Below are 72,089 nucleotides of genomic sequence, written 5' to 3'. Positions count from 1 at the left end.
ATTAGAAGCATTTTATACGTTTTTAAAGGCTTTTATTGACAAATACATCAAGCTTATAATCAAATAATCAATATTTGCAGTGTTTTCCCTTTTTTTTGAGACCTGCAGTTTGCCCTGGCATGCTGTCAATCAACTTCTGGGCCAAATCTTGACTGATGGCGACCCATTCCTTCATAATCAGTGCTTTGTCAGAATTTGTGGGGTTTTGTTTGTCCACCAGCCTCTTGAGGTTGACCACAAGTTCTCAATTGGCCATGGACCCAAAATGTCAATGTTTTGTACTCAGAGTTTTCACTTTGGCCTTATAGCACGATGCTCCATCATGCTGGAAAAGGCATTATTCTTCACAAACTGTTCTTGGGAGAAGTTGCTGTTACAGGATGTTTTGGTACCATTCTTTATTCATGGTTGCGTTCTTAGGCAACATTGTAAGTGAGCCCACTCCCTCGGATGAGAAGCAGCTCCACACTTGAATGGTCTCAGGATGCTTTACTGTTGGCACTGTCATGAACCGCAGTTCGGACCGGAGTTTCATGTTCATCCTGTGCAATGTTCCCTGATGGTGTTCACCAGTTATATATAATTGTATAAAGCTATCCTGTTTGGGTCATTGTCTGGTGATGTTCCCTTGTCATGTAAGTTATGTATTAAACCCCCGTTTCGTGACATCGTTCTTATGCGTCCTTCTTCCTCGCCATGTCCAGCCATCATGACAGGCACAGGAAGGGGCTTCATCCCAGTTCGCAGCAGTTCACAGCAATCCCTGTACTTTTTGCAGAATATCGGTCTGTTCTTGATGTTTTCTTGGTGAGAAGTGGCTTCTTTGCTCTTGAAACCAGTTCATCCTCCAAAGTCTTCGCCTCACTGTGTGTGCAGATGAACTCACACCTGCCTGCTGCCATTTCTGAGCAAGCTCTGCACTGGTGGCACCCCGATCCCACAGATGATTCATCTTTAGGAGTCCTGGAGTCCTGCCGCTTTCTGGATTTTCTTGGGCACTCTGAAGCCTTCTTCACAACACTTGAACCTCTCTTCTTGAGGGTTTTTGATAATCTAACAAATGGTTGATTTAGGTACAATCAGTAATATCCTTGCCTGTGAAGCTCTTTTTATGCCACACAATGATGACTGCACATGTTTTCTTGCATGTAACCATGGCTAATAGAGAAAGAACAATTATTTCAAATATCACCCTTCTTTTAAAGCATCCAGTCTGCAGTTCTAACTCAATTCAACACTCTCACTTGTGTTAACGAGAGGATCACTGAATCGATCCTTTTGTGGCAGGGCTGAAATGCAGTGGAAAATGTTTTTTTTGGGGGGGGGGGTTAAGTTCAATTTCATGGCAAAGAGGGACTTCACAATTCATCTGATCACTCTTTATAACATTCTGGAGTATAGGCAAATTACACATATTCCAAATTGCAGGAAACTGATGTAAGATGGGACGTCGCGGAGCCATGACATTTCTGTGCTTTTGTTGTGCCTGGAGATTCAACACCTCCGTTTTGCATGTCTTTGTCGAACGGCCTCCCCCGAGCCAAAGGTGTGAGGCGCCGGCCGTCGGGACCGCCTGCTCTCTTTGTCTTCTCCAGACGGGAGGCACCGGGGGCGGGATGTCAAAAACAACAGGTTCTGATTGATCTGTGACAGCTTCCTGTAGGCCAGGTGTATAAAGGATTGTTCACTTTCTTTCTCAGCTGCTTTTCCATCGAAACCGGACTTTCCGGTTTTCGAGTCTTTTCTCTTCTCCCATTTTTCTCCTGGATCAGGTGATGTCTCTGAAGCTTGGTTCCGGCTGTGATGTCTATGTCTATTTCAATTTTTTCCTCCTGTTTCTCATTTTGGTTTTCTCTGTAACATTGGTACCTTTTTACATACAATATTCACATGTAACTTCAATAATAATTTAATGGTGTTAATAAATTAGAAACTGCTCATCCTTTTAACCTCTATTGTGCCATGCCTCTTTCTGCCAGGTAACATCAAGTTGGAGTGGTTTGAATACAGTGCTTTTGTGTGTAATGAGAGTTTTTTTTTACTCCATTCTCCCCAGTTTTACACTGAAAACCAATATTTTTTTTACAGTCATGGTGTATATTTATGGATGCCTATGATGGCTGATTTTTTTTCTTCTTTTTTTTGTTTATATTTTGAGCACATTAGCACACTGTAAATAACCCTGCACCTTTATTCAAAAGACAACCAGTTTTATTTGTTTGGCTTACTTTGGTGGGGGCGCAAGTGAAGACTGGACGGCTACATCCTTGCTTCACAGTTCGCTTTTGAACTCGCGTCACAGGACGATCATGTAAATTTGGTCTGATTAATCATACACTCACCAAAGGTTAACTCTAATTACATTATTCATCTCAAATACCTTTGATGTTAAAAAAGAATCTCAGTGACACTTTAAAATGTCACCTACCATGCTCTTTGGTAGTCATTAGAGAAAAGTAAGGAAAATTTCAATTAATCACATGTAACATTAATGAATGCCACAAATAATGTCAACAAAATAAGCATATTAATTTCATATTGTCACAAGCACTTAGCTACTTTTACATCAGAACACTGGTGCAAATTGCCCTTTTTACAGGAAACTGTGGTCAATAATAAGCTTCTGCGTGCATCTGCTTAAGCATTTCTCCAGGGTCCACTCATCAGACAGATTTCCCATGACCCTGAACGCATTCATAGCACTTGAGATGACCTGGATTGCCGGAAGATCAAAGAGTATCTCACCATGCTAAAAGGGATTAACTAAAGGTGACAAAAAAACACAAATTTTTAAAGGTTGCCGGTTTGCAATTAGCTGACCAAGACAAGACATGAGAAACAAGAGCATCCAATTTAGGCATATCTTGAAGAGTCCTTGTCTCAAGCAAACATCTCATTATTAAGAGACAGAGGCCTGCTTTTGTTCCACAACATCAAAGGAATTGTAAATTGAGTGGAAACCACTGAGACCACTAATTCCTCAAAAAAATCTGAACAGTTTGGTCAAAGGCTGCAACGCTACTCTGAATTTTAATCTTTCATTGGTCTAAACATCTAAAATTCATGTTTGAATGAATTGCTTGTCATTTTAACATTTATTGCATTTTACATTACAAAATTATATATATAGAGAGATTCTTAACATTCTTTTTCTTTTGTCCATCTGAATTTCCCTTACAATCAATAAAGCTTATAGTATAACTACCAGCCTATCTATCTATTGATCCATCTGCTACAATGCTTTTTGGTATCTTTGCTAACCACAGGTTATCTTTGGAGACCATCTTCGGAGACCAGAGTGAGAGCGAGAGAAAATTAGTGTGAGACACAGGAATAGTGACGCAGGAGCGAAGGGAAAAAAAATCTTCTACTCTAGCAGCTCAGTAGATATTACATCTTTCCTACAGCAGGATGAGGCAGATCAATTATGGCTCCTCTGTCTTCACATCCTTCCCAGACTCCAAGTGCAGAGGAAATAAATGCTGGTGGAGGAAGGCTGTATTGACACAGACACATAAAATACACAGTTTTCCCGTGTTTCTGGAGACATTTAGTAATTACTGGCCGAGAAAGCAAGTAATAAGCATCATATTATAAATGCACAACTGAAATATTATGTTTTCATTGTTGAAAAAGTCAATGTGACAATGGCAAGAAAACACCTGGACAATTATAGAAAGAAATCCTCAGAAATCCTCTGGTCAGCCATGGAAGATGTTGAATTCATCTTATCTCAAGACACAAAGTTTTTTTTTTGTTTGACGCACAACAGCTTGCCTCCAGATACAAAATCAATTTTAACCCATAGTGAAATCAGTCCCAAAACTTTGCAACACTACGTAACAGAAGGTGGCAAAGTAGAAGAATTTCTCTGACATGGAAATCAACACCATTACAGTCGAGGTAGAGAAGGTAGAGATATGGCTCATGCGGTGCATCACAGGGTGCAACTTCTGGTGATGTTGTATCTTCTCTCCCATCTGATAACAGCACCGGAGCTGCCATGGCTGAATATGGTTATTGTGATTGCTCTTATTTAAGTCGGTCTTGTTCACTGTTTAATACACAATGTTACATCAATTAAACAATGAGTTCATTTATCCTGGATGTGTACATTTTCTTTGACTGCTGTGCACAATTACACAGAAGGTGATTGTAAGTGAAACATAAAATATGTAAATAACAATGTTAGCTATAGGCATGTCTGTAATAATGCAACTAACTATGCAACCTATAATCTCACAATTAGAGAAGATGATAAAGAAAGTTCATGCACCATATATAACCAATAACAAACATCACCTAAAATCACAAAATAGGTGTAGAAATTATTGTACACCTGTTTTTCTGCAATACACATGTTTGTTAAATGAGACATATTACATTTACGGCATTTGTCAGACAACCAGAGGGTCTTACAGCCAATAGTCACAGGAACAGTCCCCCTGTCACGACTGCGAGCTGACGGGGAGAGAAGCGCAGAGGCGGGACATTCGTGAAAGGGATTTTATTATAAATACAATAAATAAATACAAATAAACGCCGCGATGGCCGAAAAAGGGAAATAAAGGGGGACATCGTAAACCCGACGGCACGTAGCGATTGGCAGAACTCAAAATACATACACATACATCGTTGCTAGATCAAGTTCACGAAAGAGTCCAATAAAATGTCGCCGCTGCAGAAGGGGCGGAGTTACAGTCTTTTATAGGTGATCAGAATTGGCTTCAGCTGTCGCGATCAGCCGGAGCCAATCCTGACAACCCCACTATGCTTCTATGTAATTATGTCATATTATATATACATTTTATCAGTGTTGTGAAGTTGAAATGTATTTTGCTACAATTAGAAATTACCCTATTTCAATTACTACATAAAAAACAACTAATTACAATTGCTTAAGTTTGATGACTTTAGTAATTTATGAATTCATTTTATTAACTGTTAACCATTTTTAATTGTTATCTGGCATTATTTATCTTATATAGCAATCCTTAAAACTGACTCCTTTAAATGAACATCATTATAATAGATCAATTTAATAAAGATAAAATAATAATATCCACCTCAAGCTCAGACTTCAGGCTTCATTTTACTGTAGAATCACAGTTATTAATCATTTATGGTTGGGAGGGGGTCCTCTGTCTATCTCAACTCCGTCCGAAAAACCAGCACCCATTCAGCGTCAAAACACACCTGGCAGCCCTGCAGAATCAAACATTTTTCTCCTGCAGACCGCCATCCATGTCATGTTGCAATAAGATCAATTTATAATCGCTGTGACAATGCATCACAACATGCAAAGGTCAAAGTTCATATGCTGAATTTAAATCAGGGGTACCAAACCATTTTTTTTTCTCAAGATATACTCTTCAAGTAGGCTGTATGCCAAGATCTACAAGTTCAAATAAGGAGCCATGGCTATTACTTTATTATAAAATCTAGATATAATAAATTCTAGATATTGCTTTTCTACATATAGTTACCACGCACACAGCTAGTAGTGGTAGGGCTGGCAAAGGGAACATGCAGCTAGTTACTTATACTCAGGACTCTAAGAGATTATTGCAAGTCTTTGACAGGACAGGAGAGGACAATCTGTTATTGTGGATCTATGCTTTGGTTTGGTCATTGTCATATAGGAGAATGCAGACACACACAAGTGCAGTCAAGTTCAAAGTCTTTGAAATTGGGATACTTTTGCTGCAGCAGTAGGTCCCAGAACTGTCCATTTATTCCAATGTAGAACTAAAATCTTAGTCTGGTAACTGGCATCTACTGTGTTACCGTTTTAGTGCAGGGTCCTTTCGCAAAAATCAAGTGTCACCATTATATGTATCTTTTTCCTGCAGATGAAAGATGTAAATTTACTTTTTGAGGTTTTGGTTGTGATCCTGCAATTGACTGACAGTCCCTCACTCCCTATCCCTGTGGCTGTGAATGAGCATGGCTCGCTGATAATGAAAACCTTTCTGGAAGCTCTTCAGCACATAAGATCCAACATGTCAGCTTTCAGCTGATAATAGGCAGGTTCCTATTCCTGGAGACTGGAAGAGAGTAATAAATAAATCCTGTTAGATGTGCAGGGGGTGGGTGCAGTCACCTTCTCAGAACTTGTCACTCAGTTAAAAGCAGGTGTCCTCCAGACATAGGTGTGCAAGGTGTGCAAGGATAGAGTCGTCTTTGCACACAAACCCACATAATTAATGCACTGAGCAACAGTTGTCATGGCTGCTGCGATTCAGCATGGCATTTTGAAATGAGAGGAGGTGTAGCACCAAGGTCGTACTCTTGCTCCACTGACATTTTGGCAGTCATTCCTGATCAGGTAGAGAACAGACAATTCAGCGTGGGCTGCGGCAGGTTGGACAATGGGGAAAAAAAATTGCCAGACTTAAAATGAATTGAACCCTCTTAAGAAATGAATGATTTGAATGCCATACATGAATACCAAGAGCTCTTAATGACATCCAGCCAGTGAACGCAAACTGAAGCCTCTTCTGCATGACCTTTCATAGACTGTAAACTGTTAAAACTGGTTTAATGGATACATTCTTCTATACACAGTCCTCTGATGTCAGGTCTGATGATCAGATTTGTGTTCTCATATCGATAACAGTTTTAACAGATCAGGCACAAACACATTTGTTATCACATGCTTAGTATAAGTGAACACCCATATTTGTGTGTCAGTACCCAATCAGAATTAATAGTCCAATCGGTCCTACAATATCTGAAATTGTACTTAAATTAACTTTAAACTAGTTGTTTCAGTGTCAAAAAGTCAAATGGACCTGTGTTGCAGTATAGACATGACTGCAGCAATTTTTATTTTAGTTCTTATTCTGTAGCTGTTTCATAAATGCCCCCTCTACTTTTTGTGGTCTACAGAAAACATTCATAAAATTCACCCACAGTAGAGCTATTAGAAACCATTCTTTTGTAAGAGTGTGGGATGGAAAAATTACTTAAAAATCCATTTTGTAAGGCCTATTATTTCACCTTCTGAGGACATTTGTCATGCCCATTGAGACAAGAATAAGGAGGCTTCAGTGTGGGTTAATGGGCCATGTCCACAGGGTGTTTTGGTGTGTTTTCATTCGATATGTAATGTGGGTGTTGGTGCAATTATGGTGATTGTTTCAAATGTAGAGTCTTTTTCTTTGTGGAATTACTAACTGTTACAGGACTGTCATTATTGGGCAGCTACTGGACAAATAAAGAGATTAATCAGGATCTAATCAAAAGGGGCTACTCTGGATCTGAATCGATGATTGTCATTGTGAAACACTGCAGCACAGCACATGTTGACACAATAAAATGTGTCCTCTGTATTTAACCACCACCCTTAGTGAGCAGTGTGCAGGCATGAAAGGTGAGCAGTGTGTGGGGACAGTCCTTTGCTCAGTGGCACGTCAATGGCACCTTCTGATCGTGTCGTGTGCCGGTTCGTGTGCTCCATGTAATAAATGGCCTGTCTCATGGTGTTGTGCGTATGCGTCATCCTTCCTCGACATGTCCAGCCAAAATAAAGATCAGGATTGGGTTTGATTTTTGATACTCTACTCTGGCATGAACAGGAACAAGCCAGTGCCCTCTCAGTTTTCTTAGTGAGCTGAATGGGACGCCTTAGAAAGAACAATTATGCACTTACACTGTAACCTTTTATCTGCTGTATACGGTGCTATAAATTGTAGCAAGAGCACAAATGTCATTGGATTTTGTGTGTTTTCTTGCACTATTGAATAAGGGACTGTCTAAAAACTATTGCACGCTGTTAAAAATGGTGACAGACAAGGAAACTCATGCAATTATTTCAAGGTAGTTAATTGTATTAACTAACACAATCACAAAAAAATATAATGATACACTGAAATATTGATATTGTTTCTGCCAAAATGAAAATATCTGTTAATGTCTTCAATGATTACAAATTTTTGCACATGCACATTTTTGCTGCCCAAGATGTCATTTGATCACCAGATCTCATCTCATGTAAACTGTATACAAATTAATAGCCATACTATTGCAAGTTCTGTTTTCTTTATTAGACCATAGCAGAACATAGCACACTAACATGCTACAGTTCCTCTAAACACTCATCATCCCTATCATTAAGGTAATCTGATTGTAGCAAATGCAATAAATGCATATCACATTATCAGCAAATCAATGTAACGGAGGAGAAAATTGAAAAGCCAACCTCCATGATGAGCCGCTAGTTAGAACTGCATGTTTGGCATCATTAAGTCTAATGATTTAGTCTTGTTGCTGGTGTGCAACTCCAGGGCATTTCCACCATCTGAGATTTAACACATTTATAATTGCCCTTGCCAGACAAGAGTGTTAATGCACCATTGGTTATAAATATATTCCTTTGCCTGATAAGATATATTTTACTACATATTGCTATTGCTGTAGTAGTACTCATCACACGCCCACACCAGGGACTATATTATAGTGACAGTGGGATGATGGTGACACTAACATGATAATAGGCATGCAGTGAACGCTGAAAGCAGCGACACAGACGGTGTTCTTTACACCCCCTCACACACCTCAAAACCAAAACAAACACGCAGTGTTGATTAAAGCTGCATGTTCTCTAAGTGCTCTCATTGGGAGGCGTGGCTTATCGCTGCTGTGTGTTTGTCCTGCAAGGCTGTAGGTAGGCGGGGAAGACAGTTTTGCTCATTAGCAACCATACATTATGCATGAACCTTCTACATCCCCACATTATATTCTGACTTTGACCTCTGGGAAAATGGACACTGACAGGGTGAGAATGTGAAAAACAGAAAACAGACCAGAAATTGCATTCACTCTAATAACCTCTTAAACCAACATGAAATGTGTTCATTGAGCTATTACTTAAGATGTAGTGTATGGAGAGGGTTCGCAAATGTGACCTCCAATTTCTAGAAATATAAACAAAAATTGTACTTTATGCCCCAAAGATGAACTTTATGATTTTTTCATAAACAAAGATGGAGAAGGGAAGAGTCCATAGGCATAGGTCACAGCTCTCACACACTCTGCTTCCTCTTTATGAATGATTTAAACCTCCTGTCACTATGTCATGTGCAAGCATAATGCATTGTCCATCTTCTTTTGTCCTCTGTTTCTTTCCATTTTCTCTATTTGTAAGACCCCCTGAGACATCTGCAGACATCAAAAACTGATCTCAGCTATGAAGCATACTGATACCTCCACTGCTATCGAGCCAAACATGCAGGTTATTAGCTCTGATTGGCAAACTTGCTCCATATGCTAAAATACAGCCCTCAGACAAAACAAGAGGGTGACAAGGTCCCCCAAAAGGTACAAGTTATAAGAAAGATGAAAATCCAGGCACTGTCTTTCAGGTCATCTGGTCCCCTTTTTTTCGCCTTATTTCTGTTCATCCCCTTGGCCTTTGAAAGTCAAAGGCTTTCTTCCTTCCAAATGAGAGGGCAATTCATGCTTTTATTACCTCCCGACTCTGCTCTAGCCAGATCATCTAGGTCCTCTAACCAGATTCTGCTGGAAGTCCGGAAGACTGTTGTCTTTTCTCATATCGTTTTTATTTTGTATTGATGTAGAGGTGTTCAGCACGTCTACAGAAGTGCTTTATAAATCATTTTTAAGTGGACTTTTTTTAGTCTATTGCCATGGTTTTTGTTTTCTCTTTTCACTCTGTGCTACATCAGACCTCTCTCTCAAGCTTAATGAGAGGAGAGAAGTGCAGCTTCTGGTGACAGATGAAATCCTCCAATGGTATCTTGCTTTCATGAAAGAAGGTTACTTTTGTCATTTCCTCTTTGAATTTGTCACTTTTTTTTCAGCAGGCCTTTCAATCATATTTGGTGTTATTACTGAGATTTGGGGCAGTGGTGGCCTAGAGGTTAAGGAAGCAGCCTTGTAATCAGAAGGTTGCCGTTTCGAATCCGCTAAGGTGCCACTGAGGTGCCACTGAGAAAAGCACCGTATCCCACACACTGCTCGCTGGGCACCTCTCATGGCTGCCCACTGCTCACCAAGGGTGATGGTTAAAAGCAGAGGACACATTTTGTTGTGTCACCGCGTGTTATGTTGCAGTGTATCACAATGACAATCACTTCACTTTCACTTCACTGAGTATTAGCGAACATGTCATGCAAAAAGCCTCTTTTAAAGACTATTTATTAATAATTTATTGAGCTATTCATTAATTATTGATAGAAGAGAAAAAAAAAGACTAAATTAAGGTTTTACACTGATGTGGTAAGAACATATTGAGGCTGGGCTGTACTTAGCACACTGCCAGCAGTCATCAGCCTGACAATGGAGGCCAATCACAGCTAAGTGACACAGCGGTAATCATTCTCACGCGGTTCTCTGTGGCAGTGAATTAATTAAGTTTGACACTGTCTTGGATTAGCTGGTTTAATAAGTGCTTCTGTTTGTGTTGTTGTGATTAGGTGAGCTGAGTTAACGTATTAGTTTTCATGTGGGTGGTGGTGAAAACTAATACGTTACTACCTTTGTGTCCCTGAGCAAGACACTTAACCCTAAATTGCTCCGGGGGGGACTGTCCCTGTAACTACTGATTGGAAGTCGCTCTGGATAAGGGCGTCTGATAAATGCAGTAAATGTAAATGCTATCGTTATTATTGTTAATTGGCGTAAGTTTCATTTCAGACTATGCCCCCTGGCACACACCACACCCACCTCACACAACACAATTTCGCCACAATCTCCACACCCTGTCCCCTACTCGACTGTCTTTTGTTATTTCCTCTGAGCTTTCACCCCTAGACATCCTCTATATTCAGGACCCTAACTGTGCCACAGACATCCTCTGCTCCACAAAAACCTCTTGCCTTGAGAGACTCTGCCCTCTCACCTCAAAACCGACACGTGCAACTCCACCCTCGCCATGGATCTCTGATGAGGTTCGCTGCCACAGGACCTATTTTAGAGCAGCTGAAAGGCAGTGGAAGAAATCTAAGTCCCCAGTTCAACTTATTTAGTATCAATCTCTCCTGAAATCCTTCTCTGCTGCTGTCACTACAGCAAAAACTAGATACTTCCAGGACAAAGTAAGCAACTGCAAAGACTCTCACAAACTATTCTCTGCTCTTAACCACCTCCTGAATCCTTCACCACCTCCCCCTCTACTTCTCTCTCATCTGAAGACTTTGCTACCTTCTTCACAGGGAAGGTGGCTGCCATAAGCCAACAATTCTCACCACCTAACCCCAGACCTCATCCCGCCGTTACCTCTGAAACCAGAACACTTTCTTCTTTCACTCCGCTCTCTGAATTGGACGTGTCTAAACTTCTCCAGTCTAGGCACCCCACCACCTGCTCCCTGGATCCCACCCCCTCACACCCCCTCCTTCAGTCCATATAACCCACCATAACATCTGCTCTGACACACGTCTTAAATTCTTCACTCACAACAGGAACATTTCCCACTGCTTTCAAACAGGCTGTCATTGCTCCCCTTTTCAAAAAACCCACACTAAACCCATCCAAAACTGAGATTCTGATCTTTCTGGACAACAACTCCCCTCTCAATTCAAGTTGGCTCTCTACTGTTAACACCTACGGCGTCTGCAAAAAGTCTTGGAGTTTGGATTGACTACAAACTGAGTCTGAACCATCATGTTGCTGCAATCTCCAGATCCTGCAGGTTCACTCTCTACAACATTCGCAAGATTAGACCTTTTCTTTCACAACAGGCTACGCAGCTCCTCGTCCAGGCGATGGTCATCTCGAAGCTCGACTATTGTAACTCTCTCCTGGCTGGAGCCTCTGCAGTCACCATAAAACCACTTCAGATGATCCAAAATATGGCAGCCCGTCTCATCTTCAATCAGCCGAAACACACCCATGTCACGCCTCTTCTCACCTCTCTCCACTGGCTCCCGGTAGCCGCTCGCATTACGTTCAATTCCTTGATGCTGCCTACAGGGCTGTAAATGGAAGTGCACCCTCCTACATCAATACACTACTACCCAGCTACACTCCTGCACGCTCTCTGAGATCTGCAAATGAAATGAGACTAAAAAGTCCCTCTTCACGGGGTCTCCGATCCCAATAGACTCTATTTCTCCTTTGGTGTCCCTGGCTGATGGAACAACTTGCCACGGCACAAGATATGTCTTCCACACCTCGCATGCGCTGAATGGTCAGGTGCAATGCGCCAGCCTTCAGTACTCCCTGGTTTACAAAAGCAACGATGGAGAGAGAGCGGCTGACCATGACAAGGAAAATGACTGTGCAGGGGTAAGCTGGTGGAAGAGGGAAATGTACAGGACGGCAACGTAACAACAGCGCCCTCGGTAGCTGCAGAGAGCATCCATGCTTCCATACAGCAACTTGTACCAGCTCCCCACACACGCCCAACACCACATCCATGTGTGCCATAGGAGCATCAGTGATCACCACCTACCTCCTACACATGCACACCACCACCTGCAGCGATGAACCCTCTCCACAGCAGGACCTGGCGAATGTGCTTAATCACCAGTAGCCACTGATTCCAGCTGCCCGCAAACGTCTCACTACTCCACTACTCCACTACTCACCACTACAGGCATTCCAGTGGAGCTGACCATGGTTGCCACCATCATCCATGCTCCACACAGCATCTGCAATGATGAGCCTGAGCTCCAGAAGGCACTGATGAGCATGCCTGACAGAAGCAGAGTCAGATGACCTTCTCTTCTGTTTGTCTTTGTGTGTGTGTGTGTGTATATGTGTCTATATTTAGTCAGTGCGTTGCCCCAACTTCCCCTCTTCTCTAAAACCAGGGGTGGTGGTGCCACAGATGAACAGAACCATTCACCATTCCAGGGTGATGTAGACTGGCCATGGGAAGCCCCTTTGTCCAACCGGGGGGAGGTCCAGGTGGTGAGCACTGAAGTGCTCCAGGTTGGGAGCAGCCAGTGTGGAGGGCAGGCCATGTAAGGGTCTGACCCACCTCCAGGAGTCCTGAAGGCCAGAGAGCCCCCAGAGGGGCAGGTGAGGCCAGCTGGGACATGCAAGGAGAGAGCTTGCTTATTCTAATGGACGCACATGCCCAGAAGGTACCGCCCTATGGGTTGGTATTCGGTTGCTGGGGGTTTTGGACTGGTTCCCCAGGGAGGAAGGCTGGAGGCACGAGGCAGTGGTGGCCTAGCGGTTAAGGAAGCGGCCCCGTAATCAGAAGGTTGCCGATTCGAATCCCGATCAGTCAAGGTGCCACTGAGGTGCCACTGAGTAAAGCACTGTACCCACACACTGCTCCCCGGGCGCCTGTCATGGCTGCCCACTGCTCACTCAGGGTGATGGGTTAAATGCAGAGGACAAATTTCACTCTCTGCATCGTGTGCTGTGTATCACATGTGACAATCACTTCACTTTACTTTACTTTAGCAGGAGGCATGCCCAAACGGCACCACCCTGAGTTCTGCAGGTTGCCTCAGGGGCTGAAGACGTCGCCATGCCAGAGGGAGGCAGGGATGTGGGATGCCCCTGCCTGCCCCACTGCCACCGCAGGTGTTTCTGCCTGGGCTCAGCAGACTCAGCCCTTGGAGGGGGGCTCTGTTCAGGCTGGGCGCTGCTTAGCACGCTTCCAGCAGTCATCAGCCACCAAGTATCCATATTAATGTTGTGACAGAACACTCAGTTCTTTCAGCTTCTACCTTGTGCCTGGACACGTTCGTGCAGTATTTGTTGCAATAAACAGCATTACCAGAAAAAAAACTATGGTTTGCAGCCATCTGGATCCATGGAAGAACTTAACCAGATAAGGACCACATGACAGGCTAATGTTAGCAATCACATTTTCACACCAGGACAAATATTTTTTTCCAGACAATATTTTGATACATGAATCATTAAAGTGATTTTTCTGGCTTGACCAAAACAGAGTGTGGCAATATTTTTTTTTAACTTTTACTAACCACTGTTTCTAGCTTTTGCAGTTCCCTTCCCTGCAGCAGTGCCACTGTGTGTTTACACACCGGCAACACCTGTGGCTCTGAACGTTGACTGCAGCCAAAGAAAATCTCAGAATCTCTCTTGCTCGTGAGCTCTATGACAAATGGTCCTTCAGACACAAGGATCTCTTTGGACACAGTCCCTGGAGGTCCTTTATTGATCAATGGCCAGTATGGGGTCAGTTTCATTGTGTGTGTGTGTGTGTGTGTGTATTCCTAAGTGAACAGATTTCCTATAACTTATACTCATTCAGTCAAATAGGTGTTTTAATTGTGGGCTGAATAGATGTGAAGAGTATTGACAGGTCTGCATTTCCCCAGGAGCTTTAAATCGCTTAAAAAGTCTTTGACAGTAATGTCTTCTTCCCTCCATCATGTGACAGTCTCACCTCACCAGTCATCAGTCTTTCGGCCACTCAGTAGTCAGGGTAACTCATTTAAAACACAAATTCAAATTTCTCACTTTTGCTTTTCCACAAGGCTGCCCAGCATCTCATTTCAGAACAAACATAAAATGTGTTATTTACACATTACACTTCATTACATTACACCATTTAATTATCAACATAGTGTTTACGTCATATGTAATATTCTAGCTACAATGAGAAAAAAAGTGGAGCACAATAATGATACAGCTATTATGATATGGCTGATGGATAATCCCTCTTTAAATGTTCCTACAAAACACTTTCAACACAAATGAATAAAGAAATTCAATCTTTAGCATCTTTAGAGAACAGAGAAGAAACAGTAAAAGGCTGACAACAGCAGGAAACACGTTCAAATGGGAGGACATGTAAAGAAAATTGACTGGTTATAAGGAAGAAAGGATGAACGCTTTGATTTTCTTTGCTCTGCTTGGGTAGAGTTGGAGCTGTAAGCCATGTGAAGAAAACCCCAGATGCCCAGTAACCTTGACAACTCAGACAACAGCACCACAAAACCCTGTTGCCTCGGAAACATTTTTTTATTTATTCTTGCTTTGAATGGTCAGTCAACTTAGACCATTAAAAAAATTAACCTCTGAGGAGGTTCAGCAATGCCTCTTTGTCTGCACAGAGCAAAGAAATATATATTTAATAATGTTAAATATATCATGAGAGATGATGCAGGGTACCATGCATAATTTACTTCACTATTGTAAGCAACCTTGACAGACAGATGCTGAAGTGAGTTCAAGAACAGTCATTATAAGGCGTGTAAAAACAAAACTTGAGAACATTTGGAGATAATTACACAGTCATGCCATGAAGACCAGGAAGTGTGTGTGTGTATGTTTTAAAGAGTACTGTCATGGTTCTATTTAAAAAGAAATTCTCCACATTCTTTTATAAGCTCTCTTGTCTGTATTGTACCTGAGCACTTCTCAAGCCTAAAGCAACCAAAGGCACCTCACAGTGGCATGACTGACTTTCTGATTCTGCTGCTGCTTATATTGTATAGTCAAATGTTCTGCATTTGCATACACTTTTGATCTCACGTTATTACAATTAAAAAACACTAAAATATTTGTGACCTAAACTATTAATATTGTTGTTGATGATGTTTCACGTTTTGAAAACATGTACAACCTTGGATCACCTTCTTAAATTTACATTTACATTTACAGCATTTATCAGATGCCTTTATCCAGAGCGACTTACAATCAGTAGTTGCAGGGACAGTCCCCCTGGTTAAGTGTCTTGCTCAGGGACACAATGGTAGTAAGCGTGGTTTGAACCTGGGTATTCTGGTTCATAGGCGAGTGTGTTACCCACTAGGCTACCACCACCCCTTCTATTCAGGACTCTTGCTTTATATTCAGAAAATACAAGATTAAAGGAATCACATCTGTTAAAATGGTTTAAAAGGGTAAGCAGTTTTATTGTTTTGAAAAATGAAAGTGGTGAAAAAAGTGAAACATTTCCTTCATTGAAGAAAATTATATTTTAATATAGACAAATATTGAATATTTTTGGTATTCACTCTAATTTCTTGTGTAGAACCATAATTGTCTGCCTTCTGATGTGCCCCAGATTCATATTGATGAAAGGGTATGAGACTCTGCAACACTCTAATTGCAAGGCCAACAGATCTCTAACATTTCTACCAGAGCGTAGGTCATTTAAAAACACTTTTAAAAATGCAAATCACTGCCATGTAAAAATACTAAAACTACTCATTCACAAATAAAACAATAAATTCATGCATAACTGCATGTAAATTGTAAAAGAGTGCATTGAAGAAAAGTGATAAATCAATAGCTTCTTACAAAATGCCAGGTCAAATATCCTGTCCATTGAAAGATCCTGTCCAATTTGTGATTGGTTTGTCTAAAGAATTATAGAAATATAGTGGCCTAAAATCTCGGCTGTTCTTGCTTTGTATGACAGATCCAGGTATTGATCTGGCTTCAATATTTGCAGGGTTGAGTGACAAACACTAAAAGCAACCTGTCCTGCTTTTCCACTTCTCAATTAACACCTACTCTCTGACCCTCCGAGGCATCAAGTCCACTCTCACAGCACAGTTGTGAGATGTCTACCAATTAGCTCCCTGACAATCCAGGGTATCCCAGCACTGACCAGAAAAGAATGAGTTCCCCTTGCTGACCTTTGGTTCCTATCAAGGTTTGATCCTTTTTCTTGTTAATGTGAGACCATTTGTGCCAATTTACGCCGTAAAAAAAATGTACAAAGGAATATGTACTTTACTTTACTTATCAGATGCTTTTGAGTTTACAAAACTAAGAGCCCTGATAAGGCCTAACTTATCAGAAAAAGAACATGCTCGGAAATTGTTAAGTCCAATACGAAGAAGAATCTATTTATTATTTATTTTGTTCATTGTGTGTGCATGTGCTTGTGTAAATGTTAGATTCGTCTGAAATACTTTTTGAACAAGTGGGTTTTCAACTGCTTATTAAAGGTGTTAGTAGTCTCGGCTAGTGGAATAGAGCAGGGCAAGTGGTTCCACCAGCCAGGGACAACAAAATGTAATGATTTATTGATTACTCATGCTTGGCTCACACTCTATACTCTCTTGATTGCTCTTCCTTTGTTTCTATGTGTGCATATCTTAGGATGCATAGTTCATGAAATTACCATAGAGTTTGCACAAGTATCGTTTTTTTCATCTTCATTTACTGCAATGAGGAAACATGTCTGGAGACTAAAGCAATTTCTGCTAATTACAGAAAAAATGAACGCCATTTAATTTCCAATTTTTAGCTTAAAGTTTCCAATGCTTATGACAAACCTGTCACATTTTAGCTTTGTTTGTACAGGAAAGGAAGTTTTTTTTTATTATTGATGTTATTTATAAAAATTAATCTGTTCTTAATTAAATAGGCATTTCAAGATTTTCTCTATGGAACCATATTAACAAATCTATTCACATGGATGGCATGCCAATTTTGTCCATGAGGTAAAAACATCTGTCTCAATCTTGGATTTTTTCTCTGTCATAGATCAGCAAAATCAATCAGTATTACAGATAAAAATGTGGGGATTACGTTTTCCAAAAAGAGGGATTATTTTGCATTCTGATTTAAAATGGAGGGATTTGAGCTGGTTTGCCTTTCATGCAAAAGACCTTGTGAAGATGATGATTGAAACTGGTAAGACAGTGTCACAGTAAAACTAGTCTTGTACCACCATGAGTTGAAAGTTTACTCTGGGAGGAGAAAGACATCACTTCAAAACCACCACAAAAAATATAGACAACAGCTTGCAACTGCAAATCAGCTCCTCCCAAGCCATCATGTTGAAGCACAGTTCTCTAAGCACTTCAGTTCAATTGCCTCATGCATTAAGCCCACAGAAGGTGATATGAAAATTGAATAAAAGAGTGATTAATTTTAAAGGGCATATAAACCAGTGTGAAATATTTAAATGAAGCTCGTTGAGTTCACTAAGCTCTGTCGGAACTGCTAAATTCAAAAAGCTACTGCATGGAACCTTTCATAAAATCTTCTATTTCAGGCAACAAATCTGTAAACCTCAGAAGTTTTGCTTAGTCATCTAACATCTGCGTACAGCAGCAGTTCTGTTGCTGCTGCACCTGCCTCCGTTATATGAACATGGTATTGCGTTCTCTGTAGACTCTGGGACTGAACAGAACACACAATGTTCATGGGAACATCCACTTATTTCTTTAATGCTTACCTTTTTTTTGCCACACAATGCTGGCTGGTGAATTATACAATGGATTAGAGCAGTAAATCTAACTTTTAGGTCAGATTAATGCTCTACAATGGATGTCTGGAAATGTTTTGCACAATACAATGAGCCAACAATACAAACAAGCCAACTCAGTGACACCTCAGTGGCATCTCTGCAGTTCAGGATTCAAACCGGCACCCTTATGGGTTCGCTTCCTTACCCGCTAGGCCACCACTGCCCACACACTGTCATAATCAGTAGATGTACTATTTTTTTAGGATCAAATTTTTTAACAAAACTATGACTAATGCAGCAGCACGACTGGTTTTTAACGTTCCCAAATTCTCTCACACCACCCCACTGCTACGCTCCCTCCACTGGCTCCAAGTAGCTGCCCGCATCCCATTCAAACTACTGATGCCGGCCTACAAAGCCACAAAGGGGTAGCACTATCCTACCTCTAAGCCCTTATTCTGCCTTGTACTGCACCTCGCATTCTCCAGTACTGATCACTCTTTTAGTTGGCTTTAAGATGCACAGCAAAGCAATGAATACCAACTTATTATCTTTACTATGTTGACCAAATAAAGGTTGTGCAGTTCATTCCACATGCAGGCCTTGTAACTAAGGTAATAATAATTGCTGAGAGTCTCAGCTGTGGGTCACACATCCTAAACGTCTTAATAACTTATATTGATTTGTTTGAAGGAAGCAGACAGCGATCAAATTTACTCCAGCTTCAGTGTGCATGCTCGGGAAGTTTTATTTAAGGTTTTAATTGATTTTACTTTGACCCTGCTTGATTTATCATACATTGATCAAAATTGACCTGCACAATTCAATTTAGAAATGCCATGACATTAAGTTCCTTGCCCTCTCTATGTTTTCCTCTCAGAGTGTTTTAATTAGTGGCCTAAAATCAATACTCAGCCCAGAATAATTAGTCTCTATGGTTAATTATTTTAATTGGTTCAGAGGAAAAAACAAAACCACCACATTAGTGTTTTTAAATAAAGAGAGAAAGAGATATTACCTCATTTGTTGTCATGATAATATAGTGTCTATTGCAATGACTCACATAAACTTAAACTGGTACACCCTCTGAGGTATAGTTTTTGTGGGTGTTGCCTTTTGCCTAAACATATTAGTCACATACAGATAATCAATAAACATTTACTGGATTTTGCAGATGCCCTTTCCAGAATCAGATAAGTTTAGTTTTAAGTTTCTCTCTGAAAACCTTCTCATCCTTGTTCATTTAGGCTAGATATACTAAGCTGTTAAATGTCTAGACAAAAACCATACATAATTCAACTAAGCTTGTTTTTAGATGATATTTAAGGAAATGTCAGCTGACAGATCCAGCTGTTTGGATAAGTTTATTAAGTTTGGGAAGTTAATTAATAAAAGTAAACAGATATGAGTCTAGATGTGTGTTCTTTGTTGGTAGAAATTGGAAGATCAGTTGGAGAGGTCAGATGTCACAGACCTGCCAGTAGCTGGTACTCTAGTCGTGATGGTCATCGGTAAACTGGCCAGTGAGGTTACATATTAAGCCTTTAATTACATTAGTTACCCAAACCAAGTAATATGGTCTAACTTTGTGTCTGCCCTTGATGAATGTAGTTGTTGTGCAAGCTATGCTTTCTTTATACCGCACACATTAGGCCTCTCTCCAAAATGTCATTAATTTCATCATTATGCCTTGTAAGAGCATCCCCTTACTGTCTTAGACTCTCCACCCTAGGAGGCAGGTCCTTCCGTGTTATTGCCTTGTGGCTCTGGAACTAATACTTTGGTTCTTTGGTTCATCCCTCACAAGATTGAGAAATTCAGTTACAGCTAAGCATGCCAGGGAGTCTTTAAAAATTGGAACATACAGTATATGGTAAATAGATTTTAGACATGCTAAGAAAGGATCACGATGTTTAAAGTGAGGCCTTCTTTCAACAACAACAACATTTATTTCTTATATAGCCCAAAATCACATACAGTATGTCTCAATGGGCTTGTCAAATAACACCGTACTGTCAGCTCTTTTGGCCAGGTCTGAAGATAAAGGACCTGCAGTCAACAATTCTTCATTCTGCTCTGTGTGAAAGTCTATGGCCCAAGAAAGTGTTTCACTGTGTGTATTAAAAGCTATTTATGAGTGATATTTATTATAACATGCTCGTCTGATATTTCTGACCAATACCCAAGATTCAACTGAATTTAGTTATATAGGGGGTTTTCTCCCACCTCCCAAATGCATGCATTTATGGATTTGCCATAGGTTTGAGTGTATTTGTGCCTTTTGTTGTGCTTGTGTCCCACCCTAAGAGATTTGCTCACAAATGGGTGACCCAGATCAAGATTGAACAGTCTTGGATATTGCATGCGTGATTAGTATTTATTATTGTCATGATCTGGTCCGGCAGGGGATACTCTGGATCAGACCAGAGTTTCATGTTCGTACTGTGCTAATTATGTTTCCTGATTGTTTTGATTGCATGTTCTTGTCTGTTTGCCGTGGGGTCATTGTTACTTGATGTCTTCCCTGCCCTGTTCACCGTGTACTAAACCCCCATTTCGCGACATCTTGCGTCGTGTCCTTCTTCCTCGCCATGTCCAGCCAGCATGACCATTGTATATTATTTGTTTTTTAAAACATGTCTCAGCAGGTTAAAGAGAACACACACGCCACATTGCTTCTTGAAAGACTTTTTCAATATAGTCTTCTTGTCTGATTTAGTGTAGATGGCAGGGATTTTTTCGAGGCCAAGCTTAAAATGCGCATGAGTTCCACTTCAAGTCTTAATTGTTTTAACATATCAAATGCTTTTTCCCTTTATATGAGGAGCTTTCTAGGAACACAATTTCCTAGAAGGCCATTTCCTAGAAGGCCACATTCATGACAAGATGATAAATCATCCAATCCAATCTAGTCACTCTATATAACCACACTGGACCAAAATGCTGTACATAAAATAAATAAAAGACTAATTCACTTGTGTATTAAAAAAACTTACACGTTATTAAAGGGCAAGAAGAAAAAATGAATAGCGCTGCCTAATTTGCAAATGCAGATCATTCCTGTCACGTAGTGGGGAGGAGACAGGATTCAGAGCGCGTGTCCGTGAAGACGAGAAACCCCAGTTGCGGAGCGACGCAGGTGAGTCCCCACCGTAGAGACAGCAACACCCACGGATGTGGACGCTCGCGTAAGTAAAACAGTAGATGGGAAGGCAGGATCAGGTAGAGAGAAAAGTAATCATCCAAATAAGTATCTAGTGATTTTATAATCAAACAGTTACTAAGACATAAAATAAAAAAAAACAGTTATTAAGACATAAAAATATATAGAAATATGTGAATTATGGTATTTCCTAATTAGATAAGATAAGAAAAACCTTTACATATCCCAAAGAAAATTATTTTGTTCAATGCGAAAAAATGCTCAATAAGGAGAAATTTGAACAGAACTGTTGTGCAATTGTAAAAACTATGGAAAATCCAACGATGATGGGAGTTTCTAAATTATTAACACAGGTAGATTACTGTTACAGTTACATAAGTAAAAATGATACCAATGTTACAAATAAACCCAAATTAAAAGTAAACAGAAAGAGACGGGAGAGGCAGCCTGGCCCTGGAGAAACATGGGGAGAGAGAAAGGCCCAGAAGCTGGGGGATCTAAGTGGGGATGAGCCCCCGATGGAGAAGGAAAAGAAGAGATTGCAGCCCATGAGAGAAACTCTTTTATACTTAGTGTTTGACTCCCAAAAAGGTTGCCACAGACCAATCAGATTGTAAACATCTTCATCCACCCCCAACAAGGCCTGGCACCCCTGTCGTGGCACCTCAGGCAATTTGCTGGCCTGTGTAACTGCACAGCCTCATGAGAAAGCAGGCATTAATACTGATCCAGAAAAGATCAGCTACAGAATGAGGAAGAGTTGTACAGTCTTATTGCCATGTGTAAGAAGGATTTCCTGTGGCGCTAAGTTCTGCATTTAAAAGGCGATGACGAGTGCTCTGATGGTAGAGAGGCATGCATGGGGTGAGGGGGGTTGTTCATGATACCGAGAAGCTTTTTTAGCATTCTCTTCTCGCACACCTCTGTCTGGCTTTCACCTCTGTCTGGCTTTCTTGTCTCCAGATTTTTTGATCAGCCTGTTGGTATCAGCTGTCTCCACCTCACTGCCCCAGCTGCAGAGAACACCACACGCTCTACTACAGAGTGTTAGAACATGGTCAGCATTTTCCTACACACATTGAAAGGTCTGGGACACCTCAGTAGGAAAAAACAACAAGGTCCTTTCCTGAAGACAGTGTTGGTATTATTGGACCAGTCCAGTTTACTGTTAATGTGAACCCCCAGCTACTGGTATTCTTGAAATACCTCCATATCAGCTCTTCTGATTGTGACAGGGGTGGGAGGAGGGGCCTGCTTCCTAAAGTCCACAATCAGTTCCCTTGTCCTTGTGATGTTTAGCTGTAGGTGGTTCAGCTCACAACACTCAACAAAGCTGCCCACCAGCCCACCAGACTCCTGTGTTCAGCCTCCTGCCCATCCCTAATACAGGCCATAATGGCAGAGTCATTTGAGAACTTCTACAGGTGACACCACTGAGACCTGCACCTGATCTCTGACATATTATCATTATTATTATTATTATAACAATATGTCTGTGAAGACTCTCAGTCATCCAGGTGAATTTTGTCTGAAAGTTGAGTCATGGCAACTGGACTTTCTTTCTTTAAGGTAGAGACAAAGAAGTTCTGTGGATGCAAAATGAAACGTCTCTACCTTAAGAAAGAAAGTCCAGTTACCATGACTCAAATTTCAGACAACAACAATAATAATAATAATAATAATAATAATGTATTAACGTACAATTTGTAGCAATTACTAAAGTAAATCTGAGCATACAAACTAAGTAATAACCATATAAAAAAAAGTAATGAGTGGAGTGTGGCACAGGTACGAGTTAAGTTTCTTATTCTGATAAGAGGAGTGTATTTAGTGAACAACAGTAGAGAGAGGTGATCCGACAGTCCTTCGTGGGAGATGGGAGTGGCATGGTTAATAATGTTGTTTCCTGTGGTAGGGCAAGTGACATGTTTGATGAAAGTACAATACAAGTGTTACACCTTGCAGTTCTTTTATTGCCATTTTAACATTAGCATCCAGAGGAATGTAGACATATTCCATATCAATGATCCTCCTGGCTGTACACCACATGTACTTTTTTATGTTGTCCCATGTAGTTTTGTCAGTGATCATTCAGCTCAGCAGCATTATCTTTTATGTTATAGTCCTTAATATGTTTGGGTGAAGAGATCCAGGGTTCAAGTTCCTCAAGACTGAATACTCTTTAAATCCACTGCAATTTAGTCTAAGGCTAATCTGGCAATTCAGCTAAAACTGAATTGAAAACAGAGAAAAAGCACCAGGGAGCATTTGGCCATAACTGTATTCATCCGCACGTACAGATAACATTTTCTTCTTTTTTCCCATTGGGGGTCACAACAGCAGGTAGTTGTCGGTAAAAAAGGTTTTATGCTGAATGCCCTTCCTGATGCACCCCCTCCCCTTTTACTTGCACCAAGAAATACAGTGTCAGGTGCATCCCCAGTGACTGGGATCAGTTGCAGATTCTATGAGATTTCAAAATGATAAAGAATGAAGTATAAAGCCGCAGTGACCTTCAAACAAATAAATGAGTGAAAAAGCAAATCCATGAAATGGCTTCAGTTCTTTTTGAAAGACATAATGAGATCCTACAGCATGCTGTTCAATGCTTTTAACTCCGATTTCATAAAGTCTTACATTCCACGGGTGTACAAGTACACTTCTGGAAACAGAAAAATGTGTTATACTTGTGTTCCCTTATCTGCCTTAATTTAATTTTGTCAAAGCGAATTAATCTATTCTAGTTTTATTTATTTATTTGTTTTGCATCTTCTTCTGAGAAATCTTCTAAGAAATCTTCTTGGAAATCGGTAATATGATGCTTGACTGCTGCAGGCCTGGGAGACAAGATTGAGACAGCCAGGAATAATTATAGACTTGGCCAAATGTCCAGATGGTGACAAAAATAAATAATTTAACAAATAAATACATATTTAAGGGAGGGAGCGTATAGTGTTTGTTCATCAGCACTCTGTGTCACAGCAAAGATTTTAGATAGTTCTTGCCTCTCTGTTCACTGCTTTGGGTGAGTGTCCCACAGTTTGGTCTGTAGATTCAAACACTGTTCTGTTATCTGCTGCAAACACAGACAGATGCATCTCTCCACACTGGAAATTACAATAGAGGGTATGGTGTTTCGTCGGTTATGCATTTAGGCTGCACTCGGGGGTTGCTGAGAATGACTGTGAATGTTATTGACCTGGCCTCCACATCTCTGCAGAATACTTAATTCAGTCAGTGTCCTTGAGAGGTCTCTATGGACACAGGAATACAGCAGGTATCTGACTGACTGATTACACAATCAGTAACTGATGATGATTTTTTTCACTGTGTTGTGAGAGTGAAAATGAATGTCATTGGAACTGGAATCCTTCGCCGGTCAGTGAACAGAACACACACACCACATACACAAAAAAAAAAAAAAAAAACGGATGTTTTAAGCACGTATGATGCATTAAAAAAGAAAACATGTAAGTGTCCACTAGCTTTTTAGACATATAAACAAACATAAGGCTAATAGGATGCTGGACCAGGCGTGTGTACTTTCATCAACATGTTCTATTTTCTGATTCTCTTGAGACCCCAACTTAAATGCTGTGACAGACCTGGTTACCTCACATCACAATGATTCCTGGCTTTAGAGGGATGACTTGCGAGCAGAGGTTAACTGAGCTGAATCTGTTTAGCCATGGGTTAAGTGTCAAGAAATGTAATATTCCTATTATTCCACTTTAGCTTTGAGAAATACTTTCACAGTTCCAGATCAAGCTGCAGTTAATGCTGCTAATTAGTGAAAGTAAATGGATTTTCATTGTAAAACACTGCAGCACAGCACACAGTGGTTTAATTCAACCAAAGTCTCATAAATATCTAAATACATTAAATGGTCATTTTACCTATGATATCTGTAACATAAAATAGGCATTGAAGCTGAACAAGAAAAATCAATAAATGAATGCATGCATTCGTACACAGGACCAGGGAATGTGTCTGATTGAATCTTTCTGTGATTGCATGAAGAAGACAGCTGATCAGATTAGAACAAGAGACATAGCAGTTTTAAAAGAATGACATACCGCTATTTATACAGCAATTTGAGCAAAGACAAGTGGACACAACATCTATCTGTACATCCATTCAAGCTCATTTATCTGGGTCAGGAAGCTGGAAGCTTGTGGAAGCTGGGGCCTGAATCTCTACCAGCAACTTTGTGGCACAATTCAAGAACAGGGTGCCAGATCATTACACGGTAGAGTTATTATACATTGATTCGAAAAAGGCATATAAAACTTCTGAGAAAAACATCGACTGAAGGTTCTTAGTAGAGTCTTTGCAGTTGTGAACTCAACACAGCCAAATCTTTCTAAAAGGCCATGCTGGCATCAAAACACAATTGAAAATGGCCTGGACACTAATGGCCATTAAGTTAGCACGCTAATGGACTAGGAGCTATTGCTCAGTAATGGCTGGTCTCCCTGGTTACTATGTGTTGCGGCTGCAGTTGTTTTCAAGGACCGCTTATGTTGAGCTGCAGACTGGGAGAAGGAGAAAGCGCCGTCATGCTTCTTTCCATATTCACTATTTCCCGCTCTTTAACACTGTGGGTCTGTACTGGCCACTTATGGATTTCCCTGGCCACTTATGAATTGTCCCTAACTCTGTCCAAAGGCATAAAACAGTTTGCACAATCGTGTAGAAATTAGCATAAACCCAATAATACTAACAATAACAACAACAATAACAAAAAACAACAACCATAATCATACATCCATCTGCACCAGTTATATAGAAATATAGAACAGAGACAAATGTGTTCTTATTTCGGCTCATTTTGATAGACATTATGTCAAGATTTGATCATCATAAAAATGTAAATATTATATTAACAACAAATTAATGTAACATTAATATGTGTGAATTATTGTACTGTGAATTATTCATAATACACGCAATGACTGAAATCAACAAAATTAATTTGCAAGCAGCTTGCATGGTTTGATGATGACAGGGATTTGAATAAGAATCGATGAAGTCTTCCACATGATCTGCTGAGCTTGTGCTTATTAAATGCCTGCAAATGACTGCTCGAAAAAAAACAGCATTTCTATCCACTGATCAACCATGTCCAGAATAAATGATATCCTGACACTTCTGTTCTGACTTCTGTTCTGTTCACAAACTTTGTCGTAAGACAGCATTTGAACCTTTGAACATTTGAACCCGTCATACCCCCTTGTCCAGGAGACCCAGCCAGCATTCATCAGATCTCTGCTTGCATCCCAGTAACACCTATCCACAGGCTCACCTTCTTTTCCCAAATCCTGTCTTCTATTAATGTTTAAATTAGTTCCACATTACTCCCAGCAGCCCTCCTTCATTGGTTTGCAGGTGGCCTGCCAGCTTTGGCTTCTGCGTTGCTCCACCACCTCATGGCAATTAGCAGGTTTGCTGTAAGAGCTCTTCTTAGGACACAGTCTACTTCCACACTGCTCATAGAGTTTCGGATGATCAGATCTGGACAGAGTGTGGGGGTTCATCTGGGGGTGTGGACAGTCACCATGGTCTTCTCCATTATTGAAAAGAAAATCATCCTCCTGTGGTGGTGTTTATTAGACTGACACTATCAGGGCTTTGGCAGGAAGGTGTTTCACTTTTGGACAAGGTGTGAAGGCTTGCCACACAATCACACATACATAGATGATTAGAAAATATTAAATGTTTGAATTTAATCATTTAGAATACTTTCATCTTGTCTCATTTCGTCCTCCCAATTAATTCAACATGCGATTTGAGGTCTGCTCCTGCTGTGAACAAAAAGTCTCCTGTAACTTGACTTCATCTGAAATTAATGTTTTGATTTGCTAATGCATTTCATGTATATTCATCACACATATTCAGAAGTTCTCGGTGGCCTAGTTAAACAAAATTGAATTTACACTTGTGGCGATGAGAGAGATTGAGCGATGAAACATGGCCACAGAAAAGTCTGAGGGAGTGAAAAACAAGTTCCTAAAATGGGGAAAAACTGGAAATAGTTTAGAAAGAGGAGCTCGGAACATTAATGCAGGTGGGGCTTAAAAATCCCCCCCCCACACACTCAACATGAATATTTCTGGCGCGCCAGAGTCTAGGAAGCGCATCAAAGGCATATGAAGTAAACAGAAGATGTGACACATGGCACATGTCCCCTTCCCATCCCTTTCCCCCATTCACATATACTTTATGAGTTTGCTCGACATGTACAACATTTCCTTAGGCCAATGCTTGCCATCAAAAAATTTCACCGGTCGCTGTGAAGGCAAGAAGCTTACAATTTTTCAGACTCCAAGGTCTTCAGAGGTTCTTGAATGATGCAGAAGGGAGCGGATTATAATTCTCATGTGTTATAATTGAATTTTATGCAGACATAAGCTGAAGAAAAAACATATAAATATACACATAATTCTGTTATATTGTATTTAGGGTGAATTATTTTGATTGTCAACTAAAACAGCAATTTTTGTTTTACTACTGAACATTTTATGCATACTTTCATTTGCATGTAGCGTAGCTTCAGAACAAGTCTTCTAGAAAGCTAGTATTGCAAGGACAAGAGAGGTCGTCCTTGATTCCCTCAAATGCAGAGAATAATTTTCCTGAAGTTGATTTCAGGACACCTGGAGAGAGGTTCTCTCTGCCAAGTGAGACTCTGTAGGTAGTACAAATATTGCATTATGAATATAATAACCAAGAACCATAAGATTTCTTTCTCCAGAATCCAACAATTGATTTATTATTTTTTTTCAATTCAGACATCAGAATTATGGAAATGGTAGGACTCATTTGACCAGATGCAATGCTCATCAACAGGGAGATGTGGCTTGTACGCTCCATTATACATTAAATCACCCATGTTTACCTAGACAGAAGAAAAGGGTGTTTTACGTAAAGGGTCGTTCTTGTTAAAATGCTTCTAAAATGTATCTTCAGCTGATGTAAAAAGGATTTGATTCCCCAACACCAAAATCTAGACAATGGTGTCATATGTGTTGTTTTTGTCAACAACATTTTTCACATATCTAGGTCAATTAACCTTTATGACAGAAATAAGATGTATAAATAAGAATATATAACTATATTTATATGACTATAACAAAATATATCATATAATGTTGTTGACAAATACTAAATGTGGCTTACAAAATAAAAAATATGCTTAAATGTCTATTCAATTCTGAAAATGAGATGAGACATTATTGCCTCTCGTTTAATCGCGATTATTATTATTATTATGTAGTATTTCTGTTTCCCGTGTCTTCCATCCAGTCACACAGATGACATCACTTCCTCAGTCCACATTTATGACATTATTTGCATTTCAGAATACTTGTGGTGGGCTATCAGGTGGCTGTGACCTTTGGACAGACTTTCTTTAAAATGAAGTGAAAAAGAGGACAGATCATTCTGACTAAAATAAGACTAAACTGCTTTTAGTTGACTGATTCGTGACTAGACTAAAATGATTGTGGACATTGACTAAGATTAATAAAACTAAATTGACAGCTTGACACAAAGACTAGACTAAAACTGTAATTAAGTCAGGCCACCAAAAACAACTCTAGTCATATTGTTCCCGTTTTATGTTTAAAAAACTGGTAACCTGTGAACTTCATAGTGGATTTTAATTATTTTTTATTGCTTTTTTATTAAAGTTTTAAATAGGACAGTGACAGGTTATATTTGTGACTTCATACATACTATTAAATGTTGAAATCTGGTATTTAAAAAAATACATACAGCTTTATTATGTTTACTTTGCTTTAGTCTAAAATTTGTGATGTTAAATTGCATTCTGAGTTCAGCTTTCTTTGTTCCATGAAATGTAGCATGCAAATGATGTTGCGGTGCTGTCTGCAGCTCTGCTTTTGTATTTCAAGGGGTTAAGTAAGCTGGAAACTGTCTCAGACTGTCTCAGACCTGCATCCGGAACATTCCACAGCCCCAACTTTGTTATTTAAAGATCCCTGGGGAAATTGTCTCAGATCTATAGCTGCACTTTTCTTTCTTTTTTTTTTTTACAGTGAGGCTGTGGTACTGATTCAGTCAAGGACAAAGCAGCTATACGCCAGCTTCCACTTATCTCCTACAACAAAAAGCAGGCTATTAAAATGCCACCACTGTGCTGTACAGGAGGCCAGTGCTGGCTGCAGAAGAATGAGGGTGAGAAAGCACCAAAGGAGCAATGCAGCAAAGCTTAAGGACATCTTCTCATAAATGCTTTGCTGGAATAAACACCACTTTGAAATATGAGAGATTACATCCCCATGCCATGCATGATACAATGAAGTTCTTCATTCATCTGAGAAAAACATTGTGTGTGACAATTTGCAACTGCTTTCCATTTCCATCTGTGGTACCTAATTGATTAAAACATCTTGAGGACAGATATTGCCATGCATTCTAGACTGACAGTAGGTGTGAATGTGTGAGTAAATGGTTTGTGAGCCCTGCAGTGTAAATTAAGTGGTTATAGAAAAAAGTCTGTTTATCTCTATAAACAAAATTGTAAAATATTATGTCAATTTCATAGTTCTTCAACCGTACAGTGTTTGGCTGTTGCTGATTTAATGACTCCCTTTCTTGGCTCTGCTTCCTTTGTTTTGCTATGTGCATGGAGAATCATGGATAATTTAGCTGTTGAGCCAAACACAACAGCACCACTGTGTTTTAATCATGGTTTTATGTGAAACGAGAAAGCAGAGTCTAATAACTTGGATGAAAGCGATTGGTTGAATTTGGGAAAAAAAAAATTCCACACAATATGGCAGCCGCAGCTCTTTCCCGGCAATTGCAAAGGACCATGATCAGCTGTCTTTCCATTTTTAAGCATTTTATGTGATCTTCCTCATAAAATGTATATGTAGGCTTTTATTAAACTATAGTCATATTATAGTCATTATTATTTAATAGTCATGGTTTTAACAGACCTGGTCTGGATACTGTGCAGCCTTAGCAAAAAATAAAGGAATATTTATTTATTTATAAAGACTACACATACAAACCACTCAAGGATGTTTGCTGAAAATATTCTCTTCCCGCAATTACTTCAATGCCACACCAAGAACTCAGTCGGGCGAAGTTGCCTTCAGTACTGTCACTTTTGGGAAAAGAAGTAGCAGACCTTCAAGTCATGGTTGTGTGTGATGCTAAACTGAAGCCCCGGCTCGGCGATATCCATATATCACGCTTGCGCTCAATTGTGAATTATGAACACACTCCTTGGCAGTAGGCAGCATGGCTGTAACACTCGCACACTAATTGAACTCGAATGCCCTCCTGTGTGTACAGAGGAAGCAGACACTAACGATATTCGGAACGCCCCCATTCTGCTGCCAGACTACCGAGCGAATCACCATGTGCTAGAAAGGATCATTCTTATCCCTTAGAAAAATCATACTTGATGAGAACCATGTGTGGATTTAATTCAAAGTTCATTATGACTTACAAACTATCAGTGTCCAAACCGCAGAATGGCATATTGAGACCCAGTGTAAAAAAAAAAAAAACGCCAAAACTATCTTAATTGGAGAGGAATTTTGTGTGGCTTATTTGCATGTGTTTTAATTCATATAATCTGCATGATTATAAAATGATATCAAATTGTCTGATATCAAGGGCATAGAGGACTTCTGCACAGGAGTTCGTTTGGGCTCAATACATTTACTTGTGTATCTATCTATTTTTAACATATTTATTTATCAGTTTACTCATTGGATGCCCTCTAAACTGTTCAGGCCAATGCATGTCTTCAGCTGCCACGGAGCAGGCTTCATCAGTGTCACGTCACTGTCCTTGACATCTACTTGTACAGTCTTCTCGATAATGGAGGGACAGTGCTTTGTGTTTCTTTTTTTTTTTTTTTTTATTTCCTGCTTTCAGAGTTATGAAAGCTACCTGTCAGATCTGATCAGTTTCATACCTGCCTGCACATGCCGGAGCGAGTGCTTTTTGCGGTCGCACCTCTGCTGGGCCTGCAGAAATGGAGAAGTATACTGGGGAGTCAAGCATGACTTGAGTCCCAAAAAAAGAGTTTATTTTCTTTACATTTCAAGTAGTGAAATGTAAATAAATTGCATTGACTGGAATTTGTCATATTCTAAAGTGAATTGTCAGGCTGTGAAACAACCATGGTCACTGTATTTGAACTTGAAAACAGCACTGTTTATGGATATTGTATTCCAGCCCCTAATGTATCTTTCTGAATTCTGGTCTCTGCAGCCAACAGCTGGCAGAAGCCTGTTGCCATAAGTTTCCCAGGAACAATATGAGTAGTCAGAGCAAACTCTCAAGGACATTTATCTGCTTTCAGAGTGATTATGCTGCTAGGTCTCTGCTGATGGCTGTTTGATTAATCATCTGGATCAGAGCAAAATGTTTTCTATACCTGCTTCCTTACAGGCCTACTGTGTTTTCAGGCAACACCAAGGGCCCTCAGTCAGACACTTTATGTACAGTAAGATTATAGAGACTGAAAGAACTGTATGGGAATGTAAAAGAAAAGAAGAGACTTGCCTCTAAGCATTAAAGCTAAAGCAAGGACATTTAACAGTGTTTCCTAGCAACGATTAAAGAAAAACACACACACAATTTGTGCACTTGCGTGAAAAAATGAGGATCTGATGTGGATAATGTCATCTAATGGGGCACACAGAAATCCTTTAATCTCAATGTGAGGCAATGAAAACTCGGATCTATCTGGATGTGTCAGAGAGCGACCATGAGTCCAATCAAAGAACAGGTAATTGGTCTTTTGTCCATTGCATTTAAAGGAAGTAATTTTTCCCTCATTGGTTTATGCTTGTTAGTAATGATCTGGACCTGCAGACCCTTCATGCAGTCATGTAACATGTGAGGCAAAGTCATTTGAAAACCATTGATTGATGGGAAGTAAAAAAGAAATCCATTTTAATTGCTAGCTGAAAATCAGCATGCACATTACCTGTTTTATCCAACTGCCTGTTGTGATAGCAATCAGCTCGGATTGTTTGTTAAAGTATGCATTGTTGGTGGGATGTGGCTGCCTGCTGCTTAAATCTTTTCAGGCTTTAATAACTCTGACATCTGCAGGGAAGTTTAACATTCCTATCAGCATTAACATGTGAACATTTCTGTGTCTCAAATAAATGAATAAACATATTTAATCATTACATTTAATAAATAATGGTTTCTATTAAAAATACAGTGGGTTGCAAAAGTATTCGGCGCCACTTTTCCCCATTTTGTCACATTACAGCCACAAACATGAATCAATTTTTTTGGAATTCCACATGAAAGACCAATACAAAGTGGTGTACACTTGAGAAGGGGAACAAAAATCCTACAAGATTCCAAACATTTTTTAAATAAATAACTGAAAAAAGGGGTGTGCGTATTTATTCAGCCCCGTTTGGTCTGAGTGCAGTCAGTTGCCCATAGACATTGCCTGATGAGTGCTAATGACTAAATAGAATGCACCTGTGTGTAATGTCTGTGACGGCCTCAGAGGTTGTTTAAGAGAGTATAGGGAGCAACAACACCATGAAGTCCAAAGAACACACCAGACAGGTCAGGGATACAGTTATTGAGACATTTTAAGCAGACTTAGGCTACAAAAAGATTTCCCAAGCCTTGAACATCCCACGGAGCTGTCATGACCCGGTCCGGAAGGGGTTGCTCTGGTCTGGGATCCGGACTGGAGTTTCACGTTAGTCCAGTGTAATGTTCCCTAATCATTTTCACCTGTGTCTTATTGTATAAAGCTGCCCTATTTGTTTCTGTTCACCGTCGGGTCAAGGTTATTATAGTTAACGAAAACGAACGATAAAACTAAAACTAGAATTGAAAAAGCATTTTCGTTAACTGCACTGTAAAAAATGTCCGTAAATTTAACAGTAAAATACCGTATAAATGCTACAGGATACAACCGTATTCCTGAAAACATGGGATAACCGTAGAATTTACAGTGCAAAACCGTAATCAGTTTTACAGAGTAAGACCTTACATTTAACAGTTAAAAACATACGAAAATACGGTTTATTGCAGGAAAATTAACAATATACTGTATTATCCATTACAGAAAAGACATGAATTTCATGTTTTTTACATGTGCAAAAATGTGTTTTTGGAACATTCTTGTGTGAAACTCATGGCATCACATGTGAAAACCCATGAGATAACATGATGTTATTAAACCTGCTTGTGTTGATTTCAGTCAATGCTCTCTAAAAAATGTCATGAAGAAAAGCGTTTCAACATATTCATGCCTTGTAATCTGTACACATTGGAAATGTATAAGTAGTTACTTTACTTTACTTTACTTTATTTAGCAGACGCTTTTATCCAAAGCGACTTACAAGAGGAAGACACCAGCAATTCTCGTTCGATTTCAATAGATTTCTATAGTAGTTGTTATCATAAAATATTGTATTGTAGTGTTTTAAAGAACCACTCCTCTGGACTGGAAACGTTCTAAGGGTGTACTCACACTAGGCACGGTTGCCGAGTACGAGTCTGGCCTGCACTCACATATGCTTTCAGCACGCTTACGTCATTATGGTGGGCGGGGTTTCAGGAGAAACAGGAAGAGCGGCGCTCTCGCTGATCGCATTCGGTTGGCTAGATGGTTTGATGCCGTCGACAGCGTAATACCATTGGAATTTATCTTTTTCGTCTGCAGAGCTGCCAGATTTAAGGTGCATCCCACACCTTTAAATACTGTGCCTGCAGTATTTTAACCTTGTCTCGGCACTGTTCGGTGGTTCTTTGGTATCCCCGATGAAGAAGATAATCCCGTATTTTGCAAAACATATCGGAGTTTTTATGCGTTTTGTCCACCTGTTGTTGATGCTCTCATCTGCCCAAATTTCCAACAAACATTGCACCTTTCCCTTTCCCCGCCATGTTGGTTTTGGAACGTCGCAAAAACGTGACATCACGCGTACTGTTCCGTGCTTCAGCACGGTTAGCGCTCACACTTCATGCGAACCGCGCCCGGGCACGGCTCGGAGCTCTCACACTAGTCAAACGAGCCGCGCTTTGGTGGTCAAACGCACTCGGGCACGGTTCAAACTGCCTAGTGTGAGTACACCCTTGGTGTATGTGAAGAGCTCTCGTTTGAATTAAGTAAAGAAGTTATTTCTACAAGACGTTTCCTGCAAGCCGTCCTCCCTCTACACCCCGACATGACACATGCTTAAAGTACAAATCAGCCTTTAGTCAACATGCTAATAACCAGAAAAGATTGTAACTTTGTGCGCTATTCTTATGTTAAAATTGTGTGTTTTGATAGGTGTGTCCTGCCTGTGTCCAGTGTATTGTTTTGCTGTAATTAGCAGTGGTTTTACTTTTTAAGGGTGTGTGAAACGAAATCTGAAATTCTACGCTCTGTTTTGTCTCTGCTCTCAGGAATTAGTTGAAAGTATTTGAAAGATAACCGTTAAGCATCGTCCAATCATGATAAAATTGCGCCTTGGACAAAGAATTTGATTGGCTGAGCTCTCATTGGCGCGGAGCGTTTGCGTTTCAGCACGTCGGCAGTGGACAAGTGGCGAACGATTATTGCTTTAACTGAGCAGAACTACAAACTGGTGGGAATGTGAAGTAATATAAATGTGTCTGGGCAAATTGGTAAGTTGAATTAAATTGTTTGAAGAAGTGTGTGGTTTTAAACACGAGTAGCATGTACCCTGTTTGTGGCGCATTATTATATATCTTCGCAGCGCATGTAAAACTTAGTAAGATTTGCAAGCACGATGTGAAACAGCATTTAGGTTGTTAAGTTAAATGGACTCTTTTGTGCATTGCAGGGGACAATTTGGGGTCTCATAATATCGGTGGATTCACAGAAAATTTCAGTTTTTCTGAATATTTCTGCAGGTATTGCCGGATAACACGAACAGATTTTCAAACAGATCCAAATGCATGTGGACCTCAGCGCACTCTTACAGTCTGAAGAACAACAAAACGCTGAAGGTATAATATTTGACTCAATTTTTAATTCATTAAATTACTTCAATGTTTGTGTGCCTGGCCTGCCACCTTGTTTAGGCCATGACATTTTTGAGGGTATCCTTTCCTATGATTTAGGCCTTTACCTGAAGTACTTCATAAAGTAGAAAAAGTGGTTCACTTATTCAATTCTGAATAGACTCATTAAGAAATTTAAGTACAGTGGCTCTGATGCATTGAGTAAGCTATGTGCAGTAAACTCCAATGGAGTAAAGCTTTCTGGTCAGGCTATTCAGAACTGGAATTTTCTAAGACTTCTTCCTGTGATCATGTGTGACAAGGTGAAAGAGCCCACAGATGATGTTTGGCAGTTGACCCTTCAGCTAAAAGACATTGTGGAGCTCATTTGTGCACAGAAAATTTCATTGCCAGAGGTTGCGTACCTTGACGTTCTTATCCAAGAATATCTTGCTTGTAGATTTTCTTTCTTTCCAGGACATAGGTTAAAGCCTAAGCATCACTACTTGCGACATTACCCTGCACTGATTTTAAAGTTTGGTCCTTTGATCAGGTTGTGGACAATGCGCTTTGAAAGTAAGCACAGTTACTTTAAAAGATGTGCTAGGAACTTAAAGAATTTCAAAAACCTGTGCTCCACTCTCTCTGAAAGGCATCAAATGTACCAGGCCTATCTGTCAGAAGGGTCAATGTGTGATCTAAGTTTGAGGGAAATGCACTGCATTTTACCCAGAGCTGTATGGTGATTCTGTTAAAGATGCAATAAGGCAGATTGGATTTACAGAGAATACCAAAGTCCCAGCAGAAGTAATGTACAGGGGTACGTTATACAAAACATTTTTTGGTTAATTTATAATTTATGTGAATTATTATTTTGGTTGTTTTTCAGAAATGGGTGATTCAGAGCTAAACACTTTAAACATCAGCAATGCCATTGATGCTGTATTACCTGAACTCTCAATCGCAACTAAAAAATCTCTTGAGGACACCTTAAAGTCACTTGGAGTGGAGTCCCCAGAAGATTCAAGCCAGGAAATTTATTTCTGTTCTAAAGGAGACCAGTAAGTCCAAGTATTTGTTTCCATTACAAAAAAGGGATGGTTTAATATTAAAATGAAAATTCTGATTGTTCCAAAATGTGTATACATTTCTTTTTCTGCTAAACACAAAGGAAGATATTTGGAAGAATGTCAGTAACCAAGCAGATCTCATTCCCATTTACTGCCTGTTTGGTTACTGGCTTTCTTACAAATATCTTCCTTTGTGTTTAGCAGAACAAATAAATGCATACACGTTTGGAACAATCTGGGAGTGAGAAAGGATGACAGAATTTTCATTTTTGGGTGAACTATCCCTGTAATGGTCAGACATAATTATTACTTTTGTTACCTAAAAGTAGCAGTTTTGTTTTTTTGTTGTTATTTTTGGTTATTTGTTCTGTTTAATACATTTTATTTTAACAGTGAGGCAAAATATTAGTATGTCCGTTAAAGTAACTGTACAACTGTAAAAAGTTTGTCTGTAATTTACTTACTATCTTGTCATTCTAAATGAACACCTGGTTTTGAATAACAACAGGGCAACAAACTATTCCTGGTCCAACTAAGTACGTACCTATGTCTTTTTTTTTTTTTTTTACAGCACAAATTTCTGAAAGAGGAAGTGAAGGTTCTCATGAAATCTACATACTAGAGTCAACGAAAAGATATCAACAAAGGAACAGACATGAAAACCCTTACTGAAGAGTGGCCATTTTTGTTTCAGGAAAGTGGAACTGAAGTGCACTTTAAAGACCTCACAGGGATACCACTTAAAGAGATCTTCCTAAACAGCATTGACACAAAGGGAAACAGGCTGTTGAACTTCATGAGGAATGTTTGTGCAACCAGGAACAAGCATGTCTTACGGGCTGTCACAAAACTTCAAGTTTTGAGAGGACAGACAAATGGTTGATTCTTCTACTTCTCAAAATTCTTGACTTGATTCTTCTACTTCTCTCCTATTTTGATGAGAAAGAGGCGCTCCTTCTTCATTATGTAGAAGAGACAAGCCTTGAAAAGGATGAAGAGTTGGGAAACTTGCCTGTGACCCCTTGCATCATTGTCTGTGGTAAGTTTAAGTTTTATTCATATACAGTAACACCCTCAAAGCTTTAATGATTAAATGTTTATCTATAAAGTTGAGTTTATATATTTTAACAGTGGTGGTCTGTGCCTCCTCTTCTGGAAAGACACCTGCTTAACCCTCAACTCTGATTTCACAATAATATTAAGTGAGTATCTAGCAAACACAAGTGTCTCTTTTATCATGAACCCTATGTGAAATAGTTTTTCAGTGCAGTACAAAATAAACTGCAATTTGTCTAACAGTCATATTTGCAAATACTCTATTACCTTGCTACATGTACATAACTTCATTGCATTGAAATGTATCCACAGGACCCTCCTGCTATGCTGCTGATCGATTCATGCTCAGTGTGGACCGCAAGATTGTGAATGATGACATCACTACATTCATCGCTGCTGTTAGCCTAATGTTCGGCAGTTATTACTGTTTCAACGTTCACCACCCTACTGAATTGGCATCAGTGCTTGAATTTTTGCAAAGGTATGTAGAGACACCTAGTACCTCACAAAAGTGAGAACATCCCTTACATTTCAGCAATTATTTTATCTTCTTAAGGGACAATACTATAGAAATAAAATATGGGTATATTTTAGAGTAGTCAGTGTGGTGTTTGTATTGCAGTATATATGTTCGGTCCACTGAAAATAACTTTACATACATACATTAATATCAAAATAGCTGGCAACAAAAGTGAGTACACCTTATGTTTTACCAGATTTATGTTGTTTAACCAAAGCCACATGTCCTCTTTATCATGTTCATGTTTTTGTCTGCTTGACAGGACCATACAAGTTTGTGTATCTTGTTTTGGAGCAGTTAAAATTTGGTGCTTTTAGTACGATTTTCTCATACAATTGAATGTTCAACATGGCACCTTATAGCAAAGAACTCTCTGGTTGTTCTCCACAAAGATGGCCTAGGCTGTGAGATTATTTTCAGGCTTCTGAGTGTAACCCACCTTGCAAAACCTCTGTATGACCCTGACAACTGTACTGTAAATCGGTGTCAGATTGTTACCAATATTATAGCCTATAGCCTTGCTCATCTTTGTGGAGAGCAACAATTGTAATTCTCAAATCATCAAAGAGTTCTTTGCTCTAAGGTGCCATGTTTAACATTGGTTGGTATGAGATAATTGGACTCAAATCACCAAATTTTAACTGCTCTAATACAAGATACACAAATTTGTATGGTCCTGTCAAGCAGGCAAAAACATGAACACGACGAATAGGACATGTGGCTTTGCATGGTTAAACAACATACATCTGGTAAAACATAAGGTGTACTCACATTTGTTGCCAGCTATTTTGACAATAATGGCTGTATGTTAAGTTATTTTCAGAGGGCAGGAAATCTATACTGCTATACAAACAGCACATTGACTGCTCTAAAAATATATCCATATTTCATTTCTATAGTATTGTCCCTTAAGAAAATATACTAAAATAATTGCTGAAATGTGAGGGGTGTACTCACTTTTGTGAGACTGTGTATGTGGCTCCATTTACAGAGGTTTTCAATGTTGTTTTTTCTTTTCAAGGTGTTTTTTCATCATCAATCCTGAAAAGGGCACAAAGGTGGTGGAAAAGAAGAACAAAAAACAACTCCCAGTGAACCCAAGAGTCTTCACCTTAATCTCTGACCTTTCGGATTACAAGTGGCGAGAGACATTGTAAATGGCCTGCAAAGGTGCCCAGCAACTTGTGTTGTTCCTTGTTCTGCTTTAGTAGTTATTAATGTAAATGTTCGACTTAAACTTTACCTATCTAACTAAAGTGTCAGTTAGATAGCGGAATCTAAATTTTAAATGCATAGTCTTGACCGATTTCTTGTCTGATTTTAAGACTGATCAGCAAATCCCGCCTCCATGTGAACCCGAGAGTTATTACACTTATACAAGACTTGTCTGACCATGAATGGTGCTCACAGTAAGACTGTTCGATGATCCACCCTCTCTCACTCATCCGCCCACAAACATACATACATACAGACACAAACATGCACAAAAACATGCATTGCACACACACACACACATACATATACACACACACATGTTCAAGCATGCATACACATACACACTCTGTAGAATATGTACTCTCTCTCTCTCACATATACACACACACAGACACACACACACACACACACACATATTAATGATCTATAGTATGGTTCATCTTTGATGATCCTCTCAAACACATACTCCCCTACATGCAGTCATATGCACACACACACACACACACACACACACACACACAGGGGGAGAGAGAGAGAGACTCACTCTTACACAGGCATATGTACTCTCTCACACACACACACGATTCTGATGCTCTTGTGAACCAATGTTCTTAAGATAATGTTAAGTTTGATGGTTCTGAGGTAGTCTTGTGATTACCAAAAGTTGGGCTTTGATTCTTCATTGTTTATGACAATGTCACACACACACAGAGAGAGAGAGAGACACTCACTCTAACACAGACATATACTCTCACACATGAAACATGTTTTATTCTGATGCTGTGTGAACATGTTTTATTCTGATGCTGTGAACCAATGTTCTTGAGATAATACGTTTGACGGTTCTGTGGCAGCCTTGTGGTTAACTAAAGTTGGGCTTTGTTTTTACAATAAAGTCTGTGTGGTTAACAGAATATCTGTGACATGCCTTTATTTCTGTTCCAATATAGTAGTCCTATAATAATGGTGATTTTGTAGTAAAATACTGTGTATGTTTTAGTGAAATCAAATGGGTTTTGATGTCCAATGTAAAAAAAAGTCCCGTAGTTTTTACGGAAAAAAACTGGCAGCTGGGGTTACCAGAACAATTCCGTAAAATATACAACAAAACAGTAATTGCTTTTACCAAATAACATGTACATTTTACAGTTTAAACCAGCATATAACACACTGGACTTCTGTTATATTTACTGGTTTATACTGTAAAATTGACATGTTGTTCAGAATAACATGTACATTTTACAGTTTAAACCAGCATATAACACACTGGACTTCTGTTATATTTACTGGTTTATACTGTAAAATTGACATGTTGTTCAGAATAACACGTACATTTTACAGTTTAAACCAGTAAATATAACAGAAGACCAGTGTGTTATATGCTGGTTTAAACTGTAAAATGTACATGTTATTCAGTGAAGGCAATTACTGTTTTGTTGTATATTTTACGGAATTGTTCTGGTAACCCCAGCTGCCAGTTTTTTTCCGTAAAAACTACGGGATTTTTTTTACAGTGTGAAATAAAAAACGAAAACTAACTGAAACTGTTTTGTGTGTATACAAAACGAACTAATATTATAGCAAAAATGTCCTTCGTTTTCGTCTTTGTAATAAGCCTTTTGGGTTGAATTAAAATCTATTTACTTCACGCTGCCAGTGTTAAGCCAGGTTTTTGACCATTATGGTAACACGTGGTCTGTGACGTCACGTGTCCATAGTCTGTCCGTGACGCCGCCGGCTAGCGTGATGGCTGCAGCGAAAGTCGGAAGAAAGCGGAAGAAAGTCCTATTTGGGATTTCTTTGATTATGACAGTGGCAAAAATAAAAGTAAGTGCCTTGTTGTAGAAGCAGGTGATACAATATGTGGAATACTTCTCAAGGGGAAAAGCCCCAGAATCTGAAAGTCCATTTGAAAAGCTCACACAAAAAGGCGAACCAAGGGTACCTGAACAAGCGATCCTCTCGCCTGCCCTCCCCCGAAAGAGAAGCTGTAGCCAGGCCAGGTAACATGGGAAAGGAACGTGATACTACAGCATCCATAATGGACTGCTTCCACCGCCGACCAAGTAGCTGCTGGCTAGTAAATACGCAGGAACACCACAAATGAGAAGAACCATTGGTAAATATGTTTATTTACTACACAACTGTGACTCAATTACCTTCAAAAAGTTCACCACTTCACTCGAACCAAAATCAAAAACACCCGGAGCTGCAAGAGTCAATAACCTTATCAGAGCTGTAAAATTCCAGCTGTAAAATGGCCATTTCTCACATTCAATGTTTAAAGTGCGGACTGACTTTGCAAAGGTGACAGGGACAAGTGGAGTTTTCTGCTCAAATGGTCCCTATTAAGGGATCACTGACATGGATCATGCCTCCTGGCTTTCACACATTCAACTTGACAGCTTTATGCATTGTTCAGCCATTGCGGTTTTGGTAGTGAAGCAACCTCTCACAGCAAAAGATCCTGGAAAACCAACAGAAGTATCTATTCTGTGATATATTGTATACTAGGTATATCAAATGGTCAGCCACCCTTTAAGGAAACTAGAAAGAAATTAAATGTAGATTAGTGTTTTTTAGCAAGAAATGGAATCAGAGAAATGCACAGAACTGTCATGAAGTGCAAAAATTACTGTAAAGTTAAAAAAGTACTAAAATGAATGGCAAACTTTAAGAAACTAGAACAGACACAATTTAAAATAATAGAACAGCTCTATAATTGGACATGTACTACCCTTATGGAAAAGAAAGCTTAGCGCTGTTCACTAAAATAAAATTTTAACGTTTCCCTGTGGCAAGTTGTTGCCGTTGGCCTGTGCCACGTGGAACCTGTTCTCTAGATCCCAGATGGACAGATTGAACCGAGGATTTTCTGAGGTGGGAGAATCGGTATTGGATCGAATGCTGGTGCGTCTGGAGTGTGCTGTCTAGAGAGGGCGTCAGCTTTGCCATTCAGGTGGCTGGGTCGGTTGGACAAGTGGAACTGCTTACTGCTTAAAGAATATAGCCGACCTAGGCCACCGGTGTGAGGTGATGTGTTTTAATTATCATGAGAGAGTTGAAACCATGTGACAAGATCTGGAACGTCTCCCCTTATGTCATCATAAGGAGAAAGGTTACCACCTCTTTCTCATGCTTTGTTTGCCCAGGGAATGCCAATTGCTCTCTAAGACTTCTAAGACCACTAAGACCTACATAAAATAAAACAAAAGAAAATCATAACAGGGGACCTTTAAAAGCATTCTTAGTTTATAGAATTCATTCACATCTGTGTAAAACTTTAAACAAACTACTGTTTATTTCAAGTGTCTAATAGCTAATTATAAAATCCAACACAACATCTGCAGATACTTGGCTCATTAGTCATAATAAGGTTAACAACCCTACCGTAAGAAGCCAGCACCTGGGAAAATATGGACACCACAGTGTAAACACATACTGTATATGTATGAGCAATATTACATAATACTCAACTTTTTAAGACGTGTCCATGAATATCCATTGAAGAACAAAATATGGTGCTCTCCATGGTTAAATTAGCATTCCTTATATATAGTAAAGCTTGGAGGACTACTGGTGCCCATAGGCTTCTTGTTTTTCTCAAAGAGTGACTTCTGAGTGCCATTTGAACTGTTTGCACTTCCCCAGGCCAAGTACTTCAGCAAGAGCGACAGAACAGGATTATGATTCTGTCAGATTTGAACACTGCTCTTTCATCTTTTTTGCCTAGAAGCAAATATTAAAACCTGTCTCACTGCAGCTTTCAGAACATAAAATACCTTTTAGCGTTCATTAACATAGATGCTACCTTCAGTCCTTGGGTGACTTCTGATCCTTCAGGTTACAGATCAAGGAGTGTTTCTCTCTGTGTAGTGAAAATTGGACTGATTACAGGAGATCTTGTCTGTTCCAGCCTGCCACACCGAATAAAGTGAAGCCATCTGTTCAGCAATTCGAACTGTGTAGTCAGGATATGTGAAGTTCCAGAATGTGGGCATTTGAAAGGGTCAGCGTCTATAGCTGGAAAAAAAAAGATGCAGTTTTAATTAGGTAAGGGCTGAACGAAACAAGCCATTTAATGCATGCTGATTACCAGAATTCTTACACAATGAAAGCATAAGTGCATCTGATTAGTTAATTTAGCATCAGCCAATCATATTGCAACAAACAATAGAACAGCTGGTGTCAATACTCCTCTCCCTCCCGTGCAACAACTTTAACAGGGCAGAGGTTATTTTGTTGTACTGGCTGTGCATTCAATGTTTAATGATTTAAAATCAATATTCTGCTGATATGGTCCTGAGAGGGGCAATTTTGGTTCACTGTGAACCATAATTTTATTTTCATTATTTATTATTTATTTCAGAAATTCTATTTAAGAAGTAACACACAGAGTGTTTGCACATTCAGTAGTTTGCCCATTAAGAAGCACTGATAAGCTTTCTTCGTGTTTAGTCTGGCAGTGGACATGATCCCCATGGGCTAAGTTTGTTTAGCACACCAAACATATACCAGGAAAGACAAAAATACAACCTTGCACAAAAATAAAGAGATTTTTCCTTTTCATATCAATATAATTTTAAAAAGGTAAATTATAATTTATAAGGATAATGGAAATGCAATGAATCTATACACCACATAATTAGTTAGCATCACTACTTAATGTAACATGATTTTCTACTTAGGGAAGAAATTTGTGCAGCCACATCTGTCCATGGCTGTCCATTGTGTTAAGAAGCAGTTGCAGAGGATATTGCAACATTTTCAAGATGTGCATATTCATGGATAGCCAAGGTTTATAACCAATTATACTCTTTAGCATTTCAAATTTTCTTTGATTACTAGCACGTGTGCCTGACCCCTGGTGACCCTTGGCTACCTAATCTACTACACATTCCTGAAGTTGCTCAGATGTTGGTGTTGTAAATACTAGTTATTTGCTGAACAACACCAGGCCCTAGTCATTAGCTTGGTGTGGAAATGAGCTTTTCATAAGTGCACTTGTGTCGTACTAATATGATTTTTGCCCTCATTATCATTAATGTTAATATATAACATCATTGACTACTTCAGGAAGTGCGTTCACCAGACTTTTTTTTCTCTTGAGAGAAATTAACCATGTCCGACTGCTTAAACTGTGGCACTGATGTGCACATCAGTCTGCTGTCGAAACCAAAGAAGGCAAGTTGTGTGGAACCACAGGAATGAATCAGGCATATAGTTTTTATTTTAGCAATCTCAGCCAGCTCTCATATCTCTTGGCTAACATCTGTTTTTAATATCTCATAAGAAGCTCTGCTCGGCTAGCCAGGCTTGGCTCTTTAGGGAGTTCCTCTTTCTCCTTTTATTCAGTTTCTAATGTGTGAAAGGGTTTTTGATTAATTGGTACATAGAGAGGACACTGACAGTCATTACCTGGACACTAATTGACATTTTGAAATGCACATCAGAGGCTCTGAACACTTAGCCAATGGATTTTATCCTCCCAAGGTCAAGGTGTCCCTCATCCATATAAAATGATGTATTACAATGGTCTACAGTATATACTAGCGGTGGAGCTGAATTCAAATATGGATGCCCCTAGACTCATTCTCTCCCCTACCCTTTACCACTGTTTTTCCCTCTCTCTTTCCAGGTCCTATCATGTAGGCTGTGGCTTTCTGGACAAATCGGGCAGTGAGGGTTGTCCTTGCCCTTGCATGAAGGGATTTTTGAGGGGATGTTAAATGAGTCTGGACACCCAGCCCTTCATTACAACAGAGGCAGAAACAGTCCACTAGGGAATGGATGATGGAAAAAGCACTACTAGGGAACAAACGGACACTGGACCTCCTGTCTGGACGCATGGAGAAATGACCTTTAGGTTTACAGGCCCCCCTGTCTGCCCAAATTTGCTGGAGGAGAGAGAACCCCAAGACTAGTTCCACTGGGGTTCAGTGTATGCTACAGAGACTTTGTACTCTTCTTGCTTGGCACTCGTCATAGGGAGGGTACTGTCACGTCCTGGTGCCCCTGGCCCACCATATGGCTCTACATTGTAAGATAAGAGATTCCAGGTTCATGGAATTTTGTGCTTTTGTCTTTGGTGGTGAACCCTTGTAGGTTATTGTGTCTGAAACTAAACTAAGGTTGTTCATGTCCAGCTACAGCCCTTTTTAAACAGAAATGCAATACTGGAAGTTTTTTAGTCTGGGTTTAAATCACATCACAGTACAGAATCGTCTCAGTTCAGAGTTTTAATTACATTTTCTTAGCAACTGATTCTGGGGAGTCTGTATTACTTGTGCTTCTTGATTTAACAGCAGCTTTTGATACAATTCTTGCATCAAGGTTGGGTATGTATTATCGGTCCAGCCCTAAAAATGGTTCAAATCATATCTGTGTGGTAGAAGCCTCTGTGTCTCTATTAATGACTCTTTCTCATCTTTCTCATCAACGGCATGTCTGTGGGAGGTACCACAGGGCTCCATTCTGGGTCCTCTTTTATTCTTATTGTATTACTTTCTCTTGGAGATATTTTTCGAAAACACAATGTTTCTTTTCATTTCTATGCAGATGACTGTCAAGTATACGTTCCTCTTAAGTGTAACAAGCGATGCTCTATCCAACCTCTCCTCGACTGTCTGACTGATGTCAAGAGGTGGATGGCCTTAAATTTCCTGGATGTAAGTGAGAGTAAGACGGAATGTATGCTTTTTGGTAGTGTGTTGACCCCCGTATTGACCTCACTTCCCTAGACCTTTGTAAAAAACCATTACAAACCTAGGTGTTAAAATGGACTTAACTCTGAAAATGGATGCACAAGTTAACAATATTGTAAAATCATGCTTTTTCAGCTGAGGCGTCTGACCAAACTCAAGCCAGTCCTTTTCAAACGAAATCTGGAAACAGTGATTCATGCTTTCATTACATCCCACCTGAACTTTTTGAACTTTTTGTAATTCATTGCTTTTTGGGATCAGCCAGACATCTCTAGCTCGCCTAAAGTTTGTACAAAATGCAACTGCACAATTTCTCACTGGTACAAACAGGCGAGATCACATAACCCAATCTTAGCCTCACTGGCTCCCTGTCTGTTTTAGAGTCCATTTTAAAATTTTTTTATTATTTTTTAAATCGCTGAATGGCTCGGCTCCAGCCTATTTGTCAGACCTACTCCATTCTTACACCCCACCCCGTTCTCTCAGGTCTTCAGACTAGAGACTACTGTCTGTTCCTTGGTCACATTACAATCAGAGGTGACAGGGCCTTTGCAGAGGCCGCACCATGTCTATGGAATGACCTACCAATCAGTTTCAGACAGGCTCCATCAATCACTGCGTTTAGATAAAAAACCCATTTAAAAACTCACACCCTGGCTTTTAACCCGAGTGTGACGTGGTTCTTGTACGGAGTTCTTATGCAGTGTTCTATTTGGCTTTTTTTGCAGTCCTTTCTTAACTCTTTTAATATGTTGTCTTAAATATTCTCTTGTTTAATTCAAATTGCTGCAAGTTTTATTTTATTCTGTTTTGCTTTTGTTCTTAATTTTTAATGAACTTTTTGTCCATGTCTGTTTTGTTCCTGGTAATTAACTTTATTTTAATGTACAGCACTTTGGTCAGCTGCTTTGTTGTGTTAAAGTGCTTTATAAATAAATATGGTATTGTAAACACCTAGTGTCACGTCCATGCGGGCATGACGCGGCGGGTGAACGGAGAGGAGGACGTGGAGTGACGAGGAATGACGAGTAATGAAGGACGCTTTCACCTGACATCACGGAACAGGGGTTTAATTAGTGAATCACAGGACAGGGGAGACATCCGAGACGAAGACACTGGTGAACACGGAACATAACTTCAAAGACCTGACAGCGGACAGAAACGAACAGGGCAGCTTTATACAATTAACACAGGTGAAAACGATTAGGGAACATTACACAGGACAACAATTAACCCCCATTTCGGACCGGATCCTGACACCTAGGCTGTGTAAGTTGTTTGTGCCATAATCTGTATGATAACAGAATTTACATTTGTGTGAAACTTTGTGAATTAGTTTATTCTTAAATAGTAACTTAAATGATTTTCTAATCATATGGCAACAAGCTGTATTTTTTATTTATTGAATCATTCCTTGATGCTATAGCACATATACAGGAATTTTGTGAATCAAAGGGAGTTCTAATCATCTTTCCCCTGGTGTGATCAATCTGTCAGTCAGAAAATATGCATGGTTGAAAATTTGATTTATTAACTGGCCAGTGTTGTTGATTAAACTCAAGTCAATGCCAATGAATTCCCTGATATCACTTTAAGCTCTTCTCACTTTATATTTTGATGACTTTGCATTGAAATGTCATTATTTTGTTCTTCTGATTTGGTTTTAATGTACAATGTCACTTTCGTTGTCTTCTTTTCTACATTTCTACAATCTGTTTGCAAATCTACAGTCCTCTGTCCTCATCAGACTCCAGACAATGAGTCCCGTCAACTGTGTAAAGTCTTGAATACATATTCTCTGTATGTTGTTGTGTTTGATCTCTGTCAAGAAGGCAGGTTCCTTGCAACATGGAGCCTCCATTAAAGTGTGATTTTAGACACATGGAAATAGTAATGGACACGGAAGCACAACCATACAATTATATAAATATACACCAGGTGAACACGATCAGGGAACATTGCACAAGACAAACATGAAACTCCGGTCCGGATCCGGAGTCACCCCTGCCGGTCCGGATCATGACAGTACTCCCCCCTCAAAGGCACTACCACCTGGGAGTGCCCACAAATCGGTCCATGAAAAGGGGGAGAAGTCCATAAGGACGAGTGGCGGCAGTCCTGCACCGGCGGCGTCAGGCCTGGGCCAAAGCACGGCTCGTCCGTGGGGGACCGGCATCCTGTCCGCCGTCCGCAGGCACAGTCACTCCGGTCAGTCTCCGGCACGCCCCGCTGGGAAGTTCGCCGCCTCCCTCGTCTCGGTTAACGCCGGGAGCACCTGAACTGCGCGACCGGTCTCCTCAACCCCACGGTAGCTTTCGTAGGCCATCAAGGTCCGGTCGCACGGATTCGTCGGTACTCCCCGCCTCCGGGATCGGCAGGGGGAACATGGACCGCGTGACAGATCCTCTCGACCCTACGGTAGCTTTCGTAGGCCGCCGAGAGTCTGTCACGCTTGGGGAACTGATAAAAACATGACATGGATCGTGGCAGGGAACTGGCGATTACCGGAGGTGCGTCGCTGGAATCAGGACGAGACGGCGGCGTCGGGGGACGTCCATACATGGAATCTTGAACATGGATCTGAGGAGCAGACGTCCTCCCGACCATCCACGGTTCCCTGGATCTCAGCGGGGCGTAGATCGGCTGCGTCCACATGGTCGGGTCATTCTGTCACGGGTGGGCTGGACATGGCGGTGAAGGAGGACGCATTCGCACGATCACAGGACAGGGGTTTAATACAAACTACACGAGACAAGGGAACATAAACACGCACAATGACCCGACGGTGAACAGACATGAACAGGATAGCTTTATACAATTATATAAATAGACACCAGGTGAACACGATCAGGGAACATTACACAAGACTAATATGAAACTCCGGTCCGGACTCCGGATCCGGAGTAACCCCTGCCGGTCCGGATCATGACATATGCTAATAAATATTGATATTTGGTTAAATAATCTTATGTCGCTTCAAGGCCGTCTATTTCAGTCTTTCAGTCCTATGCATGTCTGGCTGTTTATTTGAACACCATGGTGATGAGATCTTTAATGCGGTGAAGTTCATGCCTGTATATCTCTTCCATTTATCTTTTGTATGTATGTATGTATGTATGCATTTTTCCTGTTTATTATGTGCGAGAGCACCGCTGGTTCTGGAAACGGAACCATCCAAACGACTTATACAACCTTCTGTCTTGTCATTGTTCATCAATACATTGGTCAACCTCAATAACAGCATTCCTGTCTGGGGCTTGTGTCTGACCTGACCTGGTGGCCTAGCCGGGTAAGGAAGCAGACCTGTAATCGGAAGGTTGCTGGTTCAAATCCTGAACCGCCAAGGTGCCACTGAGGTGTCACAGAGCAAAGTACCTTCCCCACCCACCATGCCTATCATAGATTCCCACTGCTCACCAAGGTGATGGGTTAAATGCAGAGAACACATTTTGTTATTTTACCGTGCGCGGTTCTGAGGTATCACAATGACAATCACTTCACTTTTCACTTTCATATTAAGGATAGGATGATTAGTTCTCAAATCTAGATAGCAAACAAACACAACAATCAAGTATAATATGTTTCATGCTTGTACAAGATGTAGTGTCCCTGTAATATTGTATTATAAAGGGTCCCTCATAATTTGTTTCAGAGCTTTCAAGTAGAGCAAAATACATTCTGATCATGTCCATGGCCAACGGCACCCATGGTGATTTTTGTAGTGTTTTAACATTTCATTCATTTATGAACATCAGAGGACAATACACCAGTGGATATAGTACTCTTGTTTTATTTCACTTCAAATAACACATGATACAAAAGACAAGGTCAATCCAAACATTTGTTTCTTTTTCTATTCTTTGTATTCCATTCTGAGTAACACTCTCAGCCTCCAAATTTTATTGGTACAATACTTATAGAACAAATAAGGCTATGGTTTCTCTTTTTACACCCTCTATTTCTAAACACACCCTTGTGATAATATTCAGTTTGATCAATATAAGTATGTTAATCCCATGCTAAGAATTACCATTTTATGAGCATAGTACAGAATCACTTTGACCTCTTTCAGTTATTCAAAAACCACCCATGTTAATATTCAGATTTCAAAGTACTGCTGTTATATTTCCAGTCAGCTGTCTTCTCAAAAGCTGGTTTTAAATACAATGAAGATGCAACTGACAGAAACCTCATGCATAAAATGTGCCGTTACCCACAAACGATTGTATGACTCCGATGACGAAAGAAGAAGCCACAGGTCACCACCATGACGCTGACTCCCAAACGCACAAACGCATGAAAACTCGAGTACTCAGCACCACGGACAGCTCCCGATTGCGCTTCTGAACAGCTGCGGTTTTGTACCTCAGCAAAAGCAAGAAACGCAATCTACTACCCCATGTTCTGTTCTTTAAGAACAAAAAAGACGGTTGCATGAAACCGGTCAACTTTTCTGCGAGAACTCAGCAGCGAATGCACGGGCGCGGGGGACGAGGCAGGGGGCGTGGTGACGTCACCAGCTCCATCTCCTTTTCCCAACTTGTTGGCTCAACCGCGGCTCAGCTTCACATTACGGATGGATTTTGGGGAGGAAAGAACCAGCCTGGCGAGGTACAGTCCCACTTGGGTCTTTCGTTTTAATTCTCAAATTCTCTTTTTTGGGGGTTTCAACTTGATGTCATGTCTTGACATACAATGTTCTTCCTTATTCTGTATCTTTTATCAATTCTTTTTTTTTTATTTAACAATAGTTTTGAAGAGATGTTTTTTGTGTGTGTCTTATATCTAGATCAGATGATGAATAAATCGGACGAACAAACTGTACAATGCCACCTCTGGACCGAATCAACATCTTGGACGGTTCCGAGCCTCTAAAGTAAAGAAATAGTTTTTTGGGGGGGTGGGGGGTGTATGTGCGTGGCTTCCTAACAACATGGAGAACGTTACGCGTCGAACCGGCGCCGACCCGCCATGCAACGACAGCGCGGACCTGAACGGGACCGACCCGAACTGCGCGCCGCCGGCCGACTTCTACTCCCACCTGTACGTGGTGCTGCCCGTCATCTACTCGGTCATCTGCGCCGTGGGACTGACGGGCAACACGGCGGTCATATACGTCATCCTGAAGGCGCCTAAGATGAAGACGGTCACCAACATGTTCATCCTCAACCTGGCCATCGCCGACGACCTGTTCACGCTGGTGCTGCCCATCAACATCGCCGAGCACCTCCTGCACTACTGGCCGTTCGGCGAGGTGCTGTGTAAGGTCATCCTCAGCATCGACCACTACAACATCTTCTCCAGCATCTATTTCCTGACCGTGATGAGCGTGGACCGCTACCTGGTGGTCCTGTCCACGGTGCGCTCCAAGCGCATGCCCTACCGCACCTACAGGGCGGCCAAGATCGTCAGCCTGTGCGTCTGGACCCTGGTCATCCTCATCGTGGTGCCCTTCACCGTGTTCGCCGAGGTCTACGTCAGCCCCGACCACTCGGAGCGCAAGAGCTGCGTGCTCAGCTTCCCCAGCCCGGAGAGCCTGTGGTTCAAGGCGAGCCGGATTTACACCCTCCTCCTGGGCTTCGCCATCCCGGTGTCCACCATCTGCATCCTCTACACCATGATGCTGTACAAACTGCGCAACATGCGCCTCAACAGCAACGCCAAGGCGCTGGACAAGGCGAAGAAGAAGGTGACCATCATGGTGTTCATCGTGGTGGCCGTGTGCCTCTTCTGCTGGACGCCTTTTCACCTGAGCACGATCGTGGCGCTGACCACGGACCTGCGGACCACGCCGCTGCTGATCGGCATCTCCTACTTCATTACCAGCCTGAGTTACGCCAACTCCTGCCTGAACCCGTTCCTCTACGCCTTCCTGGACGACAGCTTCAGGAAGGCTTTCAAAAAAATGTTAGAATGCAGAGCGACCTGAGTCTTTTCAAATATAAATTCTAGGGAAAAAAGTCAATTCCATAATGTAAAATAGATAAACAATACTTTACTATCACTTGTATTAAGACCATTTGAGATTCAGTTTATTATTATTATTATTATTATTATTATTATTATTATTATTATTATATGAAATTCCTGGACGTTCGATTCTACTGTGAGCGTTTGTCTCCCTCTTGTGACGTATTAACGCAGACGCAACACAGTCTCAGAAAAAAGGCACAACGTTGCAGAACTGAATTAACCTCAAGGCTACATGCATGTAACTTTTGGCTTTCGGTAGGATGCACATAGGGTCCCATGGTAGGGAAGGGGGTTCACAAACGCTGCATCCCTGGGAGAGCCTGACTTGACCTCCCGGAGTTAACATTGCTAATAGCCTAAACTGAAAGCAATCACGTGAGCATCACTCATTTTGCTCTGAATGAGAAAAACTGGCAGAGGTGGACGTGGAAATCTAAGCCTGTATATTTTGCATAATGGACCAATACAACGCAATACAAATACATGTAGCTTTTTTTTTTTTTTGCTTATTAAATTGCACCAAAATATAACATTTCCTGCCACAAATAGAATATTTTACAGTTACCGTTATTTGCAGGTCTTTGATACGTCTGTGTGTTGGCGTGATCCAACTCTACAGTATGCCAATTTCTACTTAATAAATTAATGTACGCCTCTGTAAAGTATTTTCACATGACTTATGTAAAGCTCATATCATGTCATTTGTGAGAAATCCAGGTTCATGGAATGATGTGAAGTACACTATTTGGTTAAATGCATGTTCCTTTAGCCTTAAGTGGACGGAAGCAGTCGATTGAAATACTTGAAACTGTGAAGCCAAGGATGCCAAATTCAGAGAGTGAAGACATCCCTCGCACATAAATGCACATTTCACATGCCACTGTTTTATTGGACGCTGGACAAATAAAACTGCATTCCATCTTCTGTTTGGAAAATGTATTTTTATTTATTCATGTATATTTTTTTATTCATCTGTTTGTTTATCGACTGTAACTAACTGTCATTTCCAGAGAGGAGGATCGTGCCTGATCAGCCCATGTTTGCTGAGGCTGGGCTAGTGCAAGAAACGATTTACTCAGTCTGTCTTGAAATATCAAATAAATAAAAATGAAGGGCTCCATAGAATTTCTTTACATTTCCTTTGCATGTTCAGCAGAATGTGTGTAATTAGGCTTTTCTCTGTCCTGAAATGGCGTTAATTATCACAATGACAAATAGGACCTATGATAAAGAGAAAGTATAATCCCTAACTCTCCCCTACTGGAAAAAAACATAGGCAAGTATAGACAAGTCATATTAATTGTGATTTCTCCCTTTGGCACCCTTATGGTGAGTAAATTGTACTAAAGGTTATTAAACATTTATGGTGAAGTGTGAGGCAACACTCCGTTTATAGGTGCACTACTTTCAAGTTGGTACTCAGCGCAGCTCTATGTTCAAAGGGCTTATTCACTAATGTGAACTCAAAGGCGTACATTTTAAACTCATCATTTTCAAACTAATTATTTTCTGGTACACAGAATTTTACATTTTCAAGATACAACCAATTTTTTCGTTCTATTTATGTAAATCTATTTATGTAAATCTAGAGGACACCTGACATACAGGGACTGTCCCCCTGGACCATCTTGTCAACTTGTTTCATATTTCTTCAGCACGCCTCTGAGATTGAAGTTATATTACAGTGCTCTAGGACTTTTTTTTTTTAGAACTGCAGTGAAGTTAGGGCAGCTTTGAAGCTGGGGTGCTGTGGATAATCGTTTACCCAAGAATAATTTCATAGAGTAGACTTCCAGATTGACAAATTGTCACAGATAAAGGTGTTTATATGAATTTACACGAAGAAAATATTTACCATGTTCTTGATTCCAAGTTTTTTCTTATTAATTTACATGCAGCCTATGTACACTTTTTCTTATATTTACCTGAATTCCCCCTAGATCCTTCACTTATTGGCTGATAATCAAAAGTGCTTTTGGCAATTGTTACCATTTCTGAAAAGGCCATGAATGATCATTTTACATTCAGAGTGAAACAGCTGACAGAACAAGTCTAAAGCAGAAACAAATAAGCCTTTTGATAATAATTGTTCACATTGTAGCTGTTGCCCCCATTTCTCATTAAGTCAGTGTAATATGATGCAATAGATATACATTTAATAAGTGTTGATCTTTTTTTTTTCGATTACTGAATAATTGACTATGAAAAAGAAATAAATCTTATTATGTATAACACCAGCTGAATACATATGGGATATTTTGGAGTGGCAATATCCACCACCAAACATATAAAGAGAATATCTTTACAAGAATGGTATTAATATAAATGAATAATGATATGTAATGGTATTCTAATTGTTGCTGTTCTATAAAAATTTTGTTGGGCCAACGGCATGCTTTTTTTTTCATTTACATACCTCCATTTATTATAAAAGGGCCTCAACGTTACATTTTAATCACTGCAAGAATGTCTCATTATTCTATTCTATTTGTAGGTAAATGCACAGTTGCTTCGTGCAACTGTGTACCCGCAACTTTCTTAATAGTTGCTGGTACAGCTAAAGCCAATAAATGTTTCTGCAGTACCAGGTACCCCCTCCTCTTAGGTAGGTTATGTCACATCAGCATCTTTCCCAGGGGGGCTCCAATGTCCATCATGTTAGTAGAGGAATTTAATTGGCACAGGAGCTACCAGAAGTCTCAAATCAATTGTAATGCTGCCAGAGAATAATATGATGCATGCCATGTTGGTGACACACAAATATGCCACAAATAAAGATGGACAAGAGGGATTCACGTATGTGCCACTGAATGATGACAGCTACACAAATATTTTGATATATGTTAATGAATGTATACATGAATACCAGGATCAAAACATCACACTGCCATTGCTGACTTGCCTTCTTCCTATCCTGCTGTCATCATTTCATGCACACAGCCATCCATGCGTTCTGAAGGAAAAGGGATTTATCAAACCAGGTGATGGTCACATGCCCAAAGTAAGCACTTCCAGCAGCGGACATGAACATGCAGTGTTTTTGCTGTACAACTTTATCAGGGCCAGGACATATTTTCTGTAATTAAACCAGACTGATTAGACACATGCACCCTAATGACCAATGGCCACATCACCTTTATGGAAACACTTGTCAGGCAGACAAAGAACTCCCAAAAACCTGCTATTTTGGAGATGTCTGAATCCCCTGTATCTGAATATCTTGCATACTGGTTCAATAGACTGTCACATTGAGTTTAAACATGTTCTCACAGGCATTCCAGGCTATTGATCAGCGGGTTAATGCACAAGTTGTTCCCTGTAGCAACAGTAGAGCCACAGACCAACCAAGTGATTATCAATGTATTTTTTACATTAAACGTCTGTAACAAAAATGTGCATAATTTTGCGGCAGGCTACAAGCTTGTATGGATTTTATAAGCATTTGCTCATATTTATTGGAAAAACCCTACTGCCCCTCTGTGGCAGATATGGGTATTACGTTCCATCATAAAACCTAAAGAAATGATAAATGTGCTTGTGAAAGAAAAACCTACAGAAATAAAAAAAAAAGGATGACGAGTCAACATTTATAGCAGGTTTTATACAAAATCACACATCAACAATTTGACAAATCCTGCATAACATAAATATATTTTCATTGACTAGATAAAGTGTGGAATGTCCAAAGTAAATTAATATCTTTCATTACTGTGAAATAGTTTACCATGTTCATTACTAAATCTTTAAAACATGATGTTTTGATTTTCACGTCTGGTTTTAAATTCAACGTGATTCTCAATGATAAAGAGATCTCTGTTGTTTAGGCTAAACTAAACCAGGTTTAATGTCCCACTGCAATCAGCTTGCAATTATTTTACAGTGATGTGGACTGTAAATTGAATTCTGCTGTTTTGATTTGCTAAGGGTGGCATCTATTGGATGGAATATGCGTCATTATGGCAGGATGAAATCAGGCTTCCTTCATGTGTAGTCACTGAGCTAACATTAATCAGATTATCAATTAATTATCTTTATTTCTTAACTATGTTGTATGTATACTTGTTTCTCCATATAATAACCATACTGTAATAATAATAATATTCTGAATAAACTATATAGTATTTTCATTTAACTAAATGTGGCATCCATTTGGTGGCTGAGGAATATTTTCTTCAATATCATCATTGTGTCTCTAAACTGGAACACTAGATGGTGCTCTGTGATCAGGCCTTTTCTGAGCATTGTGGCACAAGCACATCTAATAGAGTTTAGCGGTTCCTGAGAACCTGATCAGAACAGGTTAATCATGAACGGACACAGGCAGGCAAACAGATATGTTTTTTTTTTCATCCATCAATCTAATATATGCTTAAGAATCTGAAGACAGAATAGAATTGGCTGTTCTATAATCGCTAAGGTTCAGATCTGGTTTAACTGGAGTGTCACTGCTATAAAGGACATAGCGTCATGCTCTCCAGCACAGCTCAAACAAAAGCAATCCAATCAAAAATCTAAATCATCCTCACACCCCCGCCCCCTGTCACACCGGCAATCAATGACATCGACTTCCTGTTGGTGAATCACACATCCTGTCAAACTGTGTGGCCATCAGCAATATTGCCGCGTGTGAACCGGAGCTGCCGCACATCGCCCACCCACTCCCACCCCACCATCTCACCCTGCTCTTCTTCACTGTGTGCAGTCCGAACTAAAATCTATGTAATGTCAGAGCAAACACATCCATCCAGCTGAAACCCGGCGTCCGAGGGCAATGGGGGAATTTTCACGCTACGTAGCGAATATTTTTTGCAGGGTTTTTACTTGGAACAAAGATACGCAAGATATACAAGAACAGGCAAAACAGCATACAGTCACAATTTGAAAAAAGGGTATAACCCATGTACACTCACACACAGATCTGGAGTACCCCCAAAGTCATGACCATGACAGAAACACTAATTACATGGGAATGGAAACCACATATAGGTAATACGACATTGATATAGAACCACCTGGTGTGTCAGGGGCACCCTAACAACATAGACCCCCTCCTTAAAAGCACAACACATTGCTAGGCACAAGTCCTGGAAGAGGAACAGTAACAGAATAATCAAACAATGAAGTAGTGGGGCAGGACCCCTAAAGAACAAGCCATGGCATTTTCAGGGTTCTCCTCCCTGGGCTGGAAGAGAGCAGGCGGACCTGGAAACTTGTAGGCCCTCACTTTTTTTCACCATTCCTCAGGTCTTGGGTTGTGACTCCACCATCCTGCCTTCTCCACCCTTGGAGAAGAGTGAAGTCGGTCTGACCATCAGGAGAGAAAGATGGATGGAGGCAGGGCTTGGTGCTGAGGTGGCGGAATGAGTTTCTGCTGCCAGTGGAGTGGGAGATAGCAGGTCCAGGTGCCATGTTGCAACCCATTCTGGTGACCAGCAGTGGTTATGATACCTACTATGTGCTGTGGGTGGGCCTACAAACCTTCCGTGGATTGCCATGGAAACCACAGAGATGTCGAAACCTTCATTATATACCATTGCAGGCTTATGATTCACTTATCAATGGGTATATTGTCCAGCAGCAGATGATTGCAAATACACTTCAGCACCAGGGTGAGTGGTCATGTGTCCAGGATCAGCATGTCTGCCTCTAACAAATCTGGACACATGGAAAAACTCTACTTAAAAAAACTCTAGGAGAGAAAGGAAAGGAAGGAAGAAAGGAAGAAACATTGGGAAGGTGTGATACAGAGAGAGATCACCTTCCAGGGTAGAATGAGCATGCAATTTGATGGTGTTAGAGCAGGGTTGGAGATGATTTGTCAGAGAAAAAAAGTCCAACAGGTGTAGTGGTACAAAGATTCAAAGTGCAGTATATAACATCTGCCCATGTTTGGAGGTACTTTTAGTTTTAGTTCAGTGTACATTCTGTCCCCATTATAATGCTACTGGTCTATTCGAAGGTCCCTGAAGCTTTAGTTGTTACGATGGTGGTGGCTGTGGTGACCCTCTGGTACAAATCATGCTGAGTTGTCAGCAGTTCATTGCTAGGCACTAGGCTCCATCTGGTGGTCTCTTCATTGGACTCTGGAGGTGGTCTGGGCACTTGATTCAGTGACTCGGCCAGAACAACTGGTACATAAATACAATGTTTTGTTAGTATATTCGTGTAATAGTGGCCCGTTACCCTAACTAGGACAGTCTAACTAAGTTGAATTGAACACTGTCTATGTTTGACTAGGTGACTGTGTAATAAAGTGGACGTAATAGTTTAGATTTAAACACTGAGACTGTGTCTGAGTCCCGAACACTGACTGGCAAGCCATTCCACAACTGCGAAGTTCTATAAGAGAAGGATCTGCTCCCAGCTGTGACCTTCTGTACTTTTGGGTATCAGTAGTGACCCTGCACCCTTCAAACACAGGGGGCGTGGTGGATAAAAAAGTTCACTCAGGTACTGCACAGCGAGGCCATTTAGAGCTGTATAGGTGAATCCCAAATTTGATGGGTAGCCAGTGATTATAAACAAACACAACATTTGCAAGAACATATGTGACGACCATTTACATTCAATAACTCATATCAGAAAGAGAAAAGAAGCAAACTAGCATGAGCCAGTCACGTCAGCAAACTCTTGGTCATGCAAACAAATCAGCTGATTCAAAACATGATTTTATTTAAATGTGATTTGTCATATTAGAGCTTATTTTTTCCTTACCCACTAAATAAAGGCATATTTTCTAGGTGAATAACTATGTTTATAATGGGAAACATGGAATTTAGAAGAATTAAAATGGGAAAAAATAAAACAGATTTCATAGGGCCCTACTGGCTGCGGCATTCTGAACTAGCTGGAATTTACTCATGCACCTACTAGAATATCCAAGCAGTAATGCGCTGCAATTATCTAGGAATTCTATCTTTAAACCAAAGTTCAGTACAAGATCGAGCATGTGACCACCTTCATGTGTAGGTACTCAGTTTTACTCCAACTGAATCTAGTATAGACAGGAATGCTGTTCTCAGCGAGTCTTCTAATTTATCACAGTGGTTAAAGTTACCAACAATTAAGGCTTATATAGCTTATGTTCCTACAGAGAATCTAAAAAAACGTTATGCCTTGTTCAATTTTAGTTTAATCCTTGTGCATCCTGGGAAAATCTCATTGTGGGACTGGCTAAAAGTGGCTGTAATTCTGCACCAAGGCTGGATTTTGGAAAAAGATTTTAGATGAAGTATTGACGACCACTAAGATCTATATGAAAGAAAACAAATGTAAGAGGACCTTTAATGCAGCTCTTCTACAGAGTTGGGGATTCTGATCACAAGATCCTGATGAAATGGGTGACTGGATTTTATGACTAAATCCAATTTCAGCCAAATGTGTTTTTTTTTCTTCAGTTAATAAATGGAAAATGTTACTGAACACTGTTGATTTCTGGCCTTCAAGGAAACCATCTACTGTCTATTTCTTTATAAGCTTTCATATAACATCTTCCCATCAGACGTTCACCATCAAAAGGTACTCAGTTTGATGAAGAGACAACTCCTTGACACACTTGCTCTTGACAGAGATGATCAGTCAGTATTTTAGAGCCTTGCCCTGTTGTTAAATTGGACACACGGTCATGGCAAATCTAAATGAACAAAAGTGCTATATGATTTGCATAAAATAAGGTCAGCTACCAGTTGATACAAGGGCTGCTATGTGCTACTGAGTCATAACCTTGAGCAACAGGATGATTCTGAGGCAGCCTTCCAGAACACATCATGCCAGTCATACACAGGTCTGCCATTATGGGCATACAAATGATAATGATAAAGGAAAGATGTCTCTTGCACTGAATGAAAATGTCATTTTTTGTTCCCTGCCCCACACTTTTTACAGATTTAGTGGATTTGTTTTATTACAGAAAAACATTTTTCTGTGCATGGTTTAAAGAGACTGCTATAAATCACACAGAACTCTGCATTTCCAAAAACCTACACAGCTGAACGCTAAACAAGTGAATCACAAAGTTCTGCATTTTCGTATTTCTTATTTTGATATTATTGCAACACCAGCATGAGTCACAATTACTTTGTTTCTGCCAAAAGCCTATTTAAATGGGTACGACAATGAATACGTCATCAGAACAAAACAATTCACAGCACAGCATAACGAAGTCTAATTGCTCAAGCAATAAAGTGTGCCTGTGTGCAATTAAACCAAATGTGCAGCCTGTTGTCTTCAGGACAACTGTACAACAGACTTCAAAACCTGCAGGCTGCTTCCAAATGTGATCCAGAAGGTCTGACAATTAAAGCCTGCCAATAAGTGACATGCCCTGCATAATTCAGACAATGCAATTAAGAGCATGCATTGGGAATGACATGTGGACAATGAATGTTTATATTCGTGTTATATTCTTGTTGCTAACTAATTAATGTCAGTAATGTAAGTTGCCAATAAATCAGCTGTGGAATATAATGTAATTTATACACATGTTCATGTATGTATTGCCTCAAATGCTCATGACAAATGTCATGATGTGAGACACACCTTCTTAAAAAAGTTACTAGTCATGATCCTTGTCATGATCCTTGATGTTCATCAATTTATTATTTTTTAACTGTTAATTTCTATACAATTTAAAATCATTACATATTCAATTGTCTAACTTGTCACTCAGTTGTTCAAAACCGAATCAGATGCTCAAACATGCTGATTTGACATATTTGTACCTTTAGCACTAGTGATGTTGGTACAAGATCTGTTCTGGGTGCCTGATTCGTTCTGTGCAAAAATCTACGCATGTACAGATTCAATTGTCAATAGCTGGTCTATTACAGATATTTTGAGTGCTGAATAACCTCATATAACATGTTCACACTAATTGTGTTCTTCAGCATACAAATGGTGCTGTGTCAGGGTGCGGTAAATTATTACTCTTTAACCAGGTAAACCACATGTGTAGTGTCCTGAATTACATTAATTAAGCCTTTAATTGAGTGGTGTGTTCTCCACATTTCCTAACCCAAACTGAGCATCCCCACACACTGCTCCCCGTGCGCTGTCATGGCTGCCCTCTACCTACTAAGGTGATGGGTTAAAGGCAGAACACATTTTGTTGTGTGCACCATGTGCTGTGCTGCGGTGTATCACAATTAAATTTTTCACTTGATGCATAATGCAGTTTTACTGAACCCAGGCAGGAGGAAAATGTAAAGTGAAAGTACATTTTTTCCCACTGAACCAGAGTGACAAAGAATAGAATGGACTAAACAGAGAGACAGTAGAGGAATCTAAACAATAATTTTTGAATGACAAAAATATCTCAATATTGTGTTGTGTGCTCAGATACATCCTGGCTTCTGCTGTCTGTCAAATTCAATTTCCTTGTGCTGCTTTGCATGAATTGGACAGCTTCCTTGCAAATTATTTGAATATTTCATCATCGCACCAACAAGACAAACAATTTCACCAGAGACACAATCAATCTTGGAGCCAGCACACTATTTACTTTTAAAACTATCCAATTAAGAAGCTTAACAGGTTCTGCATCAGCCTTGATCTTCGAAAACAGCAACAGGAACGGTCCAGTCAGATAAAAAAAAAAGACTGCCTAAGGGCTGAGTTTCTGCCAAAAGCATTGTGATCTGCGCATACTTGATTTCCACTCTGTGCATGTGGCACATTGTAGACATCGCACAAGCATGTTGCTCCCATGTTTCAAGCACAGCAGCCATGAATTGGTCCATAAAATTATTTACAATATATGGATTACAGGGAGTTTTGCACCGTGTCACACCCCACACAGGAAACAGGCGAAATGCAGTTGCATCAATTGGATTCATTTATTTTAATGTGTATCATATTTATATGATAACACATTTATTTTGACAAACCATATATTTTCATATGCATAGGAACACTAATATCCACATAGAGCCCAAACAAGCGAGCCTGGAAATCATTTGGCGCCACACCAGAAGTCCCTTGTTCTGAGCAAGTCTTGACTAATGGCACAAGCCTATTTACATGCACATGGGGGTAGGAGGGGAAGCTGAGACCAATAAGCATTAGTCATCTGTGTCTCTCCTCCCCCCTATAGCCCCACGTCATCCTGCGGTCACCATGGTGTGGAGAGACGCCAGTCAGGAGATTTATGTTGTCTCATCTGCCGGTGTCTGGGACGGTGATGTCCTCTGTGATAAAGCTGGGTGTGCAGACGTGTCTCTTTCTGAGATACCAAGCACACATCGGAACAGAACGTGTCTTAGCCTTGGCTGTAGCTGCCAAAGCCAAAAAGTAGCATTTAATTTGTTTTTGTTGCAGTAATACATTGGATTGCATGCTGACTTTAAAGCCCCAAGGTTGTCTAGTGCATTAGTCAAAAATAATACAGTAGCAACTTGTGCAGGTGTCAGTCTTTTTTTTTTATTACTTTTGCAAAATACCATGAAATATGTAAATGTGTAAATGTTTTTCTTAAACCTGAGATTTTCACAGTGAACAAGTATGTAAATAGAACCAAATTATTTCTGCAAAATAGTAGCAAAGTAGTAGCCTAGTGGGTAACACACTCGCCTATGAACCAGAAGACCCAGGTTCAAATCCCGCTTACTACCATTGTGTCCCTGAGCAAGACACTTAACCCTAAATTGCTCCAGGGGGACTGTCCCCTGTAACTACTGATTGTAAGTCGCTCTGGATAAGGGCGTCTGATAGATGCCGTAAATGTAAATGTAAAAATGTTGATGCACTGCATTGGTGTTAATTGGTGTTGATTGGTGTGTGTCTGTTCAAGACAGAATATTTTGCAAAGTATTAGAAAAAGCTCTCCACAAGCTTGCATAAGATCTCCACAATGCTGTGGGAATCGGAAACTAAATTTATTGTAAATCTGACTAAATTTGTTGCTATTATCAACACAAAGAAAGAGATGTAGATTGTCACATTAAAAAATTCAGTGAAGGGCTTGGTGCAGGTGATATATCCATTTTCTCCAAAATGCATGGATGGAATAATTTAAAAGTGTATTTCCCATCTGTGATGCCAGGGCTAAGGTGAATATTTCCCACACCCCTTCAGTATTTTCAGGTATTCAGTAAAGCTATTTAAAGGCACAATTCGCTCCCCTAGGGTTGCAGGATTTGCCTTTCTGCTGAAAGACTGCAATGCACATGGAACCAGGGTTTAACTGAGTCTCTCTTTGGGTGTTCACACATAATCATCTCCTGTGTCAACTATGCAAAAGGGAAGAAATGAATGAAGAACATTGATATGCAAATCAATTCATTTGTGTGTGAACACAAGCTGGTTTTCGTTCATGATAATGCAGGACATGCATGATTTAACAGAACCTCGACCGTGCTCACACTGCACCAAAATGATGGAAGTAGTTATTTTATGTTAGTCTATGTGATCATCGACTAACATAGACTAATGTCTGAAAAATAAGCATTTCAAAAATTCTAACTGGACTAAAAGGTTAACACAACCAGTAACCTTCATAACACTTCATAAATTGCACGTTTAAGTTTATTCTTTTTAATGGACTATCCTGCATGCTGTTGTTGCTGCTGGGTGACTGAATGGCTTGAGGAAGTGAAGACAGCTGAAGCCACAACCAGGAGAAGTTAAAAACTGCTGGGCTGCTGACAGAGCAAATGGTAGAGCTGCTTAATGATGCAGTAGAACAATTGTATAAAGCACGTAGAGTACAGTTATTACAGAGGCTGTCATTAACACACATCTTTTTCTGTTAATACATTTACAATCCGTAGTTACATGGTCAGCCCCCCCGGAGACACTAAGGGTTAAGTGTCTTGGTCAGGGGCACAATGGTACATCTTAAACAAGAATCTTCAAATCTGGCTCATTTTCCCCAAAAGATTAATTGAAGGTCAAAGTCACCATAAATGGACAAAGGGGTGAATCTTTCCCCAAATATACATTTGTTTTGTCTGCACAACAAAATGTGACATCAACTGGCCTGACATCTTTACAAAAAAATTGTCATTCACTAGTTCCGAACCATGGAAGAATAAAAATATTAAGTTCCACAGAAGACTTTGTTTCATAAGATTCCTTCTCACCTCCATAACTGTAACATTTTCCGTTGACCCCTTGAATAACACTTGAAGTTTTACCCCTAAAATTTAAAGACAAGGCCTTTTCACCTAATCTGGTTAGTATTTTTATAGTGCTACATTTCTCAGGTGCCTTTGTGCCTAATAATTTTTCAGTACCATGCCTTTGTTGAGATTAGGTATACTTAACTTAATTGAAAAAAAAAAGTGAAGTGGTTGTCATTGTGATACACTGAAGCACAGCACATAGTGACGCAACTAAATGTGTCCTCTGCTTTTAACCATCACCCTTGGTGAGCAGTGGGCAGCCATGACAGGCGCCCGGGGAGCAGTGTGTGGGGACGGTGCTTTGCTCAGTGGCACCTTGGCGGTTCTGGATTCAAACCGGCAACCTTCTGATTACGAGCCCGCTTTCTTAACCGCTAGGCCAACACTGGCGTTAAAATGCTTAAAAAAACATTACCCATTACCCAAAACATTACCGTCGGGACATTGTTACATGTTTCATGTTCATTGTTACTGGTTGTCTCCCTGTTCCTATTCATCAAGTATTAAACCCCTGTTTCGTGACGTCGTCCTTCTTCATCGTCATGTCTAGCCATCATTCCAGATCACCTGCCTCCCCATGTCAAACCAGCATGAGTGGCAGCACACTTCTGGCTTCATGCTCTGACCCTAATGCACGCCTAGGGTAGCTGGCTGCAAATGACTGCGGACATCACATCCTAAAGGTTGTCTCTTCCATCCAAGTGTGGAAAATCACTTTTAGAGAAAAGGAAGAATAAATTAGAGCAGTGATGGGAAATTATAAAAAGACTATTTAAACTCCCGCTGATGAATGTTATTTTTGAGTTTTTTTGCTTTTCTAAAATGGAACAAAATGTACCTTCTGGAACATAATCTGTCCAAGGGTAAAGTCTGCAGAATGTTGAGTAGTGATGCTGGTTGATTCTCATTGTAAATATAGGAAGTGTCTCTGCTTCATGTACATGAGCATGTGTCTGTGTTGATAGGGTTAATGCGGCCTGTGTTATGGGCTTCAGAGCAAAATATGGCTCTGCCTATGAGTGAGCAGGCAGCTAAAGGCTATTCCAGCTCACATCAAACAGAAAGTTTAATAAGAACCACCACCACACTTCGTTCTTTTATTTATTCATTTTCCACTGCCCACGTCTCCCTGTGCTCCAGATCTTGCTGCAATGCGCCGCTTTCGCTAACGCTACTTCCCTGCCTCCCCGCCAGCCCTGTGCAGCATCTCATGCATGCATGCATCTCTCTCTCTCTCTCTCTCTCAATCCCACAAGCAATTTTCTACTGAGCTAACCCAGAACTGAAAGGGTTTCCTTGAGGCATCTTCCTCAGTGTTATCAATGCCAAAAAGTATGATGCAAAATGTGTCCATTCAAAATGGCTCATAGGCAAGAGATGGATGAATCTGGACTTCTGCAGAGGTTAGTGTAGAGCAGTGACAGCAAGTGAAAGAACATATCTGACTCCTCCAAGAGCTGATTCTCACCTCTAGTGTGTGGTACAATGTGCAGGGCTGCCAACATCAGCTTGAATCAAGTTGCCCACAAAAATAAAAAAAACTGTATTAAAAACTGTAGCATAACCGTACGTTGAAATATGAACTGCACTATACTCCACTGTAACTCGCATACCACGCATATAGAGTGAGTGTCCTTATTTGCTTCTAGTCATGGCTTTAACTTGGGACGCATCTGATTGGTGTGTATGATTGCCTATCACACATGGACATCAGTGTGATTAACTGTAATGTTTCCATCTACTGTGGAGCTCCACACCTCACTCACCAACGCTCCAGCTGTACACTGTATTCCCGCAGCAACACTGTCATTAACTGATAGATGTCTGGGGTTGCAAAAATAAATTGCAATCAATGCAATTTATAAAATCACCTTTTTTGAAATTGGGATTTTGGTTAAAATCCAATGAATCGTTCAGCCCTACTGCACTGTTGCTCGGGCCCCAGCTTCGGCCCCAACAGGAGCACTTAGTTGATAAAGTTGAATTCAAATTGTCGTGCCCCAGATACAGCCCTTAAAAATCTGCACTGAACAAGCTGGATCTGCCCAGTAAACAACGTCCCCTCAATGTTCCCTGAAGGGCTTTTCCAAATGTAGACGTTGTGTAAGGCTCCCTTTCTGTCCCTGGGATATTATTCTGAATGTTTTAAGAATACCTCGGGGACATTACAGGGATTTAAAAAAAAAAAAACAGAGGTCTTGGGGCTGTTTTTGCTTTGGGTACTGTAGGATGAGGTAAAATATTCACTCAGTGTAACTATTGGATGGATGGACATTACTGTGTAAACCATGGCGATGTGGTTTGGAACATTACTAATGTCTGTTGTCTAGGTGACTATTTTCAAATCTGTGTCAGAACTTCAGTTTTCCTGAAAGTCAGATATAAACTTTTTGAGTCAAATAACCAGCCTCAAAAAAATTTAACATTCTGTGTATGCAACATTCTATGGCCAGTCAGATTAAATAATGCATTCTTGTTGCAGCAGTTTACAATTAGATTAACATCTTATCAATCATTTTTTGAGCTAATATGAAGAATTTGCAAGAGACGCTTTGTGTCCAACTGTAATTTGGCAAATGGGCTATTAACCTGAGTGTCGCTGCTGGAACGTGCACGGACCTGACCTTGCCAATCCTTAGTCGCATCAGCACAGAAATAGGTTTTCAGGCGAGTCAGGAATGATTAGCATTTAAAGACACAGGCATTTAAACTAGCTGCATTTAACATGGTAAAAGTGTCCCACTGGTCCTTAAATAAGATACCAAAATGTTGATCCAAAGGAACTGAACATTAATTGACTCAGATTAGTGCATATTTGCATACAATAATTTCACTTCAATCAGCAATCACATTGATTTTACTAGCTATAATTCAATCTTATTATATAATGTTTTAACTAAATGCATATAAATGTGAAAAATTAGCATTCAAGTAGCAGTACAATACCTATTATAATACTTTAATGATCCAGTCTCTGTGGCTTGCGTCAACCTGTGCCTCCTACAAAACATGCTAATTAGCAAGAGGAATTCAAACCATACTCATTTGTTGTTTGCATTTAATTAGAAAGAATTTATGCAGGACTCATTTAGAGATGAATCCATAATGGAGTAGGTCTTGGGGGTTTTGAGGGTCTCAAGATCATTTGGACTTGATCACTATTATTTTAGCTAGAATAAAATGTTAAAAAAAGAAAAGGGAAGGATGAAGTGACACTGGGTCAGGAGAGTTGTGATTAGTTAATTAGTTGGCATTTCGTGTGTTTTCTCTCAACACGGAGACTGACAAGGAGACTGTAACTGAGATTCACTCAAACTTTTACAAATACATAACCATTTACATGTACAAATCTCTACACTTAATTTGCAATTAGGAGATTTAATAAACCCAATTTCAAACACTTTTCAATCCACAAACCACATATTGCACATTCTATTGCACAGTTCCTTAAACCACAATCAGTTAAACATTCACAGAATGTCATTGATGCTTACTGCTTAATACAGACAGAACAGGAATGAATTCATGAACAAACACCTACCAGATAAGTTAACAAATGGACAAATTCATTAAACACCAAAGTGGATTATATAGTAATATATTTGATTATCAGTATTATAAAATACTGTTTATTTGAAATAATCAGTATTACAAATAACACTGATAATATTAAAATAACACAGTTGTTAATATTGATAATACAATATTAACAACATAATGCACCCCTTCCTCTCTGTGACTGAATCATCTCAAAACGCCTCCTGTTGAAGACATTGAAAGAATAGGGAGTTCCCTCATGGTGGAGATGCTAATTCCTCTTCCTCGTTTTTTATCTTGAGATCAGCTTCACTGAGAGCTGGGAAGTGCTGCAATGCATTAATCTTTGTCTCAGGCAACCATGATGCAATCTCCCCTGTCTCTTCCCCACTTTCTGACCTCTGTTGGAAGCTGGTAATGTCTCTGGGCATTATGCAATTGTACTAATTAAAACAATAGCTGCTCAGTGATAACAGGAAGTGCTGTGATGTAAGTGGATTCAAGTAGCCAGCTGCTCACATCTTTCAGATACTCTAGCACTCACTTCTCTCTTGCTATGAGTGGGAGCAGTGGGTGCTCACAGCCATTTAGGCCGGCCCATTAACATTTTGGTCATCTACAATCTGTGCACTGACACATCAATGGGTGAAATTAGGGTGACTAGATGTCCTCTTTTCCTTGGAAATTGTCTTCGGGCTTTTGAGCTGCCTAAATATTGGTCACATATTGGCATTCAAAACACCTATTCACTTCCAATCATAGTAGTGGATCGCCCATCTACCTCTCTAATTAAAACATCACTAACCCCCTTCCCCCCTTCCCAATCCTCCACCTGTGCTAAAGTGTTCACTTTTTCCCCATAAAGGCAAGATCAGCAAAAAAAAAAAAAAAACATGCAATCACTGAATGGTTGATGAGCATGCTGTGGACCTCAATCAACATGGCAGAACAACTGTGGGGAGTCTCTGACACCTCATCAAAACCAAATCAGGGGACATTTTAAGTCAGTGAGGTAGAGGAACATAGACATGGATTGAATATAGCTATCATAGATTACACTGTTCTTTTAAATATTTACAGGTTTTCTGACCACACCACAAAAAAAGAAGGTAGGGTTCCCACATGTTCCTGCTCAATTTATAGTAATTTGCTTTCAGAGATGCCCTCAACTGACGCTATTTGTTAACACCGCACCCTTTAAAATCATGCAGAAAATCCTTGTTTTTCCCCCAAATAAAAGATAAAAACTCAGGGCCAAATTTGGACTGAACCAAACATTACTGGTTGGTTCTCTCAGCACTGGGGCAACAAATAAAAAAAAAGAATACTGCCTGGGAGAAAGTGACAGAGGCGGTAAATGTGGTCAGATCAGAAGGGAAGGTGCCTAACATAACAAATTAAAAAAAGTTTGATATCTAACAAAATAGGAAGAAACATGTCTCAAAACACTGACAGGACAGATCAGCTACTAGGTACATTTGACTCCCTCCAGAGTGCCCGGCCTGCCAAATCATCTAATAAAGCCAGATCAGCCGTGCTACATTTTCAAATACCTGTTTGTCATAAGTCTCTTTTATAGGTTTTGTAGTGGAAGTGGAAAAGATGAGGCACTTTTTTTTAATAATTGATATTTATTAAATATAGAAAAAACATTGCACGAGGGCCAAAGGTTACAGAAGTGAACACAAAATCGTGACAAATCATCAGGAACTAAACTCTGGCATAAACGACTAAGTCCACATTAATGTTACAGCATCTCTTTGAGGCGGTCCCAGATTCTCAGGTGACTTTTTACCTTCGTCCGGGCAGACAGTTTGGTGAATGTGCAGGCCCTGTCCTTGCATATGCCTCTTGAAGGTTTGAAGGCCTCGGCGGCCTTCTCCTGGCTGTCCCCGTCATGCCCTGCTTGGCCTCACCTGCCACTCTTGAGGCTGACACAGGCACCCACCCATAATGCCCCCCTTACCGACCAGTTTGGGGTCCTGCCCTCTTCCCCCTCAGAAGGATCCCCTAACCCAGACTGCCCCAAAACAACAAAAGTATTGTGGACTGCACCCCACTCCTGATCTGGACTGGGGGTTCCAAAATTGAGGGTCTCTCAGCTGGGGTGGACAAGAAGAGGGGAAGCAGTAGCAACACAGACACATATACACACAAAGGAAATAAAGCACAGGGTCCTCTGGCTCTGGTCTGTCAGGAACGGGGGAAGTCAGGACCATCTTGCTGCTACCTGCCATCAGAGGGCGGCTCCTCAGCACGGGGACTAGAGGTTAGCGGCTGTCACAGCCATCCTGTCGGGGAACGTCCGGGCAGAGGGGAGGAGTGTTCGCGACCAGAAGCAGAACCGCAAATTTCCCACAAGTCAGGACCGGCAGCACAGGTGCTTGCAGGTGACCTCCCATCACCTTCTTCCACCTGCTTACCCCCGCATAGCCATCGTCTTCCACCTCGCAGTCAGCCTCTCTCTTGTCATGGTCTATCGTTGTCTGGTACCAGGTATGCAGGGGGGATGGCTCAGAGTTCTCGACTGGTCAGGATGTGCACGGTGGGAACTGCATACCCCTCGCATCCTCCTGCGCATTCTCCCATAAATCGGCCTGGTTGCTGCTGACATCTTCCTTTGGTTCGTCCTCCCGCAACCCTGCCCACGGTCATGCCCATCTTTCACAGGGGCCACCCACTCATTAATGTTGCAGTATCTCCTAACCAAGTTACTGCTGCTTGCTCTCCTGAGCACTTGTGGTTAGTTGGCTTCAGCTTGGAGTGATCAGGACCCATTAAAAAGGTGCACCAGCATCCTATTCCTCTACCACTAGATTCTTTGTGTATGCATGATCAGAGCTGTTTTTTGCTGTTAAAGTCTATCTACCTTTTTTATTATACAAACTGAAACAGTCCAGTTTGCGATAACTTAAAATATTTTTACAGATGACCTTAAGACTTTAATCAGATACAATGAAATATTTTTTCTGTCTCGTTTTCCTCAATGAACTTAGTAATAGAAAATGTATTCAGAATCACAGAAAGTTCTGGCTAACTGTCCTGTCATTCGCAGGGCCAATTGGCCTCTCCATGCTGACAGTAATTCATTACCACTTGTCACTCAAACTGTATCGTCTTTACTGCCCCAGGGAAATGCGGCACTCATTGTCCCATTGCTGATCTCAAGATAAAAAAAAAAAAAAAGACTGCACATAACCCACCAACCCTGCAGGTCACACAGTGCCAAATAATTCAATCAGTGTGTGTTCAAAAGGGTATTATTCCAATTATTAATCTTTTACTCTATTACTCTGACAACCAAACAGGCATGTCAAGGCATAAATCAAAAGGCAAAATAGCCACAAAACAAAGGAGAGGCGAAAAAGCAGCAGTAGATGATTCTGTAAACATAAACAAACTGCATTAGTCTCAAGCCATGCACTTCTGACTCGGCGTTGGACAATGAAACACGTGGCATCCAATGCCCCAAGCTTCAACCATTCAAGCAGTAATTATATTTTGCATTTAATAATTTAAATAGTTTGTCATTGTATTCACAAAAGTAATTTGTGAAAATAAATGAAAGTTTAAGTGTGTATATCTTTTCATTGGGGGCAGTGGTTGCCTAGTAGGTAAGGAAATGGACCCGTTATAGGAAAGTTGCTGGTTCGAATCTCAAACTGCTGAGGTGCCACTGAGCAAAGTATTGTCCCCACACACTGCTCCCCGGGTGCCTTTCATGGCTGCCCACTGCTCACGAAGGGTTTTGGGTTAAAAGCAGAGGACACATTTCATTGTGTGCACCATGTGCTGTTTCATAATGACAATCACTTTCACTTAGAAAAATCATAATCCACCCACCCCCAGCTATAAACTCAAGTAAGCAATAAAGAAAGGAAAATAGCAACAATAACAGCAGTACAACAAAGTCTGGAAATGCAGGAAAAATACTGTAAATCTCAAAAACCAGCTTGAGCAAACATCAGAGCCACTGGTCAAAATGATAAGATGCTCCACAAATTCCATTTTCCATGTCCCTGAAAAGCATAAAATACACATGTGGGTGTCTGAACTAATGGGAATAACAATAAAAATAAATGTAAAAAAAAAATAAAAAGCAAAATAAAATAAATTATACGCTATACCTTACAGTCCAAAGATATGAATGTAGATTCCAATCAATTCAGTATCAAAAGGTCTTTCCCATCTCCCGACTGAATCTCTGGAGCTCAGCCGCAGTGATCTTTGGGTTCTGCTTTACCTTTCTCAGCAAGCCTCTTCTCCCACAATCTCTAAGTTTGGCCAGATGGCCAGATCAAGACCAGATCTAGGAAAGGGATCTGATCGCCCAAAACATCTTCCATATACTGTGCAGTGTGTACGCATGTGCGTGTGTGTTAGATTTGTCTGAAATACTTTTTGAATAAGTGGGTTTTCAACTGCTTCTTAAAGGTGGTGGTAGTCTCGGCTAGTCGAATGGAGCAGGGCAAGTTGTTCCGCCAGCCAGGGACAACAAAGGAGATCAGAGTTGATTGGAATCGGAGACCCAGTGAAGAGGGACTTTTCAGTCTCATTTCATTTGACGATCTGAGAGGGCGTGCAGGAGTGTAGCTGGCTAGTATTGTATTGATATAGGAGGGTGCACTTCCATTTACAGCCCT

The 72,089-nt window shown here is 40.3% G+C and overlaps 1 protein-coding gene and 1 long non-coding RNA gene across 6 annotated transcripts; both read left to right on the top strand.

The window, feature by feature from the left end:
• Positions 1-31,917: 31,917 nt before the first annotated feature.
• On the top strand, positions 31,918-40,027 carry LOC114798500 (uncharacterized). 5 transcript variants are annotated; one of them, XR_003751068.1, is made up of 8 exons: positions 31,918-32,046; positions 34,692-34,913; positions 35,163-35,258; positions 36,142-36,313; positions 36,894-37,361; positions 37,454-37,524; positions 37,691-37,859; positions 38,920-40,027. It is a non-coding gene; the product is annotated as an uncharacterized LOC114798500 (long non-coding RNA). The 5 variants fall into 5 exon arrangements; XR_003751067.1 differs by lacking the exon at positions 31,918-32,046 and adding an exon at positions 33,737-33,979; XR_003751070.1 differs by lacking the exon at positions 31,918-32,046 and having other exon boundaries at positions 34,311-34,913; positions 36,894-36,920; positions 37,017-37,361.
• A 10,274-nt stretch (positions 40,028-50,301) lies between these two features.
• Positions 50,302-52,304, top strand: npbwr2b (neuropeptides B/W receptor 2b). Its single transcript, XM_028994366.1, has 2 exons — positions 50,302-50,428; positions 50,607-52,304. Exon 2 carries the CDS (start codon positions 50,751-50,753, stop codon positions 51,744-51,746), a length of 996 nt encoding a protein of 331 aa, XP_028850199.1. The 5' UTR covers positions 50,302-50,428; positions 50,607-50,750; the 3' UTR covers positions 51,747-52,304.
• The last annotated feature ends 19,785 nt before the right edge of the window (positions 52,305-72,089 follow it).

This window comes from Denticeps clupeoides, chromosome 10, assembly GCF_900700375.1.
Source record: "Denticeps clupeoides chromosome 10, fDenClu1.1, whole genome shotgun sequence".
Lineage (NCBI taxonomy): Eukaryota > Metazoa > Chordata > Actinopteri > Clupeiformes > Denticipitidae > Denticeps > Denticeps clupeoides.
The sequence above is the reverse complement of the archived record's forward strand: the minus strand, read 5'-3'. Positions and strand labels throughout refer to the sequence as shown.

Coding starts and splice junctions, on each gene's coding strand:
- npbwr2b (XM_028994366.1), top strand. CDS start 50,751: ATGGAGAACGTTACGCGTCGAACCGGCGCCGACCCGCCATGCAACGAC.